The sequence below is a fragment of the Saccoglossus kowalevskii genome, chromosome 14, assembly GCF_978046115.1.
Source record: "Saccoglossus kowalevskii chromosome 14, keSacKowa6.1, whole genome shotgun sequence".
Classification (NCBI taxonomy): domain Eukaryota; kingdom Metazoa; phylum Hemichordata; class Enteropneusta; family Harrimaniidae; genus Saccoglossus; species Saccoglossus kowalevskii.
The window spans coordinates 17,459,427-17,531,515 of record NC_140654.1 but is presented as its reverse complement, the minus strand read 5'-3'; the positions used below and the strand labels follow the sequence as shown (position 1 = coordinate 17,531,515).

Here is a 72,089-nt window from a genome sequence, read left to right as displayed (position 1 = left end):
TTGATAAAATGAGTTCATTTGCCACTGTTAAAGCAAATCAAATAACACAAAACTCCAATGATGTCTATTCATGCCTTTTGAGCCTGTAGCATGCACAATTCATTGCGGAACTCAGGAGTGTGTTCCATTTTACTTGTCTTCTGCTAAGGGTATCTGCCTAAAACCAATTCATGTTACCAAAGATAATAGTGTCTTTTATATATTGTAGAAATACATTACAACCATTATTTCGATGTGTGTGATAGAGATATCGGACAATCTGTACTCCATTGTCTTTAGCTTTATTAATCAACCACACACAATTTACTGAAATAATATAGATAGAACTTTATATTTTCAAATACCTAGTATTGTATATGTGTCACACGCAACGTAATATTACCGTAATTGGTATTGTACAGGTGTGATGGTTCAAATACCAAAATGGCAACAGTAACAGAAAGACTTCCCTGCCGGCGATGATAAAATATGAACACGGAGCCAACAGATGAGGTTTCAACTGGTACTGGTATTATTATACTCTCCAAACATCAAGTACAATAACGCGGTAAAACTCCACTACTCCAATAACTAGATACTTAAACTCCAATACAATTCAACGAGATCTCCGATCTGAACTCAGTGCTGAACAACTCCCCTATATATACCCACACTGTCTATAAATAGACCACTACATCAGCATACATAATGAGTCTGGAATTTACTACAAATTTCTAGAACGTTCCATTACCTTCTATTGCCTTCTACAGTGTCCAATTACCTATTCAACCAGCTTCTAAAAATTCCACCCAGACACAGTACGGTTCTAGAACATTCTCAGTCACACAGAAGTGGTAAACAAGTCGTATGCGACATGCCTCCCCTCTCAAGAATATAACATATAATATTACATGACTAGCAACGACGTCAATGATACGAATACGATAACAATTTCAAATAAAACAACAATACAATATATCAAATCGAACTGAGTACAAAAATTCGAAAATCACATACAGTAGAATATAATAAAATATGAAATACAGTCATAAGCGAATAACATTCTACTATACTGTTCAAAAGTTCAGGTAGTCGTAGGTGACGTCTCCAGCTCAACATACAACTTTAACATATTTACATGATACGTCTTCACTTTGTCACCTACCCTCACTCGATAATCGTTTTCGCCTATTACCTGCTCCGCCACATAAGGACCCCTCCACTGCATCAATAGCTTGTTGTTGTCAGTTGGCAGCAAAATTAACACCTTATCTCCTTCCTTAAGCACTCGTTTCTTCGTTTTACGATCATAGTAACACTTGTATCGGTTCTGTGCCTTTTGTAATTCCTCTCGAGCAATCTCTAAAGTCTGTTCTAACCGATCTCTCAACTCAAACACATACTGGTAACTATTAACTATCTCAGGAGTATCGCTCTCTTCGATCCATAACTCTTTAAGGATCTTCATTGGGCCTCTAACTGTTCGACCATATGACAGCTCAAATGGGGAAAAACCAGTTGACTCCTGTGGTACCTCTCTATACGCAAAGAGTAAAACACTAATATACCGATGCCATTGTCTTGGTTGTTCATGGCACAACCGCTTTAACATCTTCTTCAACGTACCATTAAACTTTTCCACCAGTCCATTACAGATGGGGTGATAGGGCATAGACGTCAGTCTCTTAATGCTGAGCAATATTTATACTTCTTGCATACATTCTGACACAAACTGAGTCCCCATGTCACTTAGTACTTCTTCTGGAATCCCCAATCGACTATAAAAGTCAATCAACGCCTCGGCTAAGTCTCCGTATCTATATTTTTAAGTGGAACGGCCTCTGGATACTGTGTAGCATAGTACACCATAGTTAAGATGTATCGATGACCCCCGTCACTGGCTGGTGTAATTGGTCCAACCAAATCTATAGCCACACGCTTGAATGGCATATCAATTAAAGGCATTTACCTAATGGGGCCTTCACAACTGATCCTTTGAAACAGTCTTCTGGACCAGACCTACAAAAACTGGTAACATCTTGATGTAGCCCAGGCCAATAAAAGCTAGTCACAATCCGGTCTTCTGTCTTCTTTATCCCCATGTGTCCACCAAATATTGAATCATGGGGCAATCTCCATAACACGAGTCCTCTACAGTTTCGGCACAACCACTTGACGTACCGTCTTGCCTCCTGGAACTGAACGATCCCGATACACACGATATAGCAAGCCTCCATATACCTGGAACTCGGTTGTATCGTGCCCTCTCACTTCTGGTTCTCTCTTATTATAATATTTCTTCAACGATGTGTCTGCTTGCTGCATCTCGATTAATTTGTCTTTTGTTACATGTGCTCCAGTCTTTACATCACACACTTTGAGCGGCTTCACCTTACCAGATTTCTTCGCTTGCGCTCTGGTTGTTACTGCTCCACTCACATTCCACACTGGATCCGGGTCATCTGGTGGTCTTGCTCCGAGCACATTCCCAACAATTAACTCAAAGATTGGGTCCTGCACACATAATGCTTCAACCGTGCCTCTCAAATATGACGTATCAATTTCCACCATGGTGACTGGAACCCTTCTTACAGTACGATCAACCATCAACATATGACCCATCTTTTTTGTATACTGGTCATCTGGTACCAAGCTCTTCTTGACTATAATGCCATTACACCCAGTGTCTCTCAACATGGTCACAACTGTGTCACCAACCTTCCCTTGACCCACAGGCAAAGTCCTGTCCTCCACAACGCCACTCTGTTCCATACATGCACCATTCACAACCTTTAACTGCTCCCCCGATGCTAACAACAAATGGTCCTTCTCAACCATTTTAGGCATATCACCATTAATTTGAACAGCACAGCTAGCACTGATATTAGACTCCTCTTTAACCACTGAAGCTGCACCAGTAGTAGTGCTGGGTTTGACACTCTTTCTTTCTTGACCCCCGAGTTGTCCACTACGGCAGAACTTAGCCACATGTCCTATAGTACCACACTGAAGGCACTGTCCACCTTTATCATGGTTGACATCAGTAACGCAGGATGGACATTGTACTGCTCGATGACCAACACCCTGACATACATAACACCGGATACTACTACCCTGTCCCACATCAGTATTTCTAATGGCAGTCTTATTATCGTTGCGCCTTACCTGGTCCTTTGTGGATAACTGGATAACCATGTGCCACTAGGTACTGCTTTGGTATTACTGCCAACTCATCTAAATCTTTGGGTGCTCTTTCTTTAAGATAAACTGCAAGATCTTTTGTACAGGCACCAATAAAATGCTCCTTCACCATCAAGTCGGTAACACCATCATATGTTGCTGCAGTGCCTGACAACTCAAACCATTTAGCAAAATAATTCTTAAGCCGCACAATTAACTGGTCAGGACTCTCAGAACTTTCAGGTTTAATTTCACGGAATCGCTTCCTGTACCCATCCTCTGTGAAATCGTATCTTGTCAACAGCGCCACCTTCACATGATCATAGTCAACTGCATCAGTGTCGGACATCCTGGAATATACTTCCAGTGCTCTACCAGTCAACAGCGCACTCAATTTTGTGGCCCATCCATTTCTATGTCAACTCGCATTCGTTGCAAACCTCTCAAACCGCAATAAATAACTATCAAGTTCGTCCTTACCATCAACAAATGCAGGCAACTTTGGTGACTGTGCATCACTGACCACATTTCGGTGACCGCCAAAATCAGCCTGTTGGAACCCAGGCATTGCTGCTTGCAGCTCTAATTTCCTCAACTCAAATTCTCTTTCCTTTTCTTCCGCTTCCAGTCGTAACTTTTCCTTTCTTTCCTCAATCTCCATTTTCCTTACCTCTGCTTCCCTTTCCTTTTCTCGCTGTTCCTCTTCCATTCGCAATTTCTCTCTTTCACCTGCTTCCGCTTCCAGCCGTATTTTTTCCTTTCTTTCCTCAATCTCCATTTTTCTCACCTCTACTTCTATTTCCATTTTTGCCTTTCTCTCTTCCCTCGCCGCTTGTCTGTCAGCTTGCTGAGAACTCAGTTTCTCCAAAATAAATTTCCTTTTGTCTTCTCCAGTCATTCCCAGTTCATCCGCCCATTCCATCAACTCTTGTTTCGACATATCTTTTATCTCGCTGGCCATGTTGTCTTCTATATGTCTTCACTGTTCCCGTACGAGCCCCCAGATGTCACACGCAACGTAATATTACCGTAATTGGTATAGTACAGGTGTGATGGTTCAAATACCAAAATGGCAACAGTAACAGAAAGACTTCCCTGGCCGCGATGATAAAATACGAACACGGAGCCAACAGATGAGGTTTCAACTGGTACTGGTATTATTATACTCTCCAAACATCAAGTACAATAACGCGGTAAAACTCCACTACTCCAATAACTAGATACTTAAACTCCAATACAATTCAACGAGATCTCCGATCTGATATCAGTGCTGAACAACTCCCCTATATATACCCACACTGTCTATAAATAGACCACTACATCAGCATACATAATGAGTCTGGAATTTACTACAAATTTCTAGAATGTTTCATTACCTTCTATTGCCTTCTACAGTGTTCTATTACCTATTCAACCAGCTTCTAAAAATTCCACCCAGACACAGTACGGTTCTAGAACATTCTCAGTCACACGGAAGTGGTAAACAAGTCGTATGCGACAATATTGCATTGCTATTTTCAGTAATGTACATTTCTGCATCTTCCCAAGTCATGCGCGAAATATAACGATTGTATACCAACTTATCAAATATACCAAGTTTTACTACTCTCTTACGAACACGGTCTATATAAGTACTAGCAAACAATTTGAAGTACCACACACATTGTTTTACTCACAGCTAAAACCATACTAGTTTTAAGATAGTCTAGTTTGTCAATTCCAAATTTCTCATTGCATTGTGATATAAGTGCTGACATAAATGTACACACTTTTTTAATGATTTCATTCATGAAGTTTCTTTCTTTATTTGGACCTCAATATTGGAGCTTCGGATTTGTTTTCCCTAATACATATAATGCATAATATAGAAGTTTAATTTCTCCGACATCTTCAATGCACGATTTGCACTGTGGTACAGGTTGTACACACGTAGTCTTTCAAACTTATGTAAGAGGGTAAAAAGAAAGTGTGCACTCATAAAATATTTCTATATTTCAACAAGGATCTTACGCGATTACATAGTCATAGTATGTCCTATCTGCTCTTAGGCTTTCCAGACAGTGTAAGTTATTTCTACATTTTGTTAATAAGTTAATCGGAAAAAGTGTTATATACAGTGTCAGATAAATTGATGATATTGTCACTGTATTCATTCTCTCGCTGCTGGAGTTTCACTTTTCCCAACATTCTTTCTTCCTTGGCATTTTCCATGGATGATTTTTAAAAACGTAATTGAAGCTGCCAGAAAGTAAACAGCTGCACAAAGGAGAAATGAGACGTCGTAATTTGATGTCTTGTCATATATCCACCCTGAAACACAAACAATATTGCCATTAGAAACTGGAAATATTTGTAAATATGTAAATAGAAACATGAATATTAAACATACTTTATTTTCGCTTGGAAATAATTTTCGCTGAAGGAATGAGAATGAAATCCAGAGAATATACCCTTTCCCATATATTTTACATTCAACTTGTCAAAATTCAGGGAAAATAAATTCCATACAAAACACCCAAAAAGTCTTTTCATCGAAAATTAATTCCAGCTAAAATGAAGTATTTACAGTAGTTCGCGTAATTACTAAATGGCTATGTACATGTTACTTAACTTGTAAAGTTAAAAAACTTCGCAACGAAATGAATTTTATGAAAAGTTATTTTGAAAATCAGGATATACGGGCCGGGCCTGGAAGTATACAGTCTGAGGATTGTGAGGATTTGCACGAGATTGTATTGGAAGACGGGAAGCAGGACAAGGGCTTTAATCATTCTAGTCGCGCTTATACAGGTTCTGTGGGAAAACACTCTCTGGTGAAAGAGGGCAATACGACCACATATGCAACAAAAGTGAAGTCGAGTGTTCCTGGTGTAAGTAGGAATGTAACACCTTTTAATAACGATGGTGGTTTCGAAATAGTGAAGCCGCATGTTGCCGAGGTAACCATGAATGTGGCACCTGTGCGTGATGATAATGGCTTCACAATGGTCAAGAGCCGGAGACGAAGGCGCCCTCAGCCGACAGTTGGAATAGCCAGTGTGGATGAATCGTGCGCCATCACAGCGGTTCGCCCTAATCCTCCCTTCAAGTTATTCGTATCTAGATTAGCACCTACCACAAAGTCGGGGGATATTTGCAGTTACCTGAAGAAGTCGATCAATCTGGAAGTAAAATGTGAAAAACTTAAATCGAAGTTTGATACATATTCCTCGTTTGTTGTCGAATCTAATCGGGAAGTGTCTCATCGACTATTAAGTCCTGCTTCGTGGCCCAATGGGGTATTGATTCGAAGGTATTACTCATAATGAACATGGCAGTCAGACTGGTCACATATAACTGTAGAGGTGTAAAATCATCTATTAATGATATTCGAACATTGTGTGACTCTCATGATATTGTTTTAATCCAGGAGCATTGGCTCTGTAAAAATGAACTCCCAATAATGTCAAAAATACATAAAGGGTTTTCATCATGTGGAGTTTCCGCTATGAATGACGAATTAGGCATCCGCATGGGGAGGTCATATGGTGGTGTAGCAATAATGTGGCGAAAGTCATTGGGTAATATGGTGAAAATCAAATATTTAAATGACTGTAGATTAATTGCAGTGGAACTTTGCAATGATACAACAAAACTTCTTATTGTGTGTTCTTACTTGCCTACGTGTGCAAATGACAATTATGACAGCTTTCTTATGTATTTAGGAAAAATTGATTGTATCATTCAAGAATTTGATTCGGCGAATGTCATTGTCCTGGGAGATTTCAACGCTTGAATCGGAACATCATTTGGTCTGGAGCTTGAGCGATTCTCCAGTGAAAACAACTTATTTATTTCTGATTTTAGTTTGCTGGGCAAAGACAACGATAATTTCACGTTTTATAGTGAAGCCCATGGTAGTACCGCTTGGTTGGACCATTGTGTTAGCACATATTCGGTGCATAATGCTATATCAAGTATTAATATTATGCACGATGTCTTGTCTTCCGACCATTTTCCGATGAGCGTGACAGTCGAGTTGGCAGATCTAGTTCATTTTAGGAATAACGACCAAACGATCAGTGAACACGTGACTGTTCTTAATTGGAACAAAGCGACCACAAAGAACTTGAACGAATATCGTTTAAAATCAGGTCATCTACTGAGAAATATCGTCCTCCCCAAGGACGCACTACGCTGTTGTAACCCGAACTGTATTAATGACAACCATACTGAGGAGTTGTGTAAATTATATACTAATATAGTGACATCGTTGGAGCAATCGGCCCAGCATTGTATACCAAAATTTTAAAACTAGGAAGGATAAAGTAATTCCGGGGTGGAATGACCAAGTTCGTGATTGTCACCATATTGCGAGAGATTCGTTCAGATTATGGGTGTCGAATGGCAAACCGCGCACTGGTGTAATATATGAACTAATGCGTAAAACACGTGCGCAGTTTAAATTAGCATTTAGGATGTGCAGGAGGAATGATGATCAAATTAAAGCAAACAAAATGGCTAGTAAACTATATCATGATGACACACGTAAATTCTGGGATTCGGTCCGAACGGTTACTAATAGATCATGCCCACTACCTACCACTGTAGACGGATGTAATGGCGATTTGTGCATATCGGACATGTGGAAACAGCATTATTCATCCCTTCTCAACTGTGTAAATGATTGTGCTAAGAAAAATAACGTGATGACAGCACTACACGACATTGAATTTGACAATGACATGATAGTCACGTCACAGGAAATCGCGCAGGCGATGAACAGGAAGAGAAAGGTAAAGCCATGGGTATGGACAATCTGGTCTCTGAACACGTGATACATGCCAATTTAAGCCTTTATTCAATTCTTAGTTTGTGTTTTACTGCATTTCTTGTGCACGGGAAACTGCCTGGTAGTTTGACAAATGCACTTATTGTTCCTATCGTCAAAGACAAATCTAAAGATGTATCGTCAAAAGAAAATTATAGACCAGTGGCAATTGTGTCCGTTTTATCTAAAGTTTTAGAATCGTGTTTGCTAACGCACCTCGAGAAGTATATCAATTTGGCTTTAAGAAGAGGCACTCCACAGATATGTGTATTTTTGTACTTAAGGAAATTACAGAATTTTATAAGTGCCACCAGTCGCCGGTATTTGCTTGTTTTATGGACGCATCTAAAGCGTTCGATCGGGTGAATCATTGGACATTGTTCAGTAAGTTAATTAATTAATAGAGGTGTTCCATTGTTTATTGTGCGTTTTCTAATGGTTTGGTATAGCAGCCAGCTTTTCTGTGTACGGTGGGCTACGGTGGTTACAAGTAGCTTTAATGTGACTAACGGTGTCCGCCAGGGAAGTATTCTGTCACCAAAATTATTTGCGTTGTATGTAGACGAGCTTAGTGATAAGCTTCGTTTGGCAAAAGTGGGATGCCATTTAGCAGGTGTGCCTATAAATCATTTACTTTACGCCGATGACTTGATGTTAATGTCTCCGTCGGCGAAGGCACTTCGTAAATTGGTTGAAATATGTGAGGAGTATGGTACACGCCATGATATTATATTTCATCCAATAAAAACAAAATGTATGGCTTTTTTCCCAAAATATTGGAAACAAGCAAGAGTTCCTTCTGTATATTTGTATAACAAACCATTACAATTTGTTGATGATATAATGTACCTTGGATACATAGTGTCAGCCTCTGGAGATGATGCTAGAGACATGCGTAGACAACTCGGGTCAATTTATGCGAGAGCAAATCTTCTTTTGAGGAACTTTGGGAAGTATTCGGAACATGTGAAATGTACTCTTTTTCGCTCATTTTTATATAGTAACTATTGCTTAAATGTATGGAGCAATTATACTGTTAAGCAGATGCGTGCTCTGCATGTAGCGTACAACAATGCACTTCGGTTGATTTTTAAATTAGAGAGGTCGAGTAGTGCAAGTGGTAATTGTGTCAGAAGAAACATTTTCAATTTGTCAACACTTCATAGAAAATCATTGTACAATCTTAAACAGCGATTGTTTCAGAGTGACAATAGTATAATTGATATTTGTATAAATAGTGATTTATTCCTAAGGTCTAGTTTTTGGCGCAATTATAGACGCCTTCTTTATAAATAATGTTATTTCTGTTGTAATTTCTCTATGGACCTTTGAGTCTGAAATAAAGTATAATAGTATAATAATAATAATTACTTTACATGTAACATGAGACCAATCATGATGGATGTGATTAGTCATTCCTAACACCTGGTACCGACGCTGAGGCTACAGTGGTTCGTGAGGGTCGCAACCTTGAGTTGCTTTGTGAGGCATTGAATACTCCTCCTGTTGTGTGCCTCCTATTTAAACACAGTATAGCTGAGACGAATTCCCAGGTTACATTGTGTCCGGTTTAATGTTTACAGTTGTTTAAGGCGGTGTTCGAGGTGAACAAGTTTTTCAGTTTACATATAGTTTTAATTTAGTTAAGCCACACTGTTTTTGTGAATATTGCAAACAAATTACAAGCAAATCTTAAATTTCCAAATCGCAAAATATAACGATTTCACAGATGTCACTGTAAGAGGTTAATTTACCCCTTATCTATGCAGAAATTACCTACCTGCAAGTGGTGGCCCACATAGATTTCCAATGCCAGCATAGAATAAATACCACCCGAATGCACTTGATAAATGTTGAACTCCAACACAGATTTTCAAAGAGACTGGCCCATTAAGTGGTGAATGAATACCACTTGAGACGCCATATAATGCAGCTATGAAGACATGCACTGCATAGTTGCCATTGGCAATGGCAACCAAAGCCGCTGATGTTCCAGCCACAGTTGCTGCACATGCAGCAAAAAACATTGGTGAGTGGTAACCTAAGTCGACAAACCAACCATGTGTGATTCTTCCGATCAATGAACCAATCCCTAAAACGGTCATTAAAAAGGAAGCCTCGCGTACTGGGATGCCAGAAGTCACGGCTTTGTTCACGAAATGAACAAAAATGGCAAGTTTACCCATATTTGTAATCAATATACATATGGACAATGTGCAAAACCAGTTGTTTGTGAATAAATGTGTTCCAAGATGTTCACTGACTTTCCTTCTCAGTGACATTGGTTTTTCCATAACACCACTGTCTATATATTCTGTATTTATCTGGCTATCACTATATTGTCTAGTTTTGTAGCAGGTGGATTCTTCGTTGTATTTTTCATCTGGATCAGACTCCACTCCTAACAGCACGTGCTCACTGGTTATATTAGTGTCATCTTTTGTATTCTTAGTCAGGTTGTCCTCATCTATCCTAATGTGTACTTTAAGTGGCGGTCTCATTAACATCCCGCATACAACCACATTCAGATTGATTCCTGCCATCACAATCATTGCACCTCTCCACCCATACGTCTCGATTAACTTGTGGTGTAGAGGGGGAAACACCATCATGCCAACAGAATTACCTGCATACACGATACCATTGGCTAGGGCGTGTCGTTTGTGACAATATTGTCCTACAATCACAATACTTGGACCACAGGTAAGTGAAAATGCCATTCCTATGAGAAAACAACATTGTACAGTTGTAGTCGTCTGTACTTTTAATTGTTCTGAGATGAGATACTTCATTGCGTGTAAGCCAGCGATCAACTGTATCATGTACATTACTGATGCAAACAAGAAACTTCCTTAATATTTAGTTTCATATTGCATATATAAAATATATACAACTAAGTTCGACACACCTCAAATAGGAATGACTCAACAGTACTGTGTCATTATTCTTAAGCAGCAGCAGCATGGATCTTGGATTAGGATTAGAGGTTAAGCTCCTTTAGAAATCTTATTATTAAATTAAAAAATTATATTAGTATAGATTATAAATAGCTATTACATGTCTCACCTGTAACACAGAATGTTAACAATAAAACATTAATACTGTTTGCAAATGAGCTTAGAAATATAGCAACACTGGATATCACTCCGCCGATAATGACCAAAGGTCGAGTCCCAAATCTATTATTCAAAATGCTGACCAAAGGACCTGTGAATAAATATGTGAAAAGTTAACTTGATTTTAAAAAGTGATCCGTGTTACTCTTAATTTTGAACTACAAAAGCGAAAGGCTCGGGAAAGTAAGGCCGGTAAACATGTGCTTCATCAACACAAACTATGTCTCAGCAATGAGAAGTACTATATTCTGGAATGCCACTGTACTAAGTGAAACATTCAACAAGTACATTGAAGTATGTTAATCATAACAGTAATTGTCTTACTTGGAAGTGTCATCATGGCAGTTGAAAGAGCTTGGAATAGAGCGGTTTTTCCCGTGCCTTCTCCAAAATATTCCAAAAACGCAACTAGGAAAACACCCATGCCGATCCCGGAAGATCCTACAATCACACATTTGCTGAGAAAACTGGCAAAGACAACCATCCAACCATACCATCCACCGTCTTCTTTCCTGAACAGCTTCATAACAGTAGCACCAATGTATAATATTTCTGTTCAACCCCCTCACCTGCGAACTATAATATCAATGATTTTTAAATGTCAGTAAGGTTGTTATTCAAGATCTGACTCTTATCGCTTGTTACTAACTAGCTAACAGTGCTGACGTGGAGGTATGTACTAAATGGATTACTGTAGTCATGGTAATATATGGCTGCTGTGCTCTTCCAAATACTGTCACTGTGAGTGAGTGGAGTAAATGTTTGTGCTGAATAATGAAGAAAACAAATTATTGTCATTGAAACATTATTTTATATATTTTGAAATCTTCCGTATACTGTAAAAAAACATAACAACAAATGAACATAGTTGCTTACGGGGAGAGTAAATGGTCACGGTAAAAACTCGAGGTATTATAGATAGTGGTTGAAGTGTGATTAAGCCCAGGAAAGAGAAGGTATCATATATATTTTGGGGATTTTAATTTACGAGAAGCGGTTTATTAATGTCCAACTATTAGGGTTGTACAAACCAGTTTGTTTCCTAATCATATCTACCAGAAAATCTGTGGAAATAATAAATTTCATTTATTACTCGTTAGGCTTAATTACAGATGCAGCCCCAAACTGAAACTACTGGAGAATATACCCGGGTCAATACGGAACCCCCAGGCAATCATGCATCCGATGACTGTAGTTTCCTAATTCTCACAAATGTTTTCAACACCACAATGGGCTGCTCGGAAGCTTGTGGGGGAAGTGGGCGCTTTCTGGTAGGTATGATTGGATAAACAAACGGATTTGTAATATCCTCATAGTTTACTACATCATCTACCAGAAAATCCGGAGGTGGGGGGGCTCCGACAGCTAAAATAGGGCCCAAACAATTTTAATGCATTCACACAGTGTATTGGTTGGGTTTGATAGAGCAAAGCAAAAGGAGGCTGGTTTTAGCCGAAGATGCCATCGTGCTAACGCTTTCGCGCACGGGCCACTTGGTGGTGCAGGCTGGGTCCATGAAAACCGTCTTACACGTCACCACTTGTCCCAACCTGTAGAGACCCTCGTCCAACACTTGGAGGTCTCTCAGGTAATAGTTAATGAAGACATTCTGAGATCTCAAGAATCCAGCTCGGAGCACCTGCTTGAGCTAGGCACCATACATCAAAGCCAAATAGTTGGCTACTATGTGCAGTTCATGTGCCCTCACCTGGTGATGTTCCAAACTGGTCATTGAAGAAGCCGTTAAATTTTACTCTTCTACGACCGTATCAACAATCCATGGTGATATTCGAGACAGGGTGGTTTGTTTGCCCTGCCCATAACAGACAAATATGCGCTTTTCACTGCCCGGGACACTTTGGTGCAAATAAATTACCAGCTCAGACAGACGTCTCTTCCATGCCCACTAAGTAGTGAGGCGTGGGAGGACGATCAGTTCCGGGTCATTCCATGGGCTTGATTCTTGGCAAGAAAGCCCATTCGAGTCTTCAAAATAACTTGCAAGTTCATGAAAGAGGCACATCCATCACTGAAGGACAGTGCCCCTATCTCTGAACGCAGCCTACCTGACGCCAGAGCCACCCAAAAAAACTTGTTTTTCTAGCGACATACTTCATGTCCACCTTATCCATAGGCTCAAAGGGGTGTCGTAACGTTGCTAGGACCAACAACAAGTCCCAGACTGGAGGATATATTAGCCTCTTGGCACATGGCCTCTTCAAGTGAAAGGACTTAAACAGTTGTAGCATAACTGAACTCGAAGCCAGTTTCAGTCCAGGAGACAAAACTAGGAACAAAACTACCCGATATCCAAGAATCAAATAAATACAAGGGACATCGCTAATAAAGGGACAGAGATGATCAATCTTCCTTCCGTTACACCAATCGATGTAGAGTTTTGGCTCATACAAATGAGTGCTGTTTGACGGGGATCCAGAAGTTTCAGCAACTCTCCTAGGGACTCGACTAGAAGGTCGATAATATTAGGACCAGGCCTTTACTGGCAAATTGGGCGCCATCAGTGTCAGAAGGCAGGTGGGCTCGAGTTGCAGTTTCTCCAACACTTGGTGCACTAGTAGGAAGTATGGAAGGGCATAAGCGTCCATGTGACTTCCAGAGATCTATATAGCGCCCGTGGCAAATGTGCTTGTCTATGACATGTATGCCGGGAGCTTGGTATTCCGGTGACTGGCAAACAGATCTATCGAGGGACCATCCCAGAGACGAATAAAAAGCGATCTGCCACCACTAGAGGATCTGCAAACATGCCCCAAGTGGGCATCCGCATCACTGTTGCGTCTCCTCAGAAGGTGATGAGAGAAAATGTGGGGAAACACATCCCCCTCTTTGCTGTACGACACTACTGAGGTGTTGTCTGTCTGAAGACGGACTCTGTGGTGCATCAGTTCATGTATAAAAGCCGAACCCATTGACTGGAGTTAGCTGTCGAGTTCCATGAAGGAGTTTTACTGGGCCTGAGAGGAACGGACAAGCCCTTGTTCCGTTTCAAACTACATACACAGAAAAAAATAGGTTGCAGGACGGTATGGCGTTGTACTTGAGAATATTTATCAAAAAGCTCAACTCAGAGTAGCATTTGTGTTAATCACATGCTCCGCTGACACCTCCCTGTCTCGGTTTTGCCCTAACCAGTCATCACGGTATGGGTTCAGATAAACTGACGACTGGTGGAGCAGCTGGGTCACCTTTCTAAACACACCCTGATGAAGATGTATGGCTCTATAAACTTGTTTCTCATCTGCGTGAGTCTTCGGTACTTTGATCATGATACTCCCACGAAAATGAAACTTGGATTTGCTATGCGGCGGGCGGTAACAAAAATAAGATAAAAATAACAGTTTTTTAGCAATTTTTTGTGCTTACAAATCGGTGGGCGCGAGAAATTACACTGAAATAAAATTTTATTTTTAATTCATTTTCGGCTCCTGTTTGTTCACAAAACAAGGGATAATAAAAGTCTGGCCTAAAGTGAATCTGAGATACCGGCTACAATACAAGAGTGGTCAATGGGGATGTGGAAATATGCATAGCTCAACTCCAGCGACGCCAACCAATAACCCAAGTGCACTGACAGAAGCACGGAAATAGGTGTTTCCATCCAGAAGCGATTGAGCTCTACAAACTCGTTCAGCCGCCTGAGGGGTCAAGGGGTCAGAAACTCTCCTGCGCCAAGCTGTTGTGCGCTGCTTTGGCGTGATCCGACAAGGAGGAGCGAACGAGGGTTCAGAGTTTGCCGAAATCCAGGCAGCTGGTGAAGCCTTTAAAGAGACTTTGTGGCTCCCTGGTCGCAGAAGTGACAGAACATCCTACCACCAGGGTCACGTTCTTGGACCTCTTCTGACACTTCCCGCTACTGGTCTTCTTCCACCCCTTAAAAGGAGACCGCAAGCCCTTAGATCCTTGCTGGGACTGGTCCTAAACAGGGGACTTATTGCCTGAGCCATCCTGCGGTTTGCCGAAAAAGGGTAAACAGCCCTAGCCAACAAGAATGATTGCTTCAATTGGATACATTGATCCTGAGAAACCACCAAAACAATCACTGCATCAGCTAGCCGGCCACCAAAGTGCCGGCCACATGCCCGAGGCCACAGGCCCAAGGCCCTCTCCACAGGCAATCAAACTTGTCTCCCGCTGGAGTGGGGTAGGTAAACTGACCCAGTATGGTCTCCGGCACAACCAAAACAGCTCCTGCCAAGAGGGCAGTATTGACTTGCAGGATGTCACACATAGCAACTCTCTGCGCAGCCAAAACTGGTCCATCTGCCCAAGGATCGTGGTTCGTTGCCTAGCACTCAGGTGGACAGAACTTAAAAAGGTGAGCTGGCGCTTTAACGCCAAGGAGACCCATTCTACAAAGTTGATGTTTAAGTTCAAGTTTTGCCCGCAGCGCCCGATGCACTTGTAGGCTCTGGTGCCGGTCAAATGACCTTGCAACATGACCTTGCGATCCACATAAACTGCCTAAACAAAAGGCATGAGTCATGGGATCGGGTTGGGGATCTCGTGAAGAAGGCTGTGCACTGCATGAGTAACCCATTGACAGTTTGCATAGCGCCGATGGGGTATCTGTGCCAACAGGAAGCATGGAACAGGACCGACCGAATCCAGGATCAGTCTTCCCACCCTTGTATCCCGAAGGGTACCAATCAACTCCCCTCTATGGCCCTCTGAGCCCCCTCCACAACCTGGGTCACACAAGGTGTCCAGGGGAGTTGGCCATAAGCCATGGTCTCCACGTCGGCAGTGGGAGAGGGGAGCTCCAATAAAAACAAAAAAGTCCAAATCCAATTCCTCCATTCAGGGAGGTGAGATCACCACTGGTCCCACACGAAAACAAAGTCTCGCGCCAAGCACTGCCCGGTTCACAAGTTGTGTCCTTAACTGTATAATGGTAAGGGTCAGCTGGGCTTCGATTGGCTGGGTAGCCTTTGCTTGGTAGCTTGGCTTGACAAATGTAAGAACATGCAGTTTTTTTTATATCACTTTTTATTCTCTAGATATTCAACTTTTCATCAATTTATGTAGTCCGCTATTTTGATTCTTCAGCAAAGAATTTTTGGGTAAAGTATGACGATTTCATACTGATTCTCAATCTCAGATTCCGGGCATAAATTCAAAGCTAGCCACGACACCAGTTTTAAACACCGTATTTATCCGGATATAAGCCCAGGGTCCTGAATATGGAAAATTGTCAAAAAATAGGGGTGGGCGTTTGCCAGAATATCTCCGGCAAAAGTAATGAAAATTCGCGAAAATTGACAACACGCAGATCTAACTGTGGCAGGGAATAGAACGGCAAATGAAAACATGCAACGGAAATAAATGAACAATATGCAACATTAGAAGTAAAACAAAACTAATGCATTGTTATAATGTTACAAATAAACCAGAAATAATAAAAATCGTCAGTGAGGAATCATTTGAATCAGGATTCAACACGCCCAATACGCGAGAACTCAAAATTAATTAAAATGTCAAGGGTTAAACTGCGTAAAATGATTTCCGGTCTCGACAAATTACGAATCAACCGGCATACAAGATCAATAATAATTTACAAATTTACACAGTAAAAATTATAAAAATTCATAGACTTCTCGGATCTGTATTTGTACGTTCATTGCTATCTTCGTCAAACTCAAAACCCTCAAAGTCCAAGTCGGCGTCACTGTAGCCGTTGAACAAAATCCCTACAACTTCTTCCTGAAGTTCGTCGATATCGTCCCACTCAATTTAGCACTTTTAATCCACGGATTTCGTTCATGTCTAATCACAATGAAGAGACAAGAAAAATGGGGTCGCTCTGCTGCGATGGCACACGATGCTTTTGTTTACAGTCTGGCAATCATCTTTGACCTTTATGCATCTGCTGTACTGATTGGCTAAGAATGACATCACTACTAGTATTTCATCATAAAGGTCAAATCGTGACATTGCTTTCTTGTCACACTCGACGCTTATCAATCATGTAGCAAGTTCCGCGCCGGTGGTTTGAATGTCTCACTAGATGGATATCGCGGTGGGCTTGAAATGGGAAGTTTTATTTTTATATCCAACGACAGAAGAATAGTTTTCGTGATAGAAATGCAATAGCGGGGATGAAAGATGGTAAAAAAGTTGGCAGTCTTCGGCGTGACATTGCAAAATTGCTGGCCCCAGTTATGGATGCTACCAAATATTTTATAAAGCCAACATAACGTGATTTCAACCACTCTCCCAGGTACTGGTTGCTACAATAATGCAACATTGGTTTTATTGTTGACGACGCTACAGCCGAACGAGTGCGACACTTGCTTGGGGGCTCTCCTTATACGATTTGCTTGAATCGTTTCTAAGGAAGCACAAACCAAACGGCCGGCACCTTTTAGGGCCATGACATATTTCAAAAAGAGAACTACCGTTTCTGCTTTAATATATATATATATATTTATAGACTTCCTGAATCTTGAAAAATAAATGTAAATCAGCGGTGAAGCCCTGAAGGCAGAAAGTGAAATACCTATTTTGCTGTCCAGCTATTACGCGTTCATCATGAGCGGATTTAGAGGCCCCCCCCCCCCCACCGAGTAAAAAAAGACCCCCTGGGCGTGTGCCCTGATACGACCTCAACTTCTGTGTCAAAAGTGGGGGTGGGTGTTTGCCCCGGCATGGGCTCTTACCCGGATAAGTACGGTAAGTGCATCCAGGGAAAAATCAGTAACAGGAGTGATTGGTTCTGCTTCCTGCTTGGGATGTACATGTCCTATAACGGCACGGTTTGATTTTGAAAATACAACCATACAGTAACTAGCACCTTAGTTCAGTTGTCTCTTATCAGCACATCCATGATGCAAGTGTGACCAATATTGCTACGACATACAATATACTTGCACCAAATAGAGAACATAATGCCCTGGTCATAAAATTGTCAAGTCGTCGTGGGTGTTAATACTGTCCATTCGTTCCATTTTACAGTGCCTGGGACTAATGGCATGCTCTCCAGTACTAGCCAATGAACGGATATCACCTTTAAGATCTGCATACTTTCTCCAATTAAAACACCCTTGCTTGACATAATTCTCCATTGCGGGACTTAGAAATTGGCTTTGATCATGAATATTCACAGGTGATCATATACGACCAACCTCACCTTATGACAACAAATTTATACCGCTCGTGCATATGCCATTCACGCATTGTGTACTGCAATACATGTTCCAGGACTTTTATAGCATATTAATAGGTGAATGTTCCCTTTTCCCCCCATTTAATGCAAAATCTCAAGGACTCACTGAAGCCTTCAAAAGTACAAGAATTTTTGTAAATTTAAACATCTACATAAGGTTTGGGATGGGGGAGGGTCTGGTTCCAGAATCTCAGAAATGCTTGATTTTGTAAAATGGCCACCTATCAGCCATCTTGAAGATTACGCATTGATCGGCACACATCTTGCCAGTCGTGGATTTAGTCGCAGCTTATAAACCATATTAGTCAACATAATTAAAATACTGATACATGCAATGTAATTCTGTTCATCACGGATTATTCATCTACACACTAAAAGTCACACAACATAGTTATGCATCAATTATCACGACAATATATGACAGCATGTGGGGCCATGGACACTGAATAATGATTCAAATTTAACTGAAAATTTTTTTATTCTGCTGAAGCCACGGTGACATAGAAGTACAAAAAAAAGAAATGAATAACAGTTTATACAATATTTACTTTACCACAAGAGACAGCTGAAGGGGGTAAACAACTCAATTCATGATGTACAGAGCGCAAGACAACTGAACCAATCATGGAATTGGAAATTAGAGTCAGTAGTCATGTAAGGAGTGTTAACATTTTATGTGTACTCTTATATATGCATCATACATGTTGCATCGGATACACATTGAACACAACAAAACTGAAGAGTTTGGGAGGGCTCCATTGCAAGTTTAATCAGTCGAAAGCAATTTTAAAAGTCAGTCTTGAAATAGGGTGCCCTCAGAAGAATACCTGCTATGGCTTATATTGTTTGTAGATCCAAACACGCACATCGAAGAAATAGACCAGAAATATGTTAAAGGAAAATCTCATTTTCTCTTGACCCTCAATTAGGCTTCAATGATAGTATAGGATATGTCTTAGGCTTAATTACTCTCAAATTCATACACAACATATGCTGCACAGTGTAATATTGCAGGGGAAAAGTGGAAAAATGATGAAACATTTCCAATTGAAAACAAAGTCACTCTTAATTTCTACCACTGAGGGCGCTGCCATTAATAAGTTAAAAATGTGCATTATGTCAAATGGGGAGCCACCAGACTACTATTTCTAACCCATCTGTCCAGATGCCACAGCCTCCTGGTATGATTGACCCCCCTGTTTCTGTTCCGGGGCCAACTTTATCATATCATCTATACGTAGAATAGTAATTGCGGCCTCTGTAGCAAATTTCAAACTCTTAATTTTACAGATGGCTGGTTCAAACACGCCCGCTTTCTTGTTGTCTCGCACTACTCCTTCGACCAGATCTAAGCCACTCCTGTAAGAAAGAGCAAGAGAGTTGGTTCATATACAGATTGTATAGATGGATGTAAACAAGATGATTTGATTATTTTTGTTGTTGTTGAGATTTTATGATTATGTAGTTTACAAGTTTTACAAGTTAATTTTAATGTCAATTACAAATACAATTTGGAATTTTCATTGATCAAACTCAGATGAGCATACAACTCTCAGAGCAACATGCAAAAATACAAGTAAAGCTTTCCAAGTGTGCATTCATGCATTTACCAAGAAATGTCTCCATGCTGAATTGCTTGAGTTACGGCCAGAGTTACAGAAACGACCACGTCCATATTTTTTAAAACACACCAAGTTTTGTGAAACCATGCCCAAATTGTAACTCGATGTTCAATTAACAGAACTTAGAGTTACGAGCAGCATACATTTTGTTTTCTGTTCATTGTCCACATTCAGCAACTCAAACTTTAAATAAGTTAACCAAACTTTGAGTTACAGGCAACATGTATTTTTTGTTTCGTTTCAAATTTTGTAACTCGAACTGTAATTAACAGTTATTCAAACTTCGAGTTAGTAATTCAAAATTTAATTAACAGTTAACCACAGTTCATAACTCGATGTCCATTACTTGAACAATTCAGCATCTTTTTTACCAGTATTGAGAAATCAAAGTCATCAGGCAATGTATTCCTTGGACAGGGTAACAGAAGCATCCCATTTTTATGGCAAACTATTTTTTTTTTAAACGCAACAAGCTTTTTCAGATACTAACCACTTGAGATGTTTATGGTCTGCCTTGATCTGAGCAGTGTTATGATAAGCTCTCAGTTTAGCCACTAAATCAGTTGAGTCTTGGGCTGCATTTACAGCTAGTGTTTTCGGTATGACAAGTAGAGAATGGGCAAACTCTGCTATGGACAACTGCTCCCTAGAACTCTGAAAAAAAATAAAAGAATCTTTTCATAAATGACAATGTGGTAAATTGTTAAGTTGTTGCCATACACCATTTAATCAATTGAGAAAAATCCAGAGGAATAAAAAGTACACGAACGGTACTCTGATTTATAGTTTCAAGAACCGTAGCAAAATCATTATTGCTACAAAACTGCATGATTTTTGATTCACAACACAAATTCTTTTTCTGTTAAGTGCATTGATTCACAACATGATAAGATGGGTGACCCAATATACATCATAAACTGAAAACACAAGACCAGTGTTATTTACTTCAGATTGTGTTTCATCTCATGGGGCTGGGATCAAGTTTTCCAGACATACACAAACGGAAGAAAATAAACTAAATTGAAATACAAGTTTCTTGTTTTTTGATCAAGATTTTCATTGCGATCGATATTATTAAAGTACCTAAAATTAAACTGATATCAAATAATAGTGAGTACCAACCAGTGATGTAGCAAAATTTTCTAGATAGATTGACAGTGCTGCTTCTACACATCCGCCACCAGGTACAACTGTTTTGCTTTCCAGAACACGTTTCACAACGCACAGCGAGTCATGTAATGATCGTTCCATTTCATCGCACATGAAGTCATTAGCACCACGTAGGATAACTGATGCAGCACTGCGAGCTTTGGTTCTAAAAATTAAATAGATAGTTTAATTGTTTTATTTATTACTCAGATTACAGATTTGAAAGCCTCAGTTTCTTATGCGGGTTGACACGCGAGTAATAAGCTGCTGTACAAAAAACAAATCGGGAGTCTGATGTGCATCACAGACCATTCTTGACGAGAAATGCTTAACCAGTTCCCTCTTTTCATCACAAAACAGTCCCGTTTATAGCCTGCACTTTTCTTCAGAAGATTTGATCTAAAATAGCCATTTTTTTTTTTTTTTTTGTAAATATAGAAAATTGACTCAAATGTCTGTATATATGAAGTGCAACAAATTATGAGCAGGAAAACCTGATGGTGAAAAGGTTATTAGTGAATTTTTATTTCGTGGTAGGGCCTTGTGATTTTTGAATCATCAATCAGAAAATTCTGCACTATGAAACTGACTTTCCAATGTTTTAGGGGATCAAGTCACAATCACAATAGAATGTATGGAAATTCTTGGTAATGTTCAGCTATTAACAAGAAGATTTTGACCTTGACTGCTTGCAAATACCACAACTATAGCATTTGGTGTTTAGACAATCGCTTCATATTGTCAAAGTCCTCCAATAAAATATGCATGCATATAACATAGCTTTGGTACCTGAACTGGTACAGTGGTTAGCTTGTTCACCTTGCATCAGAGAGGTTAATTACCAGAGAAAACTGTTTATTCAGAAAAATATATTTATACCTTCAAAGCATGCAATATCAAGTTTTAGAGCCATGCACTTGCAATTAGCACCAGAAACAAATTCCAAGAAAGACAGCAGTGATTTCAATGTCTGGAAATGTTGGCTAGCACAACAATTTATTTAAAAAATCAAAAACAAAACCTTAAACACTTTGCACTCACCCTTTGATTAAAAGGAGCTCATCATCACTGATTCTCTCTTGTACGACTTCCTCAGCTTGTCCCAACATTGAGGCATCAAAGCTCTCTTCCCCTTCCAAGTTAGCAAGGGTTGATATAAATGTTGCTGCAAGTAAATAAAGCCTAAATAATGACCACTGCATTTTTATTTCAAGGTGAATAAAAGTGTGATGTAAATGAATCAAGCATTTAACCAACATTTCAAATCAGTCATTACACCCATTTTAAGAATTATTCACACTGTCAGTTACCAGGATAGCTGTCAACTTTGCAAAACACTTTGGTGTTTGCTTTGTTCTAGACTTAACAGCGCCGCTTGACAAATAGTGTGCTGTATATGATTCACTTTTTCATAGGGTGTTCAATATTATGATTTGAAAACTTGATATGTATTCAACAACCATTCTTCATTTTTCGTTTACGGTATCTACATTGTACGTAATTCGAGAAATATTAAAACGCATCAAAATAACCTATTGGTATATTCTACTGGTAAAAAACGCTTTTCATTTTGAAAAACTGTATTTTACCCTCATAGGGTATAAAATCAAATGACTTAAACTGCATGTTTTAATGTAACGCCGCCATCAAGTCTAGAATGGTCAAAAACATCTTGCTAACCAACTATACAAATAATTTGCAGAATGAAGATAACATTTTGGCAAGTAATTTTGCCTTTTTTTTGTATTTGTTCATGGTTTTTTTTTTTTTTTACATAATTTTGAACCAAATGGATACAAGTGTGGGCTTTTTTTTGTTTGAAAAATGACAAATGTTGATTTTGGTGCTCAAAGGGTAAATACAACATTGAATGAACTGAACCATTAGTACAAGACAAAACAATCCAATTGACAGATCTACTGTAATCATGCAATTAATTAAGGTAGCGAGAGGGGAAACATAATTTATAGTTTAATGGAGTTTAGGACTTTCCTCACCAGTTACTAAGCATGCAGTTATGGCAATGTATATGTTTTCAGAAAGCTGAGATATAGCAGAATACGATCATATATGTTTCGTCTTGATATTTGCTCAGGGGATTAAGTTACGATCGTTCCCGTTAACCTTCTAAACGGAGAGTTTTTTTGCGGGATTGGCCGTTTCTCGGTGTTCCTTTTTTCCATGTTTCTGATCTTTTCACTGTTGCTTTATAAGATAATGATCTTTGAGAATGCGTCTCGAAATTTTTATGTGCCCCATAGTTCTGGAGATAAAGCCTGTTGAACTTTATGGACTAAATTTTACGAAGGTCTTCCTGTTCCCAAGGCCGTAACTCAACGTCAACGGCTCACATAAATGTCCATGAGACATCATATTTTAGCCCATTTTGTGACGAGTAGATTGTGTAATTTATACATCGTTAGCGTAAAGAAAAGTGTTGAAAGATGACATCTTCAATAGTTATGATAGTCAAAAATTGGTTTCCGTAAAAACTCAATAAAACGTTTTTTTCGAATTTGGCCACAGATAAACAGCTAATTAATGACAAAATGTCGACCATTTCGGTCATACTTCGATAAATATACAAGTATCTGATATGTGTGGAATGTTAGATCGTGAAAAATTGGTTGGTTGTTTTCTAAAACGTGACAAAACTTAGCAGTTTCTTCGAAAGTGGGTGCTAACTTGAGCAAGATGGCGACTGCGCAATTAATTTATTCAAGTCCCTTTGTTATGTTGAACAGCGTCAACAGTACAATCGGTTCTCTAAACATAGGGCGGGCCTTCGTGACAGCATATATTTACTTACAGGATATACATGCATTCAAGTACAGATATGTTTGCATTACTCTCAGCCTATGGAGAGTGTACCGTTATCGGATTTGTTATAATCAGCTAGCTCTAAGTCAGCACTACCTGATTTGGCCGATACCCCGCCCGGGCGATCTTATGGAGGATTCGATTTTTTTTTTAGAAAAATGTGGACCAAAAGATCGCCCGGGCGATGTTATGGCAGATATTACGAAGCCCATCTTGTCTGAAAAAATAACCCTGCGCTGATAAAAATGATATCAGAAAAAATAATGTTTCGCGTTGACCAAATATAATCATTCAAAGTATAAATTCAAAGTGTTTTAATACGTTGGTGAGAGGTCGCATTTTACGTAAACAAGAACATGGACTAAGAAGCAAAAGCAAGCCAAAGTCGAAACGGGGTGCATCATGGACATGACATGACACAACTCACGATGCGACAACTGAGTGAACAGTGACATCATTTTGGGGTGCAATTGAACTTCAAGTACTTCTTTGCGAAACTTGCTGTGCGGCAATGCTGACATCAAGTGTGTGTTGACCGAAGTTTGACCCCAATTCACGCACTGAACTGGCGCGTTACCTTGGCAACCTTTTTCTTTCGAGGTCCGCGCGTCGATCTAGTAAACTTATATCCGACGGTACTGTAATTACGCAACTTGTATGCAACTCTGTACTTTGAATATATCAACATCGTTTACTTGGTGCACTGCTTTTCTAATTACGCAAATTTGTTACAATATTGTACCAGCTCTGAATATTTCAACTTCGTAACGTATAGCTTTCATGATAACTACGCAAAATTCATTTTATCTTTTACTATTGTTAGGGCACTGACCCGGGGTATTGGGTCTGTGAATATTTCAATATTACTGACTTGATAATGCGTCGCATTCGTAATAATTACGCATACATAAACATGGGCGCATTTAAATCATTAAAAAGGATAGCAGTCAGGTGTCTACGGAAAGTCAAGAAAATAGTTTAAATACTTCGGACCACCCAGCTTGACCCGTCGACAGAAACCGCTATATCCACTGTTTTTTTTAATCGGTGTCACCACTCTCGTCTATCTCCGCCAATTCTGTTTTGAGTTTTCTTATTTCATCGGCGGCATCTTGAAATTCTTGTTCTAATAGTCTTTTAGCAACGTCTAAAACTTTCCGAGTGTTTTCTCTGAATGTGGTTCCAGATATAATAGAGCAGTCGGTAATCCCATATAGCTACTAAATGTACGCATTGCGCGACTACCCTTTCCAATGCCACGAGCCGCGATCACCGGCTTACGATTCACATCTTTTTTGACGCAGGAAAAATGTCAGTCACGGAGTTACATTTTTGATTCCACTCTGGGCTGACTGTAATATGAGCCCAGGTCATTTTCATTTAGATATCTTTTAACGGTGTCGGACATTTGTCGGCGGCCAGTTTTTTTTTTTTTCATCTTAGAACTCCTTCCCATGATATATTAGGTTATTAAAACACCGAGAAAAGCTTGAATACGATAGCGTAATGTTTATCTGTGCTTCGATCGCGTAACGGACACTTCTTATAGATTACACAAGATATAATAAAGCTGGATGGTCAACAAATCAGTATGCAAATTAAATCCTCTGTCTTCAACATGATATGTAAATGCAGGAAGGACATGTTCACCTACAACTAAGTTTCCGGGAATAAATTGAAATTACTCAACAAATGCATCGCGCACTGTAAATTCGGACCAAAGATAAAGAAAGTACACAATATAAGGTTGCATAATCCGGGATTTTTAGAAAAAAGTTTTTTTCTCTAGTTTTTCCCCTCTCGCTAACTTAAGTATATAATAATTTAAAGAAAGCATTCTGTACCTCCAGTGGCTTTAGCAATTCTTTTCAGATCTTGTTTTTTGCATCGTCTGACACCCATGGCACCGGCTTCCACAAAGTACTTGAGACATAGATCATCAATGCCGCCTGTTGTCAAGATAACATTGGCGCCGGCAGATAAAATCTTCTGAATTCTCTCTTTAGTAATATCAGACTCTCTGGAAATTCAAACATTAATATTAGTTACTGATGTCTAATAATGCACATTATTATACATCTGTCACCGTAATGTCATAAGTTACAACGTGCCGTAATTTTGCGGTATTTTACGAGGTATTTTCATCCTACCACACTAGGAAATGCATCGCATATTAGGAAATCGCATACTCTTGTTGTACTGTCTTTGTGCATACTTTGAGGTACAGTACAGTTCTCGCGGAAGCTTTGGCTTTTGTGGCATCATTGTCGCCTACGCATGGCTTCATTGTCGCCTCAGCATCGCATCATTGTGGCATCAGCTTCGCGTCATTGAAAATTGAAGCTGTGTTCGCCTCGCTATTTTGTGGCATCATCGTGGCCTCAGCTTCGCAGTCTCATGGCATCAACATGGCATCAGCTTCAACTTATTGTGACATGAGTATGACCTCATTATTTGCACGCAGAAGGGCAGTAGACAAAAACATGTACAGAAGTTCGATATGTAATCGATTTGAAATTCAAGGCGAATAAAATAATATGATCAAGAGTAAAATGACATTTTAAAAAGATATCTTGTTTAATTATTTTAGTGTTGCGAGTATTGGGCACCAACAACTTTGCGAAGTACATTACAATCGGCAAGGTGACGAGTTCCATATTGACTAGAAGGAAAATCGTGATAAATTCAAATCACACGATACAATCGTCGTTCTGATACAACACAATTTGCTGTATACCTTTTTTCGCTCATTTTATTTGCTGCTGGAAGAGCAGATTCAGATTCCTCATTTCGGTGGTATTTTTCTGTGTTTTGTTTAGTTTTAGCCGAGTCTGACCCCATGCCCGGACTACTAAAACATGCAATACACGCGTATGCCGCCTGGAGCGTCGGCGTCGTCGCCAGTCATCTTGATACAAAGTTCCAAAACAAGTGCGTACATTTCCAACATATGATTGGATGGTTGTAGTGGCGTCGGTCTGGTAAAATTTGACAACCAATTCTCAAAATTAAGTCACGATCAGTGATCTGAGCTCGATCTATATGTACTTTAAAAGTATTCTCACAAACATATTTTCGAATGAAAACGAGCCACATGCCCTGTAAAAAATCGAACAGCGCTTGACATGCAGAAATATTTTATTGGGCTTCAGAAAAAAAACGTGTCCATTTAGTGTGGCCGTAAATATTTGGTGACCAGCCGATGAACAATTTGAAAATCATGATTCACACGGAAGTCCTTCGATACTGAAAATTATCGACCCCAGTCTGGTTTACCTTATTTTCCAACTTGCAAAACTGATTTGTATCTCAGCCCTGTTTTTTTTCTTTCTTTTTTTGAACTGAGGTAAAATCACATCCGTTTGTCAAAATATACCGATGTTTTTCAGTGAATAATTGTGAAGCCTGTCACAGCACAAACAAAACTTTGTGAATCGACGATGGAGATTGGATGGTACGGCGACCCTTCAATTTGCGTTAAATATGTTTTGTTACAACATCATTGATTGGCTGAAAGTCACCTGATCGGAGCACGACCTGGGTCACAGAACCATATTTGTCCGTATTATCAACAGGACTTTGCGAAAAAACCACACCCACATTTTCAACCATTTTAGCGCGGAAGTTGCCAACAAATGTCGAAAACTCGTGAATTTTATGAATTCGAATACAATAAAGCTAGCGATTCGTAAGACTGGTTAATAATATATCCCCCGATGCTCTTCGATTTTTTTTATTTCAAGGTGAGAAATTGATACTAGTAGTTGAAGTTCCATCGATTTCAAGGCGACTATTTAACCGCGACAACTCTACGCTCTGTTGTAGTTTCGCGAGGTAAAACAAAAATACATTAAATAGTACTTGTTTAATTATTTGGTTGTACAGCCCGCAAATTACGGGACATGATCCCCATGAATTGCGATAAATAAATGCTGATTGTGTTGAATGACGGACGTCGGGACCGTTTGGAGAAACAAATTATGGTCGGTAGACATTTCAAACAAATGAAATTATTAACGAAAGACGAGATTTTTCTAGGTATTTACGATCATACGGTCATACCAAATATATACAAAATTGACAAATACACAAAGAGGTGTAATAGTAGGTCATTTTTATTTTAGCCTTAGAAATATTTTCTGTCACTCAGTCCACGTCCATGCGTGGGAATTCTATTTAGCTTCATGGTCCTTCGGCTTGTCTTCTGCTTGGGGGGAAACAACAATAATTATACAAATCGTAAACTCAACACAATCAGGAAAAGAAACCCAGACAACCATGTTGTACTTCTGTTGAATACATTTTGTAGCAGTGCGTCACGTCGGAATATTGTCTAAAATAAAATATTCAATCCCAGCCAAATCTAGGTCAAAGGGTCAGATTGCGTGCATATAATTATAGATAGTTAAAACAAAAAGTATTTGAACTTTTGTTCAACATCTATGCACGATTACTAAACTAGTAACCGTGATCTATGAAAACCAGAAAATTTTTAGTAGTCCGAATTTTTGCATGGTCGAAAATAAAACGGAAATTGACCGGTCAAAAGCGGAAGCGGTCAAGAGGTTTGGGGGAAATGAGTACAGTACTTCTTTGTTTGATGAAGCGATGCTGATGCCACATTGTCGCCATAATGAGGCCACAATGAAGCGAAGCGATAATCGCCTAACTTTTTAATGTCGCGACATTGAAGCGATGCTGAAGCCATAACAATGCCATAATGATGCGATGCTGAAGCGAAGGTGAAGCTGAAGTGAAGCCAAAGCTTCCGCGAGAACTGTACTGTATCCTCGTAATAACCTTATTAACTAGTCTAGCAAGTATTTTATTGGCGCCTTTAAATGCTGCCTGCTGGTTAATTTCACAAATAGCGTTATCTTTGAATGATCGACTTGAAAACAATGGCAATTTCAATCAACCAATAAGATTTACAGTTCGTAGTCAACTGTGATTTATTGATTTTATTAAAAGATGGAGACCTTGGAAAATGCGTACAACAGTTTTCTCTCCAACATGACTGATTTTGTAGGGATCCTGGGTCAAAATGGTCGCCCAAAGCAAGTCAAATCAGCTTATTGTCATTTGTAGGGATCCTGGGTCAAAATGGTAGCCCAAAGCAAGTCGAATCAGCTTATTGTCATTTGTAGGGATCCTGGGTCAAAATGGTAGCCCAAAGCAAGTCGAATCAGCTTATTGTCATTTGTAGGGATCCTGGGTCAAAATGGTAGCCCAAAGCAAGTCGAATCAGCTTATTGTCATTTGTAGGGATCCTGGGTCAAAATGGTCGCCCAAAGCAAGTCAAATCAGCTTATTGTCATTTGTAGGGATCCTGGGTCAAAATGGTAGCCCAAAGCAAGTCGAATCAGCTTATTGTCATTTGTAGGGATCCTGGGTCAAAATGGTAGCCCAAAGCAAGTCAAATCAGCTTATTGTCATTTGTAGGGATCCTGGGTCAAAATGGTAGCCCAAAGCAAGTCAAATCAGCTTATTGTCATTTGTAGGGATCCTGGGTCAAAATGGTAGCCCAAAGCAAGTCAAATCAGCTTATTGTCATTTGTAGGGATCCTGGGTCAAAATGGTAGCCCAAAGCAAGTCAAATCAGCTTATTGTCATTTGTAGGGATCCTGGGTCAAAATGGTAGCCCAAAGCAAGTCGAATCAGCTTATTGTCATTTGTAGGGATCCTGGGTCAAAATGGTAGCCCAAAGCAAGTCAAATCAGCTTATTGTCATTTGTAGAGGTCTGTCTTCAAGAAAAAATAAACTTGTGGCTGACGACTTTTTGTTTTCACACTTATTTTGTTTTTCAATTTCCAAATTCTAGATATTGTATATATTAAGTTTCCAAGATTACTATATCAATGTATGATTTTCTGTTGCTTCAATGACATACCAGTGACATAATACATCTAGTTGCGTCAAAGCAAATCTTTGAGAATCAGGGACGCGTCTTATTGGCTTAGAGGGTACACTAGCATACAAGTAGATTTCATGGTAGCCTGATGAGGTCAAATGCGTTGCGCCCTCTGCGGTGCTCCAAACCCAACACACGCCTGACGGTACAATGTAGTTTTTCACTTCCCCAACGATTTGTTTTCGGTACCAATCAAATTGCAGGAACGTCAGATAGCGACAGCCATCATTCACGGCAGAGTTTATTTGTTGACATAATTTGCAATAAGGTGCTGGGAAATTTCCACATAATATTACCACGATGTTACCATGACCACCAAAGTGAATATTCATTGAACTCATTGTAAGAAGGCGTGAACTTTCAAATTCACAGTATTGAAACACTATTCTGTCAGGTGTTACTGAGGTCTGATGCAGTTCGGCCGGCCAAGGCCTACTCACGCCTACATGTCAGGTTAATTTCATGGTAGCAAAAAACAAAAAACTAGCAACAAATTAAACTTGGATAAAATGTGGTAACTCACCTCTGTCTAATGGCATCTAATTTCTCTGGATCATCTACAATAACATGTACTCCTAGATGCATCTTGGCTTTCATCAAACCAAAATCCAAACACGCTATCTTTGCGTTTAAAATACGCTTCACCATAGCTGCACGGAGAAACAGAATGCAATATTTCAACCTATGTACTTTATGTCAGCTTACTGCATCAATCCATTCTATCAAGCCAGTAAAATGTACAATATTTCACACTTTATACTTGTAATCAAATGAACCATTATGACACTATCATCTTTTGGGGCCAAAGTGTCAATTTTCACAGAAATTATAAATAAATGTAGTATTTCCATGGTATCTATATTTTCACTGATAAAAATATAGCTTTTATATTATTTGGAGTTTTTGGAATAGTATGGTTCTAGCATGATTTTAACTGAAGTTGTGGCAACCAACTTGATTGAGCAGCACTCGCATTACAATTTGCACATAAAAATAGGTCAGGAGGGACAACAGTGGCATTCAATGTTCGGTACTTTTTGCCTGGCACACAAAGAAAGAAAAAGTAGTACCTTGAGATGCCACTGTACAGTTGAGAGCATATCCAGGTACCAGCACAGACTCGTGTGCACTACGACCATGTGCCTTTAAGACGTTGACAGCTTTAATTGGGTACCTAGCTTTACCCTGCAGATCAGTCGTCTTCACAGCCATGGCTGCATCAACCACCATGTTTGCAAAGAAGTCAGCATCTCTGTATAACTCCCGTTAAGGCACGAAACTGACAATGTATACCTGATTTCTAAATGTGTGTAAACTCTGCCTACCCAGATAAAAATATGATCAATGGTCAGTTAATTATTAACAAATACACCCAATGTACGTTACACAATGTTTTTGGTAGAAATGATCAGTCTGATCACAGCCACTACTTTAAAGAAGCAATGAGGATGGAACTTGTAATTTGTGACACTATCAGGGTTCCCCAATGGCATTATAGAGTAGGGTTGCCAACTGTTTATTTTGGGTTAACATTAGTCAACAATAAATAACAATAGTGGTAATTAACAAATAATACTGATATGCAAATAAACGCTCTTCTATTTCTCTGCGAAGAAAACTGACTACTGTAAATTACTTTATTTTAGCTGGAATAAATTTTAGTTGAAAAGACTTTTTCAGTGTTTTGTATGGAATTTATTTTCACTGATTTTTGACAAGTTAAATGTAAAATATAGAAAAAAAGGTATATTCACTGGATTTTATTTTCACTGAATCAATCCTTCAGTGAAAATAGCAAAAATTAATTCAAAGCGAAAATAAAGTATTTTACAGTACAACACGAATTATGATTTATCATCACGAAAATCGTCATCTTTTCTTGTGGCACACAGACAAGCATTCGTTCAATGATTTTTCTAATAAACATGTGCACTGGTTGTTTTGGTATGTACAATGCCATGAATGAAATACTATAAAATGTGCTGAAAAATCAACATTTTTAGTTTTCACAAAATCATAGTCCAGTACATTCTGCAGTATGCCATATCAATATTGAAAAAAAAAAAATGTTCATCCATTATGAATCTTTAAATCAACTAGTTTTAAACTGAAAATGAACATTTCATGGTAATTTTACACTATCCTTGTTTAAAGTTGTTCTTTATTATCAGACTGCCAGAAACAATATGTTTAACATACCACATTATTAATTATTCGCAACTATATCAGGGTTCTCCATGAGGGGTTTTTACAGGGCGCCGCGCCCTGTTATCTGAAATTAGCGCCCTGTTTAAATTGTCAGCGCCCTGTTATATTTCCTGTGCGCCCTGCATGGTCCCAGACAAAGAATTGTTTACAAAACAGGCCAACACTCATTGTCTTCCGAAGATGATTCATCGTGCTCAGGGTAACTGGTTCATTGTTTTAAGGTGCAACTGTGAAAATTCCGGTTTGTTATCGTAGCAGGTCACCGTGAGGTGATAACACCACCAAACAAAAAGTTACAATTTTTTTCAACACGATTAAAACTGAACATGTGGCCTAGAAAAGTACAATACCGTACCCATATTTTTACTGCCAGGGTGACGTCAAATATATAAAATCGTTATCGGTAAAACCATTCGTTAAACATAAGGTCTATGGTTAAAACCAAGTTCACGCCGTGACTAGGTAGCGGCAACATCGTCACCGCCGAGTGGAACAAACGACCAACGCAGCCGACGTACCATCACGGACATTGCTGATCACCAAGAAGTCCACACGAATGCTTGCTTGAACATGTAAATGTTTATATTTAAATGTCACTATTTAAAGTTGAATTTTCTTTAAATCACGATTTAAAAACCCCAGTAAAAACGGCCATGCTTTCAACTCGCATCATAAGTGGAGGAAATAAATTTACTTGTGTTCTTTTGGAACAAATATTCTAATTGGTTGTTTTTCGCGTCAATGCGTGGCTTTGGCCAATCAAAAGCATCGTTACATAGTATCAGGTGCACACAGTAAAATGAACTGTTTCCGGGTCATAGCTGTTTTCAACGAAGCAGACATCAAACTTTCGATTCGAATGAAAATTATTCTTTTAAGTATGTATTTTGTTTTTTTATACCTAATTCTATTATTTTTGATAGTAACTGTTAACTGCAGATCGAAAATCTTCTATTGTGTACATTTTATTTCGTTGGTTTTTGGTGGCATTCATGCAAGTTTTTTTAATGAACCAATTACGAACGTTTGTGCGACATACATTTTATTTTGCTTCGTAAATATAAATCATAAATATAAATTTTTGCTAAAAATTAAATAAAGCATGTATGTATCTATTTGGGAAAATAAATTAACAAACTTGTTACGTCTTTTTCTGGACGCGATCATTACTTGTAAACAACTGATGTCACCGCTTGAGGAATCGTGCAGCTAAAATCAGCTGATTGTACGTGCTGACGTTTACTTAATAATAGCTCTTCAAAATTTCTATTCATTTTGTAATAATAAATATATATTATGCATATGTAATAATATATGTAGATTAATAGATTTTTTAGTTTCCATTTTTCAACAGCCTTGCCAATGATGCACGTTACAAATGTGCCACGCCCACTTCACATTGGCGCGCCCTGTTTAATTTTCAAACCGTGGAGAACCCTGTATATTGTATTTTACATGTAAAATGCTAAAACTAGTCTTTTTAGTTCATTTAAAGGATACCGTCCAATAAGCTTCGATGACATTGATGTCTTTGCCGCACTCACTATACTATCCTTGCCGAGTTCGTCTGTACTTATTGTAAGGTGTTCTTGGATGAACCGACAGGCTTCTCTGTAAAAATATGAGATGTTGAAAATAAACGAAAAATCTACAAAAGAATTTCATGTGTACTGTAATTATCAAGGTTAATCTGTATTCACTGGCTAAAAAAAATCAAAACTCCACACACCGAGTTGTCAAATGAGTGATCTGATCTTGATTCAGTTGTCACTGCAGTTCCAGAAATATCGAAACATGAAATGATGAATCCCTTGCATGGTTCTAGCAAAATTTGATGTCAATAAATATATGAAATATATGAAAAGTGGAAAAATGTGTACTGATGACAAATTTATGAGTGTTTACTGGAGAAGCAGAGTAACTGAGGTGAAATTGTCACTATGAATAACAGAAAATAACAGATTACAGTATTACACATGACGAAGCAATGTGCCCTTTAATAGGACTGATTTTGTAGAGATCTTGAGTCAAAATGGAATTCCAAAAATCAAGTTGGGTCGACTTGGTGACTGCTGGGAGAGAGTTTTTCAACAACAAAAATCAAGACTAATTAATGTGGCTATACATGTAAGTAACAATTTGAAGGCAGAAACAAAAATATTAGGACCCCTGATTTCCTTATATTTTCACATTAATTTTGTTTATAATATTGCAACCAAACTATTCAACTATAGTAAGCTATTTTTCGAGGTAGCTTTTCAATATATGATTTTCTATTGAGTCAATGACAGTGAATGACCACGAGTAGATGTCAATAGAAACTTTGACACCCTTAGCAACACCAACAGGAAAGGGGGAGGGGGAGGGGGGTCCTCATGGAAATCAGACAGAGACATCAATAGTCTTAGTAGTTTCAGAGAAGAAGCTGACATACTTGCAAGCCAGTCTGTATCCGCTGATAACAGAAGTAGGATGGATCTTCTGTTTAACTAACTCGTCTGCATTCTTTAATAACTCCGCTGCTATAATGACCTAAAGTGAAATAATAATAAATATCTGGATTCTATCACCATAAGTGTTTTTAAGAAAATCTCTCACTTGTTTTAGGATATCTGCTCATGATTGAAAAGGGTAGGGCATTAGAAATACCACTTGACCAAAGATTGTGTCCTTTTGGTTGTAATCACATTGAAAACGAGTTCCACTGTCTATTACAATGTCCCAAATTTGAGGTAATTAGAAATCGTTTTATACACAAGTTTTACTATTGCCCAGCGCTTGAATGGAAATTTATTTTGCTACTGCAATCTGAAAATACACATACAATACAAAATCTTGCAAAATACGTATTTTATTCTTTACAAAAACGTGTCGTCATAGTTTGTTGGAAGGAAATTTAACTGAAATATAAATATAATTTGGTATTCATAGGTGAAGTATAAGTTTGTATTCAGACAAGTAGTAGCAGTGATTATTCTTGTCAAACGATCTATTTATTTGTGTTACATTTAAGTGCGTACATTTTGGCCTATGGCCAATGGTACTGAATGAATATATTATTATTATATATAATAATAAATATTTGATGTCATGGTGAGGCTACAAATTAATTCATTGAATCATTTCTCTCACTGATTTGACAACGTAATGACACACGTTTGATAACTATTGTTAGTTGTCCACTGTTTGTGTTCATGTAAGCCCTCTAGTGATGGCTACTTATATGACGTAAAAACGGGAGACTAGGAAGCATCAATGTTTCTATATGATACCTCCAGGTTTGCACTGTCAGAAATAAAGAAATTATTTGCACGAGTTCAAAAAGTAGTCTCAAAAGCGAGCAAAAAATAAAAATCAAAGAAAGCTTAGAAAGAACTCCCATGTGCTAAGAGTATTGGAGACACATTAAATATAATTCGAAATTACATAGCTGAAAACTAATTATGCAAATCAGAAAATTAATATGACCAGATTTGAGTGTAAAACTAATGAGGTCTGCGCAATGTAACAGAAAATCTATGTCTCCAAGTTTAATTGAAATGTGATTAGAACCAAAAAATTATGATTTATTATGCTTATTAGGGAATTAATATGAACAGATTTTTACCCCAAACTAATTAGGTTTGTACATTGTCCTAGAGCATCTTTGTACTAAGTTTCATTGAAATGGAATAATTAGTACCGTGAAAACTCCAAAATTTCGACCCCTCTAAAAATTTGAACGCCTATTTATTTGCCGGGTTTCGGTGTTTTATTTACCTCCAAATTTTCGACTCCACTAAAAATTGCCGACTCATTCTTATTCGAAAATTGCGACCAGTTTTAGTTTTCCCCCAAACGAAAAAAAACCCGATGTGAGCGTTCAAACGGGACCTTCCTCGAAGGCATGAATCCGTGTTTCTGATTGACTGAGAGATTTTTATTTTATTGGTAACGAAAATATATTCTAAATAAACGAAGTTTCAAATAAAAACGAACACAAAAATCTCGGCATGCTGCGTTTCTGAATTGTTGATTATTACTGTACTCAGTAGCGATTATAATAATGTACACAAAATAAATTTGTTGAATGGTTATGAAATACAAATAAAAGTCAACTTAGTTTCATCGTAAGTGAATGATTCCGGTCTCGTATAAACGTTTGATGCTGTAGGATATCCGCCATGTTCTCTTAGGTCAAATAGGTCAAATCGCTAATTAACCAATCAAAAAGCTGGATGATGCCAACGTGTTCAAATTACCATAGCTTATTTAAATATGTTAATGTTATTGAACGCAATGCGGAAGAGATTGATGTTGTAGTACGATATTTTGGCTTGGATTTTGATGCGAAAACGGCATGATTTTTTTTAAATAAAAAAATTAGTTGTTTTTAAAAAATAAACTGGTCATCTGAAGAATAATTTAACATTGTTCACAGTGATAACAGCTCATTCTCGAAAGGAAGCTTACCCGCTCACGCTAGTCACGATAAAAATCATACACGTGTACTCTTGAATAGACAGACGTCAATGACTACGGTAAAACTTGGACTATTTTAGCCGGCAGGATTGATTGAAATGTCCGAAAAATGACGCCAAAATACACCTTAAAAGTCCCATTTTATTTTCTTAAATCCCATTTTATTTTTTAATCCAAGGGCGAATTTACGGCAGAATTTGATCCCTCAAATAAGGGACACGTGAGCTTTGATTCTAACCGGATACATTGCACTGGGTCGGGGAGATAGTTTGCTAAACTTCCATGTATCTTTTGTCCAATGGGTACCTGTACTTCGAACATTCGCAAGTTTTCCTAGGTAGTGCGAGACAGCTTTGTCTTTTGACCTATTAGTTTTGTGCTGACCTCTTCTCCGCGTCTTGATGTTTTGTTTTGCTTGTCATAATACTCACTGATTGATGACTTTGTTTAGATTTTGAGTTACAACTCGGCCACGACTTTTGCTTTTACCGTGAAACATGAGGAAGTTTACGTCAATTGACGGAACATTGCATTTTTTAAAAACTAATGAAGCACACTGTCTATCATCCCCATTTTTTCATTTGCTGATTTCTATTCTGAAAAATTCGACCGTCCGAAAATGCACCTTAATTTTGACTCTAAAAACATGTCACATTTCTAACACAAATTATTTAAAACCGGTCGAAATTTTGGAGTTTTTACGGTACTTTAGATATCAGTGTGAAAGCTTAAAATTGGTTAATTATGCAAATTAGGTAATTAATATGTACAGATTGTAACCCACAATTATTCAGGTCTGTCTATTGTCCTACAGCATCCATGTACATTCATTGAAATGTGATGATTAGTACTTTAGATATCAGTAGAAAAGCTGAAAATTAATTATGCAAATTAGGTAATTAATAGGCACAATTATTTACCCTAAAACTAATCAGGTCTCTGCATAGTCCTAAAGGATCTATGTACCAAGTTTCATTGAAATGCGATGATTAGTACTTGAGATACCCATGGAAAAGCTGAAAATTAACTAATTATGCAAATTAGGTGATTAATATGCACAAATATTTATCGAAAACAATCAATCTCTGCATAGTCCTTGAGTATGTAAGTACCAAGTTTCATTGAAATGTAATGCTAACTACTTATATCAAATGCTGAAAATTAATTAATTATGCAAATTAGGTAATTAATATGTACTGATATTACCATAAAAACTATCAGGTCTGTGCAGTGTCGTATGACATCTATGTACCAAGTTTCATTTGAAATGTGATGATTAGTACTTGAGATATCAGTGGAAAAATCGAAAATTGACTAATCATTATGCAAATTAGGTAATTAGTATCCACGGATTATTACCAAAAACTAATCAAAACCTAGCATTAGTTCAGAGCATCTATGTACCAAGTTTCATCAAAATCCAATGAGTGGTTGTTTAGATATCAGTGGAACAGTCATGGAACCACTAAAAAATAGCTAATTATCATGCAAATTAGGTAATTAATATGCACGGATTTTTACCAAAAATTAATCAAATCTGCGCATGTGTTCAGAGCATCTATGTACCAAGTTTCATCAAAATCCAATGAGTGGTTCTTTAGATATCAGTGGAACAGTCATAGAACAGCTAAAAATTAGCTAATTATCATGCAAATTAGGTAATTAACGAGCATGGATTTTTACCAAAACCTAATCAAATCTGCGCATTGGCCCAGAGCATCTATGCACCAAGTTTCATCAAAAACCGATGTATGGTTCTTGAGATAGCAGTGGAACAGTCGGACACACATACACACACACATACACACATACAGACACACTAACTGCAAAGACTCCCATTTTGTGCTTCGCACATGGGAGTCAACAATTGAAAAGCAGAAGCGAGCAAGATGTTGGGTAAAATGAGTACTGTACAGCCATTTTTTCACAGATAAACATCAAGGTGAATCTGAAGTGGCCATTTCCTATCGTGGGAAAATATTTTATTTTTGTAAAAATGACTATCTGATTGAAATTGTAAGTGCTGAAAGACAGAGGGCATTCAGATGAGGCATAACAATAGCCTCCATGAATTTTGAGGCATACTTCTTTCTAACAAGTCTCATCGAATAGATAAAATAATACGCAACATAAATTGAAGCATTATATGCTAAATCAAACCGAGCTCTGGTGTTTGTAGGAAACTGATACTTCCTAAATGTAACTTTGACTTGTTGGAAGACAGATGAAATGTTTACGTCAACAAATACAACTTACAACTGAGGTAGTTCCATCACCAACTTCCTGATCCTGCAAATCCGCCAACTCGCATAATATTTTGGCAGCTGGATGTTCGACTTCTAACAACTTCAAAATAGTAGCACCATCATTGGTCACAGTCACATCCTGGTAAAAAAACACCGAAAGAAAGATTTTAATAATAAACAATCTCGCTAAAAAAATTTCCAACTTGATTTGAAAATAATCACTGATCCATTCAATTCCAATTTTTAAATTTTGTGAAAACAAACAATACATTTTACATGCAGTGTGTAAGTTGCATGGTACTTTGCACAACTAATTGGGATTTTACTAAATGTTCTTAGGTGTGATCACACCATTACCAGCCATTTTTGATCTGGACTACACATCCCCGAAAACTGAAGTGATGTAATCAATTAGAAACCAACCAAACTAATGGAACAATTACAGAAAGTCTCAGAAGTATTGGGGCAGCCAATTTGCAAACTTGTTAGCGAATTGGCTAACTGCTTGGGTTTTGACTAAACAGTTGGCTTTAGAATCTTGCTGGTGCCGACTCGTGGTCGCATCCACTCTGGGCAAGTCTATATTGCATTAGGGAACATAGTATGCTTTTACATGTCTGGATTCCCCTGAATAATTTGCTTTGCGAGGAGTGATAATGTGAAAGTAATTTCCCTGATCAGCCTGAGAATGGCCACAGTCAGCTGGCGTACAAGTGATAATATGATAAATGTGATTAATCCACTGATATTTACTACATGTATATAGGGGTAGCCATCTTGAACACTGAAACTAAATAAAGAGGCATGTTGAGAAACAGTTTTCTATAAATCAGGGAGAAAGTAAATTTTCACATCCAAACGATTCGTTGGGGTAACATTAAACCAACTGCTAATAAAATTTGGCTTCATTCATTGTTTTTGCGTGGATAATCCCTTGTATACGAACACCTCATTACACAAAGAAAATAGAACACTTTCTCTCGTATATTTGAAAGCGAAATCGCCATCCATCTAAAGTATGACGACCGTCCCCTACTGTTATATAGATTCACCCAGAGTGGACGTGACCACAGGACGGCACCAGCAAGATTCGAAAGCCAGCTGTTAAGTCAAAACTAAAGCAGACAATTCGCTAGCAAGTTTGCAAATTGGCTGCCCCAATACTTCTGAGACTTGCTGTAATTCTACGCAAGTTACATGCATGTCCATTAAAATATGTTCTGATTATTAATGGCATAGCACCATATTCTAACAGTCTACATATGGAATTGTTGCATTCACTAACAAATGTTTTTGCAACTTAAAGTAAACAGTGACATAAAACGAAGGTGTCTGACTGTTTGAAGAAAAAACTGGAGGTATTTTTCTAAACCATTTAACGAGTCAAAAGATAAGTTAACAGACCAGCAATCAATGTTGAACTAGCTAAAGTAAATAAGAGAAGAAATAGAGTTCAGATTGTACTTACCCCAACATCATCCACAAGCATTTTGTCAAGCCCCACAGGTCCTAATGAACTTTTCACAATATTTGATATGGACAATGCAGCCATAACTAAATTGAAAATAAATAAATAAATAAACTTAATGAATTTAATCAGGCAAATACGGTGAAATTCAAATATAGTAAATGCTGAATTTCATGCTTTCAACAAAAAAAATATTTTATTATTTTTGCTGAAGGGGTGATTCAGTAAAAATAAAATCCAGCAAATATACCTTTTTCCTATATTTCACATTCAACTCGTCAAAATCAGTGAAAATAAATACCATACATACAAATAAATACCGGTAACACCCAAAAAGCCAAAATAAAGTATTTTACAGTATAGCATTCAACTGTAAACAATGCAGGGTTTGCGCTAGTGTCTCGGCAAGACGAGTCCCACTTACAAAAGTTTAAGAAATTGAAATTTGACCCTGGATAACTTTATTAGAGATTGGACCCCAGCTTGCCTGAAAAACTGGGTCCCTCTTCAATAATTGGAGTCGGGGAAGCAAAATATGGGGTTAACGCAATCTCTGCAATGTAATGATTCTAAGCTGAAATTTACTTGCACAAACAACAAATTGATATTTTTGTGTGTAATAATGACTGAGTAACACCTCAAAAACTACCAGTAAGTTATTTGCCTGTAAAACAGCAAAACTGCCCATTTCAGAATCAAATGAAGGATTATCACTATCACCTGACCAACAAATTAGAATACATGTTTACGATATTAGGGAGTGATGTAACTGGTGTTTCTATTGTATTTGCTTCTATTCTTGCTAACCTGGTAACGCTACAAGTGAATATTGTTAAGTTCATGAGTGTTCGTCTTTATATACAGTGACATGGACATTATTGCAAACAAAGATGCGATGAAACAGGAAGTCAAATCTCAGGACTGTATATTTATACAAAATGTAGTTTTTTGACTGGAATATCAACTTTATTTGATCAAAACATTGATATATTTGTGGACAAACTCTGGACAAAAAACGTCTGATCCAAATGACCTGTACTTTCGAAAATAGTTTATTTAATTTATAGCATATATAACATCACACCATGGAACTATAAACCCCAGGAAGAACAACCACTTCGTTTCCTTTGAACTATGATAGTTGCCGCGATGTCGAATGTTTATTTTGACTGTTTATTTTGTCGCATTAAAAAATAAGCCGATTTACGCAAATGAACGTTTATCTCCGACTATCGGTCATTTTCGGAGTCAATCGGACGACTCCGGGAGATCACGTGACCGAGTTGTTCCGGTTATAGCATAAAAAAACAATGGCGCCAAGACAAAAACACTGATAAATGATCGACATTCAACGGGAAAAAAAAACACATTGCCACTTCTGGCGATCGAAGGGAAACACGGAATTAGTCGGGATATCTCAACAACAAACAGCTCACCAAACCCCATGTTTCGCAAACTTTCGCAACCTTATTTTTTCGAGGGTTGAAAAAAACAAGAAGTAATCTAAAAACGACATTAAAAATTATGAAAACTCGCTAAAACTCCGACCCGTTGCATGATTTCCGGTACACCGAAGGTCACCCTGCAGACCGACTTGTTTGCGCATGCGTAGTGAACGAAATATTTTACTGCGCAGATATGAAAAATTTTTTTCAAGTTTTCCGTTTCCAGCAAAGCGGTTGAAACGGGCGTATCGGCGGCAACTAACATGGAGTATGAATAATGTCGTGGAAACAAAAGCGAAAGCACTGTAAGATAAACTAAAACAAAGGTTTTTTTAATCCTCTTAGTTTCGTTGTTCTTCCTGGGGTTTATAGTTCCATGATCACACTAACTAAAAATAGTACAGTAGTATTGTGTCAATAAAAATGATTAGATACTAGTAGTACTGATTTCACAATAAAGTGCATAAATTCTGTGATACTAATACAAATGTAGTATTAGTTACAATTTCATCTGAAACACAAAGCAAATAAATTTACATTTATTATTCAATTTTTCAAACTATGAGAAAATTACAATTTACGCCTGTAATTCCTCAATTATATTTCAGTGCAATTCAGAACAAATTAAACTTGCATTAGACAGGCACGCGGGTCCCTTGAACTTGAATGTTTGGGAATTTTTATTTTCGTTATCGTATTAGTGATTACGTTCCTTTTAAAACGAGTAAATTCGATATATGTGTACGTTATTGTATGAAAAGAAACATGTCAGCACTAGAACATAGCTGACAACGAGGGTGAGAGCGAGAATGGAGATGTAATTTGTATTACAAATACACAAGCTCAACGGATCATAATTAGGAATGTTTCTGTTGCTGAAAATCTAGTAATTTGTCAGATAAAGAATTAAAACAGCTTCAGTAAATCTCCGATCACTGAATTTAACTGAATACCGCCAAAGAAAGACATAGTAACTATGACTAGGCAACATGACTACGCACATTGGGCGCAGCATGGTCGCCGCCATGACAGATTTTCTAACCGGACGACCGGCATTCGGCAATGCCATGTGACGGAAATGTTAAACATTCCTACAATTCACTACTAACGCTTACATTACAGCAATGCTTATATCTTTATTTTACACTTACCATTTTGTGTCCTGATGTTATCACCGGACGTTCTTTCGCCGCTAACCGTGAGTGCTGACATCTTGAAAAGCAATAGAATGTCGAAGATTCCCGAAAGCCGGCCGATCAACGATCGAAAGGTTAACCCTGAAGCACACACTAATCGTTTGAGGGCGCTGTATAATAAACACCCACCTGCCAGACAACCTGCTAACCTCCGGACCTCAGTCGAGTCAGTTGTTTTGACTTTTGTTGCTGTGGTTGACACTTTTGTGGTATATTCATTGTAATCTATTTATGTCATCATGATGAACTTTTCAGGATCAGTACTTCGCACTTTACCCAGGTTTACTTGCAGACGATATATTGTTCCCGGCGTCAGAATGCTAAGCGAAGATTCAAGTAAGCTCTCACTGTCGTGTTAACAATTTCGGCTTATTAGAACTTGAAGTGATAGGTGCTCAACAAGGAGTACTCAATATTTTATACATTTCATTAGCGTATTGCCTGCGATGGTCCCAGACCGACGATGTACCTTTCAGTTACTTTAGCGATGAGGGTGTGGATACGAATATAAATTAGAATAGTTTGGACTGCAATTGTTGTGTGTGATTCAGTTTGTGTTGTAGAACTTCATTCACGTTCGATTATTTTTTTTTCTCGTCATTTGCCCTCTCAGACTCGACTCGGTTGCAGCATGGAACTATAAACCCATGGTTCCAGTTTCTAAAAATAAATAACGTTATCAGAAATAACACGTCTATGTCAATAGAATCAGTCATTGGTGTGCTGTACTTTACTCGGCTGAAGCTAGCAGACACTCCCAGCAGACAGTGGAAGCTAGCAGACACACTAGCACCCACAGTCTAAAAGGCATAATAATGCTTTGTATCAAAGTTTATCACATCTTTTTGCATCACGTAATCATAGTTTGACATCAATATATTAATGTAAATGGCTAATATTCATTTAAACAAAGAAAATCTAACAAATGTACTCACTCCCCCTGAAAGTGTATCTCTATGTGCGTGTATATAAACACTATTCCCAATATTTTTTGAGAAATATTGAGTGTGCACCTTATCGACTTATATGGTATGAAACATACATGTATTGATTACAATTTGTGATAGGTGACATTTAATAATTAGCAGACAATTTTAAAATATGGAAATCATAATTATGGTAGAACTGCTCTTTTTGCTAGCAGACACTAATTAAATCACAAATTACAGTTAAAATATTGAGTGTGCACCTTAACCACCTATGTGGTATGAAACATACATGTATTGACTACAATTTGTGATAGGTGACAGTTAATAATTAGCAGACAATTTTAAAATATGGAAATCATAATTGTGGTGGAACTGCTCTTTTTGCTAGCAGACACTAATTACAGTAAAAATATTGAGTGTGCACCTTAACCACCTATGTGGTATGAAACATACATGTATGGACTACAATTTGTGATAAGTGACATTTAATAATTAGCAGACAATTTTAAAATATGGAAATCATAATTATGGTAGAACTGCTCTTTTTGCTAGCAGACACTAATTAAATCACAAATTACAGTTAAAATATTGAGTATGCACCTTAACCACCTATGTGGTATGAAACATACATGTATTGACAACAATTTGCAATAGGTGACATTTAATAATTAGCAGACAATTTTAAAATATGGAAATCATAATTGTGGCAGAACTGCCCTATCTATTTGCTAGCAGACACTAATTAAGACACTAATTACAGTAAAAATATTGAGTGTGCACCTTAACCACTTATGTTATATGAAACATACATGTATTGACTACAATTTGTGATAGGTGACATTTAATAATTAGCAAACAATTTTAAAATATGGAAATCATAATTGTGGTAGAACTGCCCTATCTATGTGCTAGCAGACACTAATTAAGACACTAATTACAGTAAAAATATTGAGTGTACACCTTAACCACTTATGTTATATGAAACATACATGTATTGACTACAATTTGTGATAGGTGACATTTAATAATTAGCAAACAATTTTAAAATATGGAAATCATAATTGTAGTAGAACTGCCCTATCTATGTGCTAGCAGACACTAATTAAGACACTAATTACAGTAAAAATATTGAGTGTGCACCTTAACCACTTATGTTATATGAAACATACATGTATTGACTACAATTTGTGATAGGTGACATTTAATAATTAGCAAACAATTTTAAAATATGGAAATCATAATTGTGGTAGAACTGCCCTATCTATTTGCTAGCAGACACTAATTAAGACACTAATTACAGTAAAAATATTGAGTGTGCACCTTAACCACTTATGTTATATGAAACATACATGTATTGACTACAATTTGTGATAGGTGACATTTAATAATTAGCGAACAATTTTAAAATATGGAAATCATAATTGTGGTAGAACTGCCCTATCTATTTGCTAGCAGACACTAATTAAGACACTAATTACAGTAAAAATATTGAGTGTGCACCTGAGCCACTTATGTTATATGAAACATACATGTATTGACTACAATTTGTGATAGGTGACATTTAATAATTAGCAAACAATTTTAAAATATGGAAATCATAATTGTGGTAGAACTGCCCTATCTATTTGCTAGCAGACACTAATTAAGTCACAAATTACAGTTAAAATATTGAGTGTGCACCTTAACCACTTATGTTATATGAAACATACATGTATTGTCTACAATTTGTGATAGGTGACATTTAATAATTAGCAGACAATTTTAAAATATGGAAATCATAATTATGGTAGAACTGCTCTTTTTGCTAGCAGACACTAATTAAATCACTGTAAAATCAACCAATTACCTAGGATTAATAGTAAGCGCTAATGGAAAATTCAAGGAAGGCCTAAAAAGCATAAAAAGAAAAGCTTTAAAGGCCTTATTTTCCTTAAAGGGAAAAACAGGCAAAAATCTAAGTATACCACTGTCACTCTCTCTGTTTGATAAACTAATCAGACCAATTCTCACATATGGTAGTGATGTATGGGGAGATGAAATTTCACTAAAATCACCAATTGAAGATGTACATATAAATTATTTTCGTTTTCTTTTGGGTACATCCAAAAACACTACAACAATGGGTTTATACGGCGAACTTGGACGTTACCCATTGGAGACTTTTATCAAAAAACAAATGATAAAATATTTTAATCGTATAAAGAACTCGTCAAATCCATTACTAAAACTAGCTTTCCAAGAAAATAAAGAAATTAACAGTAAATGGCACACCAATATAGATTCCCTTTTAAATAACATCAACCATTCTTACCTGATCGACAGCGATGAAACTCTAACTGCAAGGGAATTAGGACAAATCAACAAAAATATACAAACATCATTCATATCAACTTGGAAAAGTGAATTACATAATGACAATCGATCAAAACAAAATGAAAAAAATAAATTAAGAACATACAGAGAATTAAAAAACAGTTTTGCTTTCGAAACATACCTTGTTACCCTGAAAAACATTGAGATGCGCGAAAATTTAACTAAATTCTGCCTCAGTGACCATAACTTGAAAATTGAGACTGGCAGACACAAAGGAATACCCCTTGCTAATAGATTATGCAACCTTTGTGATAAAAATGAAGTAGAAGATGAGTATCACCTCATGATGTCATGTAAAAGATATACCCCCCGAAAGAAATGTCCTATTCGAAATAGCAAAAACCAAAATCCAAAACTTTTAAAATTTACCGCTAAAGACTCAATTCATAGCCTTGCTAAACAACAGTGGCCTAACACTCCCCGTAGCAAGGTACCTAAAGAAGTGTTTTGAAATAAGACAGCAACCCCAGTGACAACCTTCTCTCACTATTTGAGTTTTGCATTTTGTTTTCTATCTATCGTAGTATCATAATTTTATACTAGCTATTATCTGTAATGTATTAGCTTAGATTGTTTTTGTTTGTTTTTTTGTTTTTTTTTCTTATCTATTTTCTGTTTTGTAACCTTATATTCCTTTTTAAACTTTTGTAACCATTGCCAATCCCTCCGGGGAATGTGTAAGTGTTAATAAAATTATTATTGAATAGAAGTCTAAAAAAATCACCCCCCAAAATAAAGAAAAAAAAAGAAAAATTGGTTTGATCAAGATTGTTGGTCCATCAGAAAAAAACTGAGAAGCCTTTCAAATTTGCTGGAAAAATTTCCCCAAAACCCAAATATACGTGGTCGTTTCTTCTAAACAAGAAAACTTCAAAAATAAAGAAATTAATAGTAAATGGTACACCAATATAGATTCCCTTTTAAATAACAACAACCAGTCTTACCTGATCGACAGCGATGAAACTCTAACAGCAAGGCAATTAGGACAAATCAACAAAAATATACAAACATCATTCATATCAACTTGGAAAAGTGAATTACATAATGACAATCGATCAAAACAAAATGAAAAAAATAAATTAAGAACATACAGACAATTAAAAAAACAATTTTGCTTTCGAAACATACCTTGTTACCCTGAAAAACATTGAGATGCGCGAAAATTTAACTAAATTCCGCCTAAGTGACCATAACTTGAAAATTGAAACTGGCAGACACAATGGATTACCCCTTGCTAATAGATTATGCAACCTTTGTGATCAAAATGAAGTAGAAGATGAGTATCACATCATGATGTCATGTAAAAGATATACCCCCGAAAAAAATGTCCTATTTGAAATGGCAAAAACCAAAATTCAAAACTTTAAAAATTTGCCACCAAAGACACAATTCATAGCCTTGCTAAACAACAGTGGCCTAACACTCCCCGTAGTAAGGTACCTAATGAAATAAGACAGCAACCCCAGTGACAACCTTCTCTCACTATTTGAGTTTTGCATTCTGTTTTCTATCTATCGTAGTATCATATTTTTATACTTGCTATTATCTGTAATGTATTAGCTTAGATTGTTTTTTTTGTTTTGTTTTTTTTATCTATTTACTGTTTTGTAACCTTTTATTCCTTTTTAAACTTTTGTAACCATTGCCAATCCCTTCGGGGAATGTGTAAGTGTTAATAAAATTATTATAATTATTATTATTATTATTATTAATACGTTAGAATGATATAACTAAATGTTTTATAGTACACAGCAAGTGTACTATAAATTTACGAACTACAGTGCGACTGCAGGATGAACGAAATCTCATTTCACTAGAATGGACAAACTTCTTCATGAACACAGTTGAATGGTGCAGTGGCAATGTATGTTCGTTGTGCTGGACGTTGTCTTTAAAACTGACTTATTCAAAATGTATGTTGTCTATATATTTTCAATAGCCTGTTACAAGTAAGGCAAGTGAGTTCCAATTTAGTTGTCTGAATGGCACTGTGTCTTATGATGATGTATTAACTCTCAATCATCCAGATGATTGGATGGTCGGTAGGTGACCATGGTCACATACACACCATGTCGGTTTGGAAAGGCTTGATTTTATAAATGAAAATATATGTTCAGTAACATGCTCAGTAGTGTAAAATTTGAAGTTATCTCCCATAATGCAATGCATATATGTGCAGTAACATGCTCAGTAGTAAAAAAAATTGAATTCAGCTCAACCTTCCTAAAAATAAATGTGTTTATGGTATGTACAATGAAATTTTCTATTTTTATTTATTTCAGAACCACCAGAAGTTGTAACTGAGAAAAGAGGAAATGTATTTTTAATTGGAATTAACCGACCTTATGCTAAAAATGCGGTTAGCATCTTCACAGGTGAACAGTTACTTGAAGCTTTCCAGGAATTTGAAAAGGACAAGAGTTCCTTAGTGGCTGTGTTTTACGGAGTAGGTAAGGCTGTCAGGATTTGTTAGTGTTCAATTCGCATTTGTGAATATGAATTGGATTATTTGCATAATTATTTCATTGAAGGATGTGTTCTGAAGAATAAGTAAGGCAAGCGGAATTTGTTAGTGTTTCGTTCACATTTGTGAATATTAAGTGGCTAATTTGCATAATTACTTCATAGCTGTGTTCTAGGTAATAGTTGAGGTTGGCAGGATTTATTAGTGTTCGGTGCATATTTGTGAATATGAATTGGGTTATTTGCATAATTATTTCATTGAAGGATGTGTTCTGAAGAATAAGTAAGGCAAGCGGAATTTGTTAGTGTTTCGTTCACATTTGTGAATATTAAGTGACTAATTAGCATAATTACTTCATAGCTGTGTTCTAGGTAATAGTTGAGGTTGGCAGGATTTATTAGTGTTCGGTGCATATTTGTGAATATGAATTGGGTTATTTGCATAATTATTTCATTGAAGGATGTGTTCTGAAGAATAAGTAAGGCAAGTGGAATTTTTTAGTGTTTCGTTCACATTTGTGAATATTAAGTGAGTGGCTTATACCGCTTATTTGCATAATTACTTTCTTGATGGCTGTGTTAATTAAGTGTAGGTAAGGCTAGTAGTATTTATTTGGATAGTTCATGTCACAGCTGTGTTCTAGGTAATAGTTGAGGTTGGCAGGATTTATTATTGTTTATCCATATTTGTGAATATAATATTATTTGCATAATAACGACATTGGTGGTTGTGTTCTACAGAGTAGGTGAGGCTAGCAGGATTTATCAGTGTTTTATTCACATTTGTGAATATTAAGTGGCTTGTTTGCATAATTACTTTCTTGATGGCTGTGTTAATTAAGTGTAGGTAAGGCTAGCAGGATTTATTTGGATAGTTCATGTCACAGCTGTGTTCTAGATAATAATTGAGGTTGGCAGGATTTATTATTGTTCGTCCATATTTGTGAATATAAATTGGCTTATTTGCGTAATCACTTCCTTGATGGCTGTGTTCTACTGGATAGGTAAGGCTAGCAGGATGTATTAGTGTTTCATTCACACTTTTGAATATTAAGTGGCTTATTTGCATAATTACTTACTTGATAGTTGTTAATTTTAAAGTGTAGGTAAGGCTAGCAGGATTTATTAGTGTTTCATTCACATTTGTGAATATTAAGTGGCTTGTTTGCATAATTACTTTCTTGATGATTGTGTTAATTCTAAAGTGTAGGTGTCACAAGGCTTGTTTTCAGTTAATTAATAATGGTAGCCAAATGAGGACCAAAAAGACCTTGCCTTGTGTTGTGGGTTCTTTACCCATTATTGGGGTGACCAGGTTTGGAAATGTACACGAATTCAACACACACGCTCGCAATGACAACACGAAGATGCATTAACTTTCAACTCAATATTTAATAACACAACTATAAATAAAAGGGGAACAATACAAAGTGGGCATATACGGAACAACTGAACAACAGGCTTCTTGGCAATGTGGTTTAGAGTAATGCGTCAGTTCCTAGGAAATGTACTCAGCTCGCAGAACCATTGGTGACATCCACTAGAAGACTGCATCCATGGCGATTTCTTAACAAAGGATAATAGAGCCGGGCCTTCCGACGTACGAATCATGTGCACACTCAGCAACTGTGTGGCAGGAAAGACGTTGACAATAGATTTTCCATTCATTAAATACCATGCATGAATTAACATAATGGACAATTAGCATGTAGATCCCTTTCAGTAAGCAATTAGTTGGTTCGCTGACATTGGTGGCGTCCTTATTACTCCACTTAAAATTAGCAGACGTACGTGCATTTCACCTTGAGTGGGGAATCGACGTCCCACATACTCAACACAATTCGTTGCTGGGATTATTCTGCCCAGGTTATATTTATCATTGCAAATTTGTATGCTTCATGAAATTAATTTGATAATAATTACATTACTATGATCTGAAATTACTTGTGTATTTTGGAACCTTGTGACAGTAGGTGAGGCTAGCAGGATTTATTAGTGTTTCACATTCACATTTGTGAATATTAAGTGGCTTATTTGCATAATTACTGCGTTGATGGCTGTGTTTTACCGAGTAGATAAAGCTAGTATGATTTATTAGTGTTTTGTTCACATTTGTGAATTTTAAGTGACTCATTTACATAGTCACTACATTTGTGTCTGTGTTCTACAGAGTAGGTAAGGCTGGCAGGATTTATTAGTATTTTGTTCACATTTTTGAAAAATTAAGTGGCTTATAACTACTGACATTGTATGGTTGTAATAGGTATTTATTAGTGTTTGGTTCATATTTGTGAATATTAAGTTTCCCATTTGCATAATTAGTTCTATTGCTGTGTTCTGTGATTTGTCTATTTTGAGTGGCTTTTTTTAATTGAGGTTTACTAATAGCTATGATTTTGGTTGAGGTCTCTGCTATGTGCTTGTGCCAGGATAGCCCTGTCATGAAGTTCCAAAAATATAATATTGTTGCTGTGGCAAAATGTCGTGTGAAATACCGGTGCATGATTAGAAAAGTCAGGAAAGACAACGGTGGCATATTCTATGTCTAAAACTGTTGCTTAGCTAGTACAAAAATATATTTAAAAAAGATAAGTTTAATTAAGTTATGTAAGGTTGCTTCGTTTGATTTCATTTTATATGGACAATAACATATATTTTTTATTATTGTTGTTCAATACTTCAAATCGAATTATGATTTATCATAAACTAAATATGTTGTATTTGCAGGACACATACATATTCATAAGATGTCAATTCAAAACCAATAATACACATACTACATTTGTATGAACTGATTTTTTGTACATATCAAAACAATCAGTGCATACGACATCCATATTAGAGAATTCCAATGTTTCTCAGAACCAAAACTCAGATGTATGTTACAAGCACAACATTTTCATGTCATGATCAATCATATTATCACCGTAAAGCCATAAGTTACAGCGTGTCGTAATTTTTCGGTATTTTATGGGGTATTTTCATTCTACCCATATTAGGAAATGCGAATTCCAAATATGGAATCATTACGCATGTAAGCGTGCTCTAATAATAAAAACAAACATGGCTGCCACCAGAGTTTGACCGGACTCCACATAAAGAAGTTCGCTGAATCTGTTCTAAACATTGTGGATTTCAACATTCCCATGATGTATCCTTGGAAGGGAAAGATGTATAATAATGAGATTATTTCGAGAATACCTCAAAGTATGCACTCAGACAGTATGCCGGGCATTGACCTTCGCTGCGCGTCGTTCGATATTCCAGCTGTACTGTCTTTGTGTATAATTTGAGGTTATTATGATGGTAAAAGTTGCATGCAAAACCATTTTTATTTTCCACTTGTATGATTCAGGTATGTCTTCTTTCAGGAAATTGTTTCTGTTCGGGCTTTGATCTGAAATTTTTATCCAAGGCACCAACGGACATGAGAAGAGACATAATATATGCACCAATGGTGAGCATCTCTTAGACTTAAAACTTAAAAACACAGACAACATAAATGGCACTTATGTTCCTGGTATTATGTGTGGCAACTGAATCAAAGATGAATAAATGCATGGCAGCCATTGTGCATTGATTTTTATTGTACGCTCCAAAAGAACCAGCTCACATGCACAGTAGAGAATTTTATTGAAATTTCCTCAAACAGAACTCAGATGTGTGATACAATTGCTTCTCACAAAATCATATGTTATTACTATGATAACATTTTCATCACCCGATTTTCTCGCCCAAATTTGTTTGCAATTTTTCCCTATATCTTTCAATATTATTGGAATTGAATCCTAATTTTGGAACCAACAGACAAAATTTGAGTAAATTTTCAGTTTTTTCTCTCAAAAAATTTGGCTATTTTTGTCCCAATCTTCTGAAGGAGATTACAGGCTATAAACATGACTATTTTATGCATTCGTGATGAAAAGAGGGAACTTGTGGTGAAAGAGTTAAACACTCCTTGTATGAATCAGCTTATCATCTGATACCAGATGATAATGTCATTTCATTATGTATTTTCTGTCACTTTAGGGACCATCGAAGATTAGAATCAGTAAACCAATAATTGGAGCCATAAATGGGTATGCTGTGGCAGGTGGTTTGGAGCTAGCCCTCGTGTGTGATCTTAGAGTTATGGAGGAAAGTGCAATCATTGGTATCTTCTGTCGAAGATTTGGTAAATATAAACTGTTGAATGTTACATGTCAAAGTAAATTTGTATATTTCAATGCTTACTTCAATGGCCTGAGCTGCATTTTTTGGTTTATTTTTTTTTTTTATTTATTAGTTGATTTATTCTTTTTACTTATGTCATGCTGAGCCAATATTATCTTTAGTACCATTATAAAATGTGCAGCTATAAAAGTAAAAAAAACAGTACATACATGTATAAGTAATTATGCAAATAAGCCACTTAATATTCACAAAAAACAATTTATTTGTCCATTCTCTGTTTCCTCTATTAGTATAAAAAAAAACACATTTTGGCTTAATATTATGTGAAATAAAATTTGCACATGCTTAGTTTTTTAGCCTAGTTATTATACAAGTACACATAATCCCCAAATGACATTTCTTTATTAAAACATATGACATATTAAGATAGAAGCCTACTCATAAATGAAAATACCCAGAATTTATTCATTTTGCAATGAATTGTACTCTAAAGATATTGACCTATTATGCCATATCTCAAATTGTAGACTGGTGATATAGTGTTAATGAGTACAGTTTTCATTGTCCTTAATTATTTTTAAAATCTAAATTTTAGAAAAGTATTAAAAATGCAATTTTTGATAAATATTTGGACACGTTTCCTAAAGCACATAACAGTAATACACAAAATAACGTTATTTCATTATACCATGGGACATAGTTACGTGATTGTACATAATAAACTAATGAACATTGTCATGCGATTTATGACCGTTTTCAAAAATTATGAATAGACTTCTACCTGAAGACCGTATACTCACCTCAGACACTTACATAAGCACACATATAGTACTGATGAACCAAATACATCACCATTGCAATTTCAATTAATTACACCTAACGAACAATTCATCAAGTTGTGATATTATTTCCCATAATTCCATGATGCAATCCCTGGGATTGAAAGGTGTCCTTTCAATTGATTCAACATTATTGTGACCTCTTTATTCCACAATAGGTGTGCCATTACTTGATGGTGGCACTGTCAGACTGCCACAGCTTATTGGTTTATCAAGAGCTTTGGATCTGATTCTGACCGGCCGCCCAGTGACAGCCAAGGAAGCGCTTGAGTTTGGTATTGCCAATCGAGTTGTACCAGATGGCACAGGTAGGGTGTGCACTATCATAAAACATATTTATTTCATGTCATTAAAGTTTGTCAACAAAGTAAAAATCAATATTTTGTTATCAAATATTCTTCCTAATTTGTCATTACTCACCAGAGTGGGTGGTGTATTCATTGGTTGTACTTACTACAGAGGGTGCTCTATATTCTGAGTTGTGTGGTCAGTACTTACTACAGAGGGTGCTCTATATTCTGAGTTGTGTGGTCAGTTCTCACTACAGAGGGTGCTCTATATTCTGAGTTGTGTGGTCAGTTCTCACTACAGAGGGTGCTCTATATTCTGAGTTGTGGTCAGTTCTCACTACAGAGGGCGCTCTATATTCTGAGTTGTGTGGTCAGTTCTCACTACAGAGGGCGCTCTATATTCTGAGTTGTGTGGTCAGTTCTCACTACAGAGGGTGCTCTATATTCTGGGTTGTGCAGTCAGATCTCACTACAGAGGGCGCTCTATATTCTAGGTTGTGCAGTCAGATCTCACTACAGAGGGCGCTCTATATTCTAGGTTGTGCAGTCAGTTCTCACTACAGAGGGCGCTCTATATTCTGGGATGTGCAGTCAGAACTCACTACAGAGGGCGCTCTATATTCTGGGTTTTGCAGTCAGTTCTCACTACAGAGGGCGCTCTATATTCTGGGTTGTGCAGTCAGATCTCACTACAGAGGGTGCTCTATCCTCGGGGCGGACATCCGGGCATTTTCACCGCCTGGCAACCCGTGGCGGTGAAAACAAAGGCCCATAACTCGCAGAAAACGGTACTTTGGGATGATTGTTGAGACTCCTCTGAACAGTGCAACAAGCTTAGCCCTACGTGTGTAACATATATAAATTTGGTTGTTCGGAATTACTTCAAAGTTGAGTTTGTGTTGTTTTCTCGAATTTTCACCGGCTCGACCGGCGTTCCACAGCAGCGTGCACAGAGCCCATAGAAATGCATGGTACAGTGGTGCGCGTCTTAGCAACGTGGAACGTCTGTGACGTAGCTCCGCCCCGAGGATATTCTGGGTTGTGCAATCAGATCTCACTACTGAGGGCGCTCTATATTCTGGATTGTGCAGTCAGTTCTCACTACAGAGGGCGCTCTATAGTCTGAGCTGTGTATATCCTCGGGGGGGCGGACATCCGGGCATTTTCACCGCCTGGCAACCCGCGGCGGTGAAAACAAAGGCCCAAAACTCGCAGAAAACGGTACTTTGGGGTGATTGTTGAGACTCTTCTGAACAGTGCAACAAGATTAGCCCTATGTGTGTAACATATATAAATTTGATTGTTCGGGATTACTTCAAAGTTGAGTTTGTATTGTTTTCTCGAATTTTCACCGGCTCGGCTAGCTGCAGTTCTGTAGCTCGCTTGGTTTCGCTGTCGGTTATTTTGTTCGTCGTGGTGTTAATGCGAAACCAGGGAGCTACAGTTCCATCCTATGCGAGTTACCATATTTTACCGACCTGAAATCAGGTCGGGCTGTATAACCGACAGCGAAACCAAGCGAGCTACAGAACTGCAGCTACGGCTCGGACGGCGTTCCACAGCAGCGCGCACAGAGCCCATAGAAATGCATGGTACGTAGCTCCGCCCCCGAGGATACCGATAAATACCGTATTTATCCGGGTATAAGCCCAGGGTCCTGAACATGGAAAATTGCCAAAAAGAAGGGGTGGGCGTTTGCCAGGAGATCCCTGGCAAAAATTAAACGAAAATTCGCAAAAATTGACAACGCGCAGATCGAACGGCAACGGAAATAAATGAACAATATGCAACACTAGAAGTAAAACAAAAATAATGTATTGCTTATAATGTGACAAATAAACCAGAAATAATAAAAATCGACAGTGAGGAATCATTTGAATTATGATTTTCCTGCCGACAAACACGCCCAATACGCGTGAACTCAAAATGAATTAAAATGTCAGAGGTTAAACTGCGTAAAATGATTTCCGGTCTCGACAAATTACGAATCAACCATCATACAAGATCAATAGTAATTTACACAGTAAAAATTATAAAAATTCATAGCTGTTTGAAAAAAACTTCTCAGATCTTTATTTGTACGTTCATTGCCATCTTTGTCAAACTCAAAACCCTCAAATGTCCAAGTCGGCGTCACTGTAGCAGTCGAACAAAATCCCTACAACTTATTCCTGAAGTTCGTCGATATCGTCCCACACAATTTGGACTTAGCACTTTTAAAACACGTATTTCGCAGTCTGTCAGCTTGGCACTTTTCATTCATGTCTAATCATAATAAAGAGACAAAAAAAATGGAGTCGCTCTGCTGCGATGTGATGGCACACGATGCTTTTTACAGTCTAGCAATCATCTTTGACCTTTATGCATCTGCTTTACTGATTGGCTAAGAATGACATCACTACTAGTATTTCATCATAAAGGTCAAATCGTGACATTGCTTTCTTATCAGACTCGACGCTTATCAATCACGGTGAAAGTTATCATTCAGCAATTTTCGGCGTTTGGAATGTCTCACTATATGGATATCACGGTGGACTTGAAATAGAAAGTTTTTTTTTAACGACAGAAGAATAGTTTTCATGACAGAAATGCAATAGCGGTGATAAAAGATGGTAAAAAAGTTGTCAGTCTTCGGCGTGACATTGCAAAATTGCTGACCCCAGTTATGGATTCGCAAGCTGCTACAAAATATTTATAAAGCAAAAATAACGTGATTTCAACCATTCTCCCTGGTACGGGTGTTGCTACAATATTGCAACATTGTTTTCATTGTCGACAACGCAAAAGCCGAACGAGTGAGACACATGCTTAGCGGTTCTTCTTATACAATTTGCTTGAATCGTTTCTAAGGAAGCACAAACCAAACGGTCGTCCATTTTTAGGGCCACGACACATTTTAAAAAGAGAACTACCGTTTCTGCTTTAATATTTTTTATAGACTTGCTGACTGTTATGATTTTGAACAAAATCAGCGGTGAACGAGCTGCCCTGAAGGCAGAAAGCTGTCACAGCTATTTTGCTTTCACCCCTTGTTTTACGCAATTAAGTATCACGACAGACTTCAAGAAAGTCAACTGTTAATACAACCACAGTCAATGAATAGAAAATAGTTTTTTGTTTTGTGTAGAAAAAGACCCCCTGGGCGTGTGCCCGGATATGACCTCAACTTCTTTATTGTGTCAAAAGTGGGGGGGGGCGCTTGTCCAGGCATGGCCTCTTACCCGGATAAGTATGGTACAAAGAAAAACTCCCGCACAATTAGATTGATATAGATTCTGAAATCTTCACCAATTTTAGTTTGTATGAAAGCAAAATTGATTATATAGATCTTAATGATTTTTGATGTAGTGGCTGGGAGTGTGACATTCAAGCAGGAGGGACGTCACCTGCGCATGCGCGGGAATTGAGTCCCAAGCGATGATAACAACACGTGCTAAAAACACAAAGGCTCATGGGTAGATGCTTGTTTGTAAACAATGACACGCTATGGCCATCTGACGCATGCGTAAGTGACGACTCCCCCGCTTCAAGTCTGTTTAAGCCGATATCAAATGTTGCACTACTGAACATGTTACTACATATATATGCAAAGCATTATGGGAGATTACTTCCCATCATATATCATGGAAAACTAAATCACCATGGAAATGCCGTAAATTACATGTAAATTTGAAATTTCCCCCAATTACAATTAATGTCAATAATAGTTTCTGACTTTTTGTTTTGTTTTTCATTTTCTGTATTAATAATAATAATAATAATGAAGAGTATTTATATTGTGCTTAACCTGAATTAGCTCTAAGCGCATAACAAAAAAAAATGGCATGAACCTGTAATAATGAAAGTACATTACATGATAAACATGGCATATAGTCTTCAATTCAGCTACAACTTCCTTAAATTGTTGTTCATTTTGTTTATTTCATTTCCTTAACAAACATTAGAACAATTAAAGGGGAACCGATACTATAAATAGGGGCAAGATGGCCATCGTATTTTGCATGCTAATCTGAACCAAGCCACTCACATCGTGGTAGGAGCTCCGTTAAATGTACCATTTACTATGTTTAGAGATCAAGCTGTGATTCCAAATACATTTCTACGAGGGCATGAATATGTACGCTAGCGATTACACTCATCTGGTTGGCTTTTTGATATGTAAATGTTGTTGTTTTCGGTCGAAATGTGCCACGACAAGTAAAAATCATGGGTTTAAAATGGCGACTAATGTATGCAAAATGCCTGTCAATCACAGTTTTAGTATGCGAGCATAACAGGTTTAGTTTACTTAGTGGACAGAGGCGGAGTTAATTAATTACCCATGAGCACGTGGTGCAATCCATGGGATTGAGCGGTTCCCCTTTAAACAGTTATGATGTCATGGATGGATCAAAATATGATGTTTATAATTATAGTAACTTTCTTAACATAGTAAAAAAAACTAAATATTGATTTAAAAAAATTTATATTGTCCAGAAATGATAAATATATAAATATAGATAAAACTATTTTAGAAAATATCACTTTCATTGATATAAAAATGCAATGTGTGATACCCATGATATATAATATAAGAACTTTGCATCATTGTTTAACAAATTAATATGTGGATCTAAGGCTTAAATTGGCATACAGGGCTCTATACTCAAACAGCCTTATCTCAGATTAAACTATTCTTTGCATCTGTTCCTTTCTTTATGGCTTTATATTCTGAACCATGTATTGTTTGTTTTTTTCAGCTCTGGAAGAGGCCATTAAGCTAGCCAATCAGATTGCATCTTTCCCGCAGAAATGCATGAAGGCCGATAGAAGATCAGCTTATTACTCGTGTTATGATTCAACATCCTTAGAAGATGCCATGCGATATGAACACAACAATGGCAAACCAATTATAGCTAAAGAGTCAGTGGCGGGGGCTTCTAAGTTTGTCAGTGGAGTTGGAAGATCTGGCTCATTTGATGAATTTAAAGCAAAACTTTAAATTACATTCATCTAGTAACAAGGATGAAATTTTAGATTTTTTGCAATACCAGTATTCACTTTTGGTTTTGAAAATCATGGATATAATTTGTGGAATTATAGGTTTGGTCATGTGACCCATTTCACACATGCTCTTTGTGTTTATGCTTATTGTAAACTGATCACTTGTATTCATACGCAGATTGTAATTTCTTTACATGTATTCATACGCAGAATGTAATTTCTTTACATGTATTCATACGCAGATTGTAATTTCTTTACATGTATTCATACACAGATTGTAATTTCTTTACTTGTATTCATACGCAGATTGTAATTTCTTTACATTTATTCATACGCAGATTGTAATTTCTTTACATGTATTCATACGCAGAATGTAATTTTTAGGGGCCCAAGCCCAAAGGGCGAGGCCCCTATTATTATCGTTCAGTTTTTTCTTTCTTTCTTTCTTTCTTTCTTCCGTAACTTTTTTCGTCGAGCCGTTTGAGAAAACTGCTGAACCAAATAGTTTGAAAATGCTCTATAATGATAGGCTCTACTATGAACTGGTGCAACATGCTTTCAGAATTTTGATTGGCCAATTAGTTTGGCAGCCATATTGGATTGAAATAAAACCGGAAGTGGCTGTTTGACCACTTTCTGAGGGTCTAGGTGTCTAGATTTTTTTTATGGTATATAGTACAACTCATGTGTAATAAATATCAGCAATAAAAACTTTAGCGGTCATGTGACTTTTCCCGCCATTTTGTTTTTCCTAAAAACGGCAAAAAACACTTAAAAATCTTCTTCTTCAGAACCACCAAGTAGAATGCTCCCATGTGTTGTATTTAGCTTCTATATATGAATCCGATTTAGGTTTGAAAAAATGTTTACGATTGGTCACGTGGTTTGGCCACCATTTTGGATTTCTTCTAAACAGGAAGTAGTTTTTTACTCTGGCAACACTTGAGGGATTATTTTCAATTTTGCTTCATGGCATCTGTATATCAAACTATTTCAGAAACCTAAACAAAATTTCAGATCAGTCACATGGTTTGGCCGCCATTTTGGATTTTAAGCAAAATTGACCAAAAGTTTGGGTAATTGTTTCTCAGAGACGATTCAACCAATCTACTATATGTTTTTATATTTACCATGCCTGGCCTTAGCTGCATACGAGAAAAATAATATTATTTTGATCAGTCACGTGGTTTGGCCGCCATCTTGGATTATGTGAAAATAGAAATTATGCAACTACATGTTTTGTATTAGTCTGATTTCTTTCAAATTTTGTATGTGCATTTGTGTCATCAGATGCATCATTTTGCCCCAATAGCACAATGTTAGGCCACGTGGCTGGGCACCCATGGGGTGGGGGCTTCTAACCTCATTAATATGCATAACTGTTATAACTCAAGCACTGTTGTAGTTAGGATGATGAATCCTGTGTTATTATGACAACCTTGAACAAGAGATTCGATTAAAATAACAAATGACCATATATGGTCATGTGAGCTCATTAATATGCATAACTGTCATATCTCAAACACTGTTGCAGTTAGGAAGTGGAATCCTGTGTTATTATGACAACAGTGAACAAGAGATTTGATTAAAATAACAGATAACCATATATGGTCATGTGAACTCATTAATATGCATAGCAGTCATATCTAAAACACTGTCGCAGTTAGGAAGATGAATCCTGTGTTATTATGACAACAGTGAACAAGAGATTTGATTAAAATAACAGATGACCATATATGGTCATGTGAACTCATTAATATGCATAACCATTATATCTTAAACACTGTTGCAGTTAGGAAGATGAATCCTGTGTTCTTATGACAACAGTGAACAAGAGATTTGATTAAAATAACAGATGACCATATATGGTCATGTGAACTCATTAATATGCATAGCAGTCATATCTGAAACACTGTCGCAGAGTAGGACATGTAACTAGTGTCATTATGAAGACATTGAATGAAAGATGTGTCCTGTGTCATTATGACAACAGTGAACAAGAGATTTGATTAAATAATAGATAACCATATATGGTCATGTGAACTCATTAATATGCATAGCAGTCATATCTAAAACACTGTCGCAGTTAGGAAGATGAATCCTGTGTTATTATGACAACAGTGAACAAGAGATTTGATTAACAGATGACCATATATGGTCATGTGAACTCATTAATATGCATAACCATTATATCTTAAACACTGTTGCAGTTAGGAAGATGAATCCTGTGTTCTTATGACAACAGTGAACAAGAGATTTGATTAAAATAACAGATGACCATATATGGTCATGTGAACTCATTAATATGCATAGCAGTCATATCTGAAACACTGTCGCAGAGCAGGACATGTAACTAGTGTCATTATGAAGACATTGAATGAAAGATGTAACTGACATTAGAAATGGCTATATATGATTATGTAATATATGATTATGTAATCTCATTATTGTGCATAAGAACATGGCTCATTATATATCCTGAAAACCATATTTTGATAACCAAACCAAGTAAATACATGGTACCAACTTCATTTTGACCTCATGTTACTGATAATTCAAGCTACCTGATTGTCTAACATGTGACCACATTAATTACGAAACAGAATCTTGTTTCTTCTTTCTTCTTTCTTTCTTTCTTCCGTAACTTTTTTCGTCAAGCCGTTTGAGAAAACCGCTGAACGGAATGGTCTGATAATGTTCTATACTGATAGTCCCTAATGTGAACTGGTGCAACATGCTTTCAGAATTTTGATTGGTCAATTAGTTTGGCAGCCATATTGGATTGAAATAAAACCGGAAGTGGCTGTTTGACCACTTTCTGAGGGTCTAGGCGTCTAGATTTTTTTATGGTATATAGTACTACTCATATGTAATAAATATCAGCAATAAAAACTTTAGCGGTCATGTGACTTTTCCCGCCATTTTGTTTTTCCTAAAAACGGCAAAAAACACTTAAAAATCTTCTTCTTCAGAACCACCAAGTAGAATGCTCTCATATGTAGTATTTAGCTTCTATATATGAATCCCATTTATGTTTGAACATTTTTTTACGATTGGTCACGTGGTTTGGCCACCATTTTGGATTTCTTCTAAACAGGAAGTAGTTTTTTACTCTGGCAACACTTGAGGGATTATTTTCAATTTTACTTCATGGCATCAGTGTATCAAACCCTTTCAAAAATCTAAAAAAAAATTCAGATCAGTCACATGGTTTGGCCGCCATTTTGGATTTTAAGCAAAATTGACAAAAAGTGTGGGTATTTGTTTCTCAGAGACGATTCAACCAATCTACTAGATGTTTTTATATTTACCATGCCTGCCCTTAGCTCCATATGAGAAAAATAATATTATTTTGATCAGTCACATGGTTTGGCCGCCATCTTGGATTTTGTGAAAATAGACATTATGCAACTACATGTTTTGTATTAGTCTGATTTCTTTCAAATTTTGTATGTGCATTTGTGTCATCAGATGCATCATTTTGCCCCAATAGCACACTGCTAGGCCACGTGGCTGGGCACCCATGGGGTGGGGGCTTCTAACCTCATTAATATGCATAACTGTTATAACTCAAACACTGTCGCAGTTAGGGTGATGAATCCTGTGTTATTATGACAATGTTGAACAAGAGATTTGATTAAAATAACAGATGACCATATATGGTCATGTGAACTCATTAATAAATATAACCATTATATCTTAAACACTGTTGCAGTTAGGAAGATGAATCCTGTGTTATTATGACAACAGTGAACAAGAGATTTGATTAAAATAACAGATGACCATATATGGTCATGTGAACTCATTAATATGCATAACCATTATATCTTAAACACTGTTGCAGTTAGGAAGATGAATCCTGTGTTATTATGACAACAGTGAACAAGAGATTTGATTAAAATAACAGATGACCATATATGGTCCTGTAAACTCATTAATATGCATAGCAGTCATATCTGAAACACTGTCGCAGAGCAGGACATGTAACTAGTGTCATTATGAAGACATTGAATGAAAGATGTAACTGACATTAGAAATGGCTATATATGATTATGTAATCTCATTATTGTGCATAAGAACATGGCTCATTATATATCCTGAAAACCATATTTCGATAACCAAACCAGGTAAATACATGGTACCAACTTCATTTCGACCTCATGTTACTGATAATTAAAGCTACCTGATTGTCTAACATGTGACCTCATTAATTATGAAACAGAATCTTATCAGCTTGGGCCCCGGTGACGCCGCTTGCGGCTTTAATTTTACATGTATTCATATGCAGATTGTAATTTCTTTACATGTATTCATACGCAGAATGTAATTTTTTTACATGTATTCATATGCAGATTGTAATTTCTTTACATGTATTCATACGCAGATTGTAATTTCTTTACATGTATTCATATTCATATGTAAACCGACATTGTCTTAGCTACATAACTGTAACAGTTTTATATCAGATCTTGCACTTTGGTTCAGATTGGAGTTGACGAGAAGACTCAACTATTGGAGCAGATAGCCAAGGAATGGATTCAAACCCTTAACCCAAGCAGTTGAGCTTCTAAGGCTTAGCTAATTTAATTTCTGATGGAGGTCCGGTGAAACAGGCATTAGTATAGGGTCATTTCAAATGTTGAGTGGTTTGTTTTGAATTATTCTTGCCAATGAGCAAATGACAAAGCAGACAATATATCTTTTGTCTTTTTGTAAATAAACACATATTCATCACTGTGCACTGGCAATGCATGCAATAGCTGAATCTTTCACTTTTATTATTATTTTTTTCATAGTACAAGTCTGGAACAAGTCTTGCTAGTGTTCTCGTGCAAGGTACTTGACTCAGACCAAAACAATAGGTTTATGTAACCCACACATTTTTGTGGTGTTCCTAGTATAAATTTTGTTCCAAAAATGCATAGCAATGCATGCACTTACTGTAAAAGGATGAATTATTCACTGGGTTTTAATTTTGCTTATTTCGCTGACTGGAAAATGCGCTAAATTAAGACCCAGTGAATATGTCAAATTTAGCATAGAACACATTATCTAAATGATAAAACCGTGAATTTAAAACCCGCTCATCAGCGAAATTTAAACTCAGTGAAAATTAGTCATTTTACTGTACATATATTACAGAGTTATGTCTGTGCTCAGAATAAATAATATTTTAATGATCGAGTGTACACAAAATGTGATTTTTTGTTTATATAAGCACTTCTATTACAGTAAATATGGTAATTGCAATTCGGTCTGAATTTTTGTGGAAAATGGCAAAATTATCATTCTATTATTTTGCATTGGTTTCGATAGAAATTGGAATGAAAGTTGTAGGCTGTTATGTGAAATTTAATTTTCAAAATGATTACATTTAATCTAATAAATTAGATAATGTTTTTCATCAAAATGATTGAAGTAAAAGTTAAATTAATTAAAGTTCATGAATATTAATTAGATCATGAATAATACTATTGATTGTTCACCCACCAACAGGGAACGTGAGCTGGGTTTAGACCGTTGTGAGACTGGTTAGTTTTACCTACTGTCAAGCTGGACACTGTTATTGAGTTTTTCGTGCGATACTATTCAATGAAAATTCACAAAAGACCAACAAATAAATATGGTTTGTGTGTAGTCTGTAAACGTGCCAGTATTTTTTCATAAGGGGCCTCCCACAACTTTTATTTTGGGTTTCTGCCAAAATATTGTGAAAACTTAAAGGAAAGGTTATAATTTTTTTCCATCATCTTGGGACTAGAAACACAGTTTTTGATCGAATAAGCTGTCATGTGCTCAGTAACATGTTCAGGTGACAGAAAACTCCCTTATGAAATGAAGGAAAAAGAATTGTTATATGCATTATTGTGGAAATAACCCTCTCAAAAAAATATGAGTTATGCTATCCACTTTACACAATTGATCAGATTTTCTTCAACTTTATACTATTGTTTTGAATTTATGCTATTGTTCCAAAAGAAACAAAATGAATGGTTCCTCATTGTATTTTCAAACTTTGTTTCGGTTACATATGGTGACACAATAATACTAGTATTTATAAGATGGGTACTTCTAGTTGTCATGAATTATTAAAATATTCTGCTGATTAGTATTTATTTGTTTATAAAATAATGCTTTCTATGGGAATCATGGCGTTTTTGCATCTTTTCAGACAGTTTTTCTCCAAATAAATTTTGTACTGAAAAAACTGACTGAGAATTTGACATGAGTCAAAATCAATAACTATATGACACGCTTAAAATATCAAATTGTATAAATCATTGTCCCGAATTTTTCAGGTTGAAAGCTTGCAGTTCATGTACTTTCATGCAAGGAAGTACTTTCAAATTATTTAATGCTCTATCCCTATCTACATCGTCATGGTTTCTTCTGATAAGATCGTATAAGAGGAAACAATTCCTATGATTTACTGGCTACAGATATGGATATGGAATTTTTGCATCTTTGCATCATCATAGTGAACAATCTTTATATTGTTTATAGAATATTTTATATTACTGAATAAGAACAAGAGAAATAATGAATTAAATACGAAAAATGAAACTAGAAATATTCAAAAGCATCTTAGAAATATAGTTATTCATGATTAAATAACAATTTAGCTTTTGTGATAAAAATAATCAATTTTCACATAATTCTGACAGGTTTTGCCATCTTGACACATAACTTGCAATAACAATAACAATGCAAATAACCTTATGTTTCAGGCTCTCTATCAACTGTGGAGTCCACTCTCTAGACTTTCAGTTCAACTTTTACAACTTTTCTGACTTTCCAGGTAACGTTTTCAACATTCCCTACAACTTTTCTGACTTTCCATTCACCTTTTCAGACATTGTAGGCAAATTTTACACCTTGCAAGTAGATTTTTTTCTACATTTCATTCAACTTTTTAGTTACCTCACTGACTTTCCAGGCAATATTGTAAATTTCTTCACTTTGCAAGCAAACTGTTCAGACATTCCAGAAAATATTTTCGCCACACAATTCACCGAAGTTTTGGCATTTTTTTTTTTTTTTTTAATTTACCCAGCTACATTTTCTGACTTTCAGACAACTTTCTAAGGACTATCCAGACAATTTTTCTGACATAAAATACAATCTTTCACACTTTCAATTGAAATATTCTTACTGTCCACTGTAACTTGTAAGACAACGTTTCGGACTTTCATCGCTACTTTTCTAACTTTCCAGGCAACTTCTAGAATTTTTCGCACAACATTCCAGTCAAATTTTCCAACTTTGTAGACGTTTTAATTCACATTGACACCATTCTGATCACGGGTTATGGACACAAATTGTATGCGTTTTTTCTGTCGAGTGTACAGCATGCAACAGTTCTTGTGTTTTTTTCAACTTGAAAGCAATTTATTGACATGTAAATTGCACTTTGTAAATGACGTGGAAAAAAATGCACTGATTATAATTGACCAATCAGAAACTGCAAATACAGTGTTGATGATGACATCACAAATCTTGTCATAACGTATTTTCAGCTTCAGAAATCAATACCGATTTTTCAGTGTTCTTGTCATCTCTGCTTGTTTTTCTGAAAAAGTAAATAACAAATAGCAAATAACGAACGAACCTCAACGAACTAACCCCAAGAAATACATCGCATACCAATTGAATATTTCTTGAATACACCTTTCCCATAAATCCTGCCCTCTAGTGGCAATGCGCTTTTGTGACGTCAGTATGGTGTACCTCAAAATAACCACCTCATTTGGTAGTGTAGTTCAATTTTCAAGGATTTTAATCTGAATGACGAAACGCTACAAACAAAACAACATCGCCTTCACTTTACCACATTTACACTATAGAGCGCTTCGGATCAAATCACTATTTAATGGATATGGGCATGCATCAATTTATAAAAATTTTCCGAATATCAATAACAATTATACATGGGCGACAGATATAATAGTATAGTCAAAAAAAGCTGCCACTCTTCAATTTTCATCTGATTAGGAAACAAACTAACATGGACATGTATTCCACCATGCATCGTTATGTGTGCTAATTATGAGTGAATTAATTAATATTAATTATGAATGAACAGTCTCCGAGATATAGTAGTATGTCCAAAAAGCAAGTCGGTCGTCAGTCGGTCATTTTTAATCCGATTATTAAATGATTTGTCATGGACATGTATGAACGAAAACTGACAAACCAATAAAAAATGGCTTCCAGTCGGCTATCTTGGAACGAATCGCTGAACCACTGCATGTACAAATGACTAACATAAATTACTGGACACATGCATGAACAGTTTCAGTCTGGGGGTGTTAAACTATGACTACAGGCTCACTCACTAACAGTAATATAAATCCCTTTTTAACAGTTCTTTAAAGCGCGATGGGCGTCGCGCAGCGCATGTTCGAATTTCATGTAAATAAACAATGTATTTTACACGCGTTGTATACGTCGCTATGAGTTTCATATCGAACGGGACGCTGCACGACGACTCCCGCCCTTTAAAAATGGCGATTTTTGAAAAAAAAATGTTACCAAGGAGCTATAACCCAAATTTTAATATCTAAATATCTTTTGCCTTCTTACCTGCCAAACAATTCACCCTCTTCGAGCGTCTCTGGCAGTTTTTGTCCCCGAGTTTCTGGTAAAAGTAATACCAGTAGTCCAGCCAGAATCGTACACACACCCATTAGAAAGAATGGCAGTGGACGCCATTTAGATATTAATAACATTACAAACGGTGCGATGATTGTACCAATCCTGGCAGAAGTAGAAGATATACCCATTCCAGCATTTCTGGAGAGTAATGAAAATAGAGATAGGTCATTGCCATCGCATCTGTTGGAGAACCAATATAGATTCCATATAATATGAGATTATTACGAGGATACCTCAAAGTATGCACGAAGACAGTACAAACGGCAGTATCGACCGACGCGCAGGTATCCTCGTAATAACCTTATGATTATACATCTTTTCCTTCTAAGGATACATCATGGGAATGCCGAAATCCAAAAAGTTTAGAACAGAATCAGCAAACTTTGTGTGGAGTACGTTCCTTATATTGTAGGATGAAATACCCCGCATATGCATAATTTAATTTGATTTTACGTACCTCTAATTCAAAGTGCATGCATGACATGTCCATCATTGCACAAACAAGAATTTAATAGTTTCGCAATCAATTATACCTCAATATGTATACCATGAAGTACCCAAGTTATCTACACAGACCATTTATTACACCCTGTGGTTCACAGCCTTGATAAACACCACACAACACAATATTATATGCAAATCATATATGCAGATCATTGCGCATGCGCTTAAATAAATGTAACAAAATGTGTCTACAAAGTCCCACCTGACGCATGTAGGGTAGATCTCTGCAGAGAATAGATAAGTTATGCCAAATGCCATACTAGAAAAGAATTTTCCGATCATCGCGAATGCCGTAGATACAGTACCATATTCTGGGAGTCATAAATAAATTTTAAAAAAGAACAGTTTTGTGAAATATGCCATAGTACACTTCCATACGTGACGCCCTCTGGCGACAACACCATTTTGTGACGTCAAAATGATGTAGTAGATTGCAGCAATGTCAGTCAAAGTTACGTCTGCGTTTGGTTATGTAGCCGTTCGCCATTACAGTAATTGTATCAGAAACAGTATTGCTCATTGGCACACGACTACAGATCAATATCGAGGATGTGAAAGATATTCTTTCCACCCATTTACTAGCACGTCACAGGAATTTGTCATCGCTAGAGGGCGCGACATAAAGGAAATACGTATTTGTTGTATCAGAAATTTGTTTTGGCCTTACAATATAAACGTTCCATGAAGTATTACACGTTGTAAGTATTAACCAATACCGTAGTACGTACCATTAAAAGATGATAGTCATCGTCGCGCTGCGCATGTGCAACATTTGTGTTAATAAACATTGATTTTCCCATAATCCAATGCGCTCTACTAATGGAATTATGAGATTTGACCAGAGCGAGACTTGCACTAATTACCGCCGGTAAAAATACCTAATTAAAGCTTGGTCTCAGTTTGTACTCGTTGATCTGCGCAACAGTCAAAGTCGCCATCTTTGTTTATATGAGACCCATTTATCTCGCACATGCCCACAGGGGGCTGAAAATTAATAAATACTAACTTTAAAAAAAAAACTTCCGCTATGTAGTTATTTTTTTTTTTTTTACTAATATCTGATTTGTAACCCCTTTTCATCCCCTCCGGGGGATGTTGTGTGTTAATAAATAAATACGTATATACCGAGAGTTCCGGGTAAATCAAGGATATACTCGCTGTTACGGCACGCCTGATTGGATGGAAATGAGTATGAGCACTTGATTTACCCAGAACTCTGTGTGAATCCCCCTTGATTCTGGCTGCTGGCCATTTTTGGTCATGAAATCGTCCGTCGGATATCACCAGAAAACGCGCGATTTGTGCAGTTTTGAATAAAACCAAGTTAGCGATTATGAACAATGGTTATTAACATAACGCCCGACCCCCTCTGCACTTTTTGTTTTGCATTTTAGGGTAAGACATTTGATTTACTTGGTGCCATGTTTCACAACTTGTTTATTTAAATATGTGCACATGCCACATGCGTGGCGAGACGTCACTACTATTTTATGCACTGCAAAAACAACACGATAGTCGGAAACAAACACACACTATCACAACATAAAACAAACAAACAAACAAAAACAAATACGTTAACCATAATGCGTAATGATCACCTGGAGAAAGACTGCCACTGGTCACCAAGGCGACGCCAGAAAGAACCATAGCACCACACAACATGTATCGTCTGCCAATTTTGTCCAGTAGCAACCAGTATATCAGGGCACTGGGTATTTCTACTGCACCGGATATGAAAAAGGTCAAGTATGGATTGCCGGAGAGAGTGTCTGTGTTCAACGATATGGCCCAGTACACAAGGCTCACTGCAAACCTGTGTATGAAATAGCGAATAATTATTGCATTTACAGTATCGCTTTGGTTAACGATATTGAAGATATATTTGGACGAGGAGACTAAAAACGACTCTGTTTTTGTAGCACAAAAATTAGTATTCATTCAATGAAATAATGAACTTCATAGATGCGCATGCGCATCGAATTAATAGAACGTACCAGTAATTCAAAATGAACCTGCATGGCTGAGTTATCCAAACAAATAATAGTTGAACAGCTTGTTGTATAATCCAGCGTGCATGTAAATGAAATAATGAACTTCGCAGTTGCGCATGCCCATCATTAAATAAGTACGTACCAGTACGTATGTACGTACTACGGTAGTAATTCAAAATGCATGCGCATTGTTAATTTGACAATCAGAATATACTTTGCGGCTCAACTTTGTTTTAAATAACCCAGCGTATGTGTACGTAAATCTCTATAATACAGAATAAAAAAAAAAACTATAGCTACTACAATGTGTCTTGCTAAATTAATTAATTACAATAAATAAATAAATAAATAAATACACTGACCAATTAAAACACAGATTCAGAGTTCGTAACCGAAGACGCGGTCTTTTGAGTATATCAATCAGAGTATATTGTGTCTGTAAACACAAGTAAAGTATTGTCCAATGTTAGACGCATTCCAAGAATCATAACCGACTTTCACATTAATAAACTAATTAAAAACTGGGAAATAAGTTGCACGACGACTACACAACTAAAAAGAACTATCGTCAGGTAATTAAATATTTGTAACAAAAAAAAAACCTCCGGCGTACTAGGTTTTAAATGAGTGACCATCACAAAGTTATGTGTTTTACGGGGGGCAATACATAGAACTTGCCTATTGGGGGGGGCGTGCCCATGAAATGGGTCTTGTTTTATTTATTTTAGGTATAAGTATCGGTCTTATTTCTGGTCAAGATATCTATAAATATCGGTTGTTTCTCATTTAACAACCTAAATAACCTAAACATTGTGTTAATAATATGCTCTTATATGCAAGTGACAGAGGTGTTTCTATGGTCAAAATACATATTTTAATAAATCAATATACATGTTGACTTACATGTGCTTCTATTTGAGATGCTCTTATAATAGAGCAAATACGGTAACTGTTTTATTTGGAATGAACAGTGATGACAGAAATGGTACTTTGGTATAAATATGGGTATAGATTTTGCCACTACCCTGGTATAAAAATGGTCACACTTTTGAGCACTCAGGGGCACCTTCCTACCCAGCTATGTATCAACTGCCCCCTCTCGGGGTGTTTTACAGTATACTGAACTCAATCATACCTTCTCTGCCAAATATGTTACTAGTATAACAGTCGAGAGAATTTATCAACCCACGTTCTTACTCGTGTTTACCGTCATGTGACAGCAACACGTCCCTAATTCTGTATTTGCACGTGACCTCCACCAATGCGTGTGTCCCATTCACACGCAGTGACATGAAATACTATTTGGAACAAACTACCTACCAAACTGTCATTCACTTTATTATTTCCGGGTTGCTGTTTTTCAAACATAATAATGTTTTCAGGTAAAACCACTTTGTTCTGTTTTGCTGCTTTCTTGATGATTTTCTTAGCTCTAGGGAAGTTTCCGACCTGAATAAGCCATCTTGGCGACTCCTCTAGAAAACTTGAAGCATAAAAAAATGCCATTATGCAACAATCAATCACAAAGTTCTTAAACACGAGTATTTGTTGATGTTGATTGGTTTGTCAGCTGCTTAGTCGTGAAAATTGTCAAATATAGATTTCTGTAAGAAAAAAAGATGAAATTGCACTGAGTGGGCGTCCACCTTTGTGCCGCGTCTCGTGTGTGTTATATGTTGTATTTCATATATTATTTACTTAAAGTGGGAGGGTCGTCACCTGCACACACGCGAGAATTGAGTCCCAAGCGATGATAACATCACACGCTAAGAGCGCAAAGGCTCATGGGTACACGCTTGTTTGTAAACAATGACACGCTATGCCACCAGACGCACGCGTAGGTGACGACTGCTGCAGCTTTTGTTACTGTTGATGCTTTGTTCTGCTGTTGTTTGTGATGATGTTTTCTGTACGTCGTGGCGGTGACGGTAAAGGTGGTGGTGGAGATCGTAAATTAAAGAACAAGCATTCACCAACGTACCAGACATAAGGGATAAATACGATAAATATTATTCCACTTAATAACTGTATGTGTCTCCAATTGCCTTTCAATCCATGGGCAACGCCAGCTAATAGTATGTATCCAAAAGAAAA

At 37.0% G+C, this 72,089-nt stretch overlaps 4 protein-coding genes and 1 long non-coding RNA gene across 5 annotated transcripts in view; 1 reads left to right on the top strand and 4 right to left on the bottom strand.

The window, feature by feature from the left end:
• Positions 1–9,188: 9,188 nt before the first annotated feature.
• On the bottom strand, positions 9,189–9,816 carry LOC144343713 (uncharacterized). The gene is made up of 2 exons (XR_013419036.1): positions 9,750–9,816; positions 9,189–9,303 (listed from the first exon to the last, which is right to left on the bottom strand). It is a non-coding gene; the product is annotated as an uncharacterized LOC144343713 (long non-coding RNA).
• Positions 9,817–9,902: 86 nt separating this feature from the next.
• LOC100371698 (monocarboxylate transporter 12-like) lies at positions 9,903–11,611 on the bottom strand. Its single transcript, XM_078006135.1, has 4 exons — positions 11,410–11,611; positions 11,036–11,176; positions 10,234–10,691; positions 9,903–9,974 (listed from the first exon to the last, which is right to left on the bottom strand). Exons 1-4 carry the CDS (start codon positions 11,609–11,611, stop codon positions 9,903–9,905), a joined length of 873 nt encoding a protein of 290 aa, XP_077862261.1.
• Positions 11,612–18,727: 7,116 nt separating this feature from the next.
• Positions 18,728–42,880, bottom strand: LOC100369797 (T-complex protein 1 subunit alpha-like). Its single transcript, XM_002741939.4, has 12 exons — positions 42,751–42,880; positions 40,155–40,240; positions 38,697–38,825; positions 34,414–34,511; positions 33,480–33,590; positions 30,842–31,023; positions 30,295–30,421; positions 25,704–25,879; positions 22,081–22,204; positions 21,013–21,205; positions 20,381–20,544; positions 18,728–19,627 (listed from the first exon to the last, which is right to left on the bottom strand). The coding sequence occupies exons 1-12, from the start codon at positions 42,809–42,811 to the stop codon at positions 19,417–19,419; spliced, it is 1,662 nt and encodes a 553-aa protein (XP_002741985.1). The 5' UTR covers positions 42,812–42,880; the 3' UTR covers positions 18,728–19,416.
• Positions 42,881–42,925: 45 nt separating this feature from the next.
• On the top strand, positions 42,926–58,955 carry LOC100369646 (uncharacterized). The gene is made up of 6 exons (XM_002741937.4): positions 42,926–43,131; positions 48,380–48,547; positions 51,932–52,017; positions 52,590–52,734; positions 53,731–53,880; positions 58,602–58,955. Exons 1-6 carry the CDS (start codon positions 43,035–43,037, stop codon positions 58,841–58,843), a joined length of 888 nt encoding a protein of 295 aa, XP_002741983.1. The 5' UTR covers positions 42,926–43,034; the 3' UTR covers positions 58,844–58,955.
• Positions 58,956–67,428: 8,473 nt separating this feature from the next.
• LOC100371545 (organic cation transporter protein-like) overlaps positions 67,429–72,089 on the bottom strand; it is a 5,576-nt gene continuing 915 nt past the window's right edge. The window contains exons 2-6 of the mRNA XM_085507988.1: positions 71,977–72,089; positions 71,316–71,478; positions 70,358–70,431; positions 69,603–69,817; positions 67,429–67,638 (exon numbers count right to left, since the gene is read on the bottom strand). The exon at positions 71,977–72,089 is cut by the window's right edge and continues 59 nt beyond it. Coding sequence (XP_085364114.1) covers positions 67,574–67,638; positions 69,603–69,817; positions 70,358–70,431; positions 71,316–71,478; positions 71,977–72,089 — 630 coding nt within the window. The 3' untranslated portion in view covers positions 67,429–67,573. The remainder of the gene's footprint in view (positions 67,639–69,602; positions 69,818–70,357; positions 70,432–71,315; positions 71,479–71,976) is intronic.

What these genes read in the sequence shown, in the direction of transcription:
- LOC100371698 (XM_078006135.1), bottom strand. Translation starts at nt 11,611, where the DNA reads ATGAAGCTGTTCAGGAAAGAAGACGGTGGATGGTATGGTTGGATGGTT. An exon ending in TGCCATGATGACACTTCCAA is followed by an intron (nt 11,177 to 11,409) that starts GTAAGACAATTA and finishes ATTTATTCACAG; the next exon opens with GTCCTTTGGTCAGCATTTTG. An exon ending in CAATGTCACTGAGAAGGAAA is followed by an intron (nt 9,975 to 10,233) that starts GTCAGTGAACAT and finishes CTGCATGTGCAG; the next exon opens with CAACTGTGGCTGGAACATCA.
- LOC100369797 (XM_002741939.4), bottom strand. Translation starts at nt 42,811, where the DNA reads ATGTCAGCACTCACGGTTAGCGGCGAAAGAACGTCCGGTGATAACATC. An exon ending in CTGTACAGTGGCATCTCAAG is followed by an intron (nt 30,422 to 30,841) that starts GTACTACTTTTT and finishes TTCTCCGTGCAG; the next exon opens with CTATGGTGAAGCGTATTTTA. An exon ending in TTAGATGCCATTAGACAGAG is followed by an intron (nt 25,880 to 30,294) that starts GTGAGTTACCAC and finishes TTGAATTTCCAG; the next exon opens with AGAGTCTGATATTACTAAAG.
- LOC100369646 (XM_002741937.4), top strand. Translation starts at nt 43,035, where the DNA reads ATGATGAACTTTTCAGGATCAGTACTTCGCACTTTACCCAGGTTTACT. An exon ending in TATCTTCTGTCGAAGATTTG is followed by an intron (nt 52,735 to 53,730) that starts GTAAATATAAAC and finishes ATTCCACAATAG; the next exon opens with GTGTGCCATTACTTGATGGT. An exon ending in AGTTGTACCAGATGGCACAG is followed by an intron (nt 53,881 to 58,601) that starts GTAGGGTGTGCA and finishes TGTTTTTTTCAG; the next exon opens with CTCTGGAAGAGGCCATTAAG.